General features: G+C 37.9%; 5 protein-coding genes, 2 long non-coding RNA genes and 1 pseudogene across 29 annotated transcripts; 1 reads left to right on the plus strand and 7 right to left on the minus strand.

The window, feature by feature from the left end:
• Window positions 1–2,769: 2,769 nt before the first annotated feature.
• On the minus strand, window positions 2,770–7,299 carry LOC112191036 (RNA helicase aquarius-like). 4 transcript variants are annotated; one of them, XR_005803482.1, is made up of 5 exons: window positions 6,853–7,299; window positions 6,489–6,713; window positions 6,254–6,354; window positions 4,583–4,641; window positions 2,770–4,463 (listed from the first exon to the last, which is right to left on the minus strand). XR_005803482.1 is itself a non-coding variant. In XM_024330571.2 (4 exons), the coding sequence occupies exons 1-3, from the start codon at window positions 6,853–6,855 to the stop codon at window positions 6,331–6,333; spliced, it is 258 nt and encodes an 85-aa protein (XP_024186339.1). In that variant the 5' UTR covers window positions 6,856–7,299; the 3' UTR covers window positions 5,379–6,051; window positions 6,254–6,330. The 4 variants fall into 4 exon arrangements, 1 of the variants encoding a protein (XP_024186339.1); XR_005803483.1 differs by having other exon boundaries at window positions 2,770–4,641; window positions 6,489–6,611; XR_005803481.1 differs by having other exon boundaries at window positions 2,771–4,641.
• A 995-nt stretch (window positions 7,300–8,294) lies between these two features.
• LOC121050568 lies at window positions 8,295–11,318 on the minus strand. Its single transcript, XR_005803488.1, has 4 exons — window positions 10,620–11,318; window positions 9,706–9,803; window positions 9,447–9,589; window positions 8,295–8,708 (listed from the first exon to the last, which is right to left on the minus strand). It is a non-coding gene; the product is annotated as an uncharacterized LOC121050568 (long non-coding RNA).
• Window positions 11,319–11,609: 291 nt separating this feature from the next.
• LOC112199766 (putative disease resistance RPP13-like protein 1) lies at window positions 11,610–13,301 on the minus strand. Its single transcript, XM_040518767.1, has 3 exons — window positions 13,004–13,301; window positions 11,734–12,849; window positions 11,610–11,620 (listed from the first exon to the last, which is right to left on the minus strand). The coding sequence occupies exons 1-3, from the start codon at window positions 13,299–13,301 to the stop codon at window positions 11,610–11,612; spliced, it is 1,425 nt and encodes a 474-aa protein (XP_040374701.1).
• Window positions 13,302–17,189: 3,888 nt separating this feature from the next.
• On the minus strand, window positions 17,190–23,720 carry LOC112190993 (PI-PLC X domain-containing protein At5g67130). Of its 2 annotated transcripts, XM_024330518.2 has the most exons (8): window positions 23,467–23,720; window positions 23,237–23,359; window positions 22,104–22,340; window positions 21,718–22,021; window positions 21,390–21,613; window positions 21,205–21,291; window positions 21,052–21,075; window positions 17,195–17,293 (listed from the first exon to the last, which is right to left on the minus strand). In XM_024330518.2, exons 1-8 carry the CDS (start codon window positions 23,566–23,568, stop codon window positions 17,240–17,242), a joined length of 1,155 nt encoding a protein of 384 aa, XP_024186286.1. In that variant the 5' UTR covers window positions 23,569–23,720; the 3' UTR covers window positions 17,195–17,239. The 2 variants fall into 2 exon arrangements, with proteins under 2 accessions (XP_040367045.1, XP_024186286.1); XM_040511111.1 differs by lacking the exons at window positions 23,237–23,359; window positions 23,467–23,720 and adding an exon at window positions 22,418–22,458 and having other exon boundaries at window positions 17,190–17,293.
• Window positions 23,721–25,107: 1,387 nt separating this feature from the next.
• Window positions 25,108–37,592, minus strand: LOC112199776 (annotated as a pseudogene).
• On the plus strand, window positions 28,048–28,659 carry LOC121050565. Its single transcript, XR_005803484.1, has 2 exons — window positions 28,048–28,247; window positions 28,342–28,659. It is a non-coding gene; the product is annotated as an uncharacterized LOC121050565 (long non-coding RNA).
• A 3,484-nt stretch (window positions 37,593–41,076) lies between the features above and the next one.
• On the minus strand, window positions 41,077–46,372 carry LOC112191026 (U3 small nucleolar ribonucleoprotein protein IMP4). Its single transcript, XM_040518775.1, has 8 exons — window positions 46,368–46,372; window positions 46,185–46,250; window positions 44,379–44,436; window positions 42,953–43,096; window positions 42,581–42,670; window positions 42,107–42,213; window positions 41,851–41,935; window positions 41,077–41,209 (listed from the first exon to the last, which is right to left on the minus strand). Exons 1-8 carry the CDS (start codon window positions 46,370–46,372, stop codon window positions 41,111–41,113), a joined length of 654 nt encoding a protein of 217 aa, XP_040374709.1. The 3' UTR covers window positions 41,077–41,110.
• On the minus strand, window positions 42,960–51,773 carry LOC112190929 (putative disease resistance protein At3g14460). Of its 19 annotated transcripts, XM_040511060.1 has the most exons (11): window positions 47,519–51,770; window positions 47,208–47,292; window positions 46,953–47,038; window positions 46,368–46,398; window positions 46,185–46,250; window positions 45,399–45,566; window positions 45,023–45,081; window positions 44,379–44,580; window positions 44,223–44,286; window positions 44,004–44,106; window positions 42,960–43,096 (listed from the first exon to the last, which is right to left on the minus strand). In XM_040511060.1, exon 1 carries the CDS (start codon window positions 51,600–51,602, stop codon window positions 47,526–47,528), a length of 4,077 nt encoding a protein of 1,358 aa, XP_040366994.1. In that variant the 5' UTR covers window positions 51,603–51,770; the 3' UTR covers window positions 42,960–43,096; window positions 44,004–44,106; window positions 44,223–44,286; window positions 44,379–44,580; window positions 45,023–45,081; window positions 45,399–45,566; window positions 46,185–46,250; window positions 46,368–46,398; window positions 46,953–47,038; window positions 47,208–47,292; window positions 47,519–47,525. The 19 variants fall into 19 exon arrangements, with proteins under 19 accessions (XP_040366994.1, XP_040366995.1, XP_040366997.1 ...); XM_040511061.1 differs by lacking the exon at window positions 45,399–45,566 and having other exon boundaries at window positions 45,023–45,089; XM_040511063.1 differs by lacking the exon at window positions 45,399–45,566 and having other exon boundaries at window positions 44,379–44,436; window positions 45,013–45,089.
• Between the last annotated feature and the right edge of the window lie 540 nt (window positions 51,774–52,313).

Here is a 52,313-nt window from a genome sequence, read left to right on the forward strand (position 1 = left end):
TAAATTGGTACTGGTTCGCTGCAATGAGTGAAATAGTTTTTTCCACATTTGGGAAGAAGAAAGCTTATATTGTCCATACCACTGAGAATCCAGAAGAAGGCCCCCAAATACTGATTGTTGCATAACAGGCTTTCCTGCCATCATAAGGCTAAGCGTCATATACTTGCTCGTACACCAAAGTTTGGACAACATTTTGTTCAAGGGACTCTCTAGCAATGACAATAAAAGTCACATTAGATAAATATCAGATTAGCTTAAACTTAGGGCCCGGTGTGTTAGGACATCGATCATTTATATCTCCAGATTTCGAAATAGCTAAAACTATGAGACCAACACTTATAACTCCAGCTTAACTTAAATTTAGGACCCGGTGTGTTAGGAGTTAGGACATATTTGAGGGAAAAGTTGGAAAACTTGTAGTAGTGCTTTAATATTTGCACCCGTTTGCTTCAAAATCAAAATATGTATTCTTCGCTTTTAAGTTTATTTTGACAACATGCAACTAGCCAACCACTACTTTTTTCTATTGTACAAAAGCTCATCAAAAAAGCTGTGAAAGTAGATCTTGCACAAATGTTCAAAACTATTTGATCGCCCCCATCTCATTCAACAAAGGAAGCGAAAAAATTAGCACAATAGACACTGTGATAAGAAATGGTCACACACACACACACACACACACACACACACATATATATATATATATATATATATATATATATACAGTCCGGCTACGGTGCGGAAGTCTTGTACCATGCGGACGGTACGGATTTCTCTTTTTCCCCCACTTTCCGATCACATTTTTACATCTTAACCGTTCAGTTTTTAGGTCCTAATGTATAAATTACCTCTGCAAAATTTCAGCCAATTTGGTGATCGTTAAGACATCCAAAACTGCAAATTACAACAATGTACATGACGGTTCCGGTTCGACAGATTCGGTTCGTTCGTGTAAATTGTAGTTTTGGATGCCTTAACGATCACCAAATTGGCTGAAATTTTGTAGAGATGATTTATACATTAGGACCTAAAAACTGAACGGTTAAGATCAAAATATGTGATCGGAAAGTGCGTAAAAACCGAAAATCTGTACCGAAATTTTGGTACGGACGTCCGCACCTGAGAAAAATCCTATATATATATATATTGTTTATATACCAGAGATTTAGGATTCATACACAAGAAATAATACCATGAGTCGCTTTTCATTTTAACAAAAGGCAAAAAGTTGAACTTAATAGCAGTAAATGAACAAGATTGTCTTGGAATCCGAGCAGATCTTGAGATCAAATCTCATAAATTGAAACCTCCTAGTTGAATCTTCATGTTGGACCCTTTAGTTATGCAGAGAACCCATACATCAGGGGATCAATCAGAATATAAAATAGTGATTGCCGACATCCTAACAGCTAAGCTTTTAAAGTAGTTGTAAATCAAAAAAATTATAAATGAACAGAAGCAGTAGTGTACTAGGAGGAGGCTGGAATACACAGGCTGTAACTTACAGCCACTGGCGGAGGTTGACGTGGCGCGAGGAGAGCCACCTAATGGATCAACGTAGGGGTTCAACGTAATTTCACAGTTGACGGTGCCGTTAGAGTAAAAATGTTTTACAGCCCTCCTCGTCAGCCCCCACAATCGAACTGGAGTTCATCCCATCCATTCCTCTCCAAACCCCTCCTCAGACCCAAAATCACTTCTCTCTCCTGTCACCACTGAAGTTCATCCCATCCTTAACTTCCTTTCAAACAAAAACCCAATTGCTTTCCCGGAAAACCCACGAATTGGTTTGTGTTCAAAGATTGGATTTTGGTTAAAGAGCGGAAAAGGAATGGTTTGGTTATGAAGTCGAGCGGTGAGAGGAGACAAAGAACATAAGTGACTTTGGGTCTGAGAAAAGTCGGGGTTGGAGGGGAAAGGATGGGATAATGTTGTGGTTGCTGATGCGGAACGTGTTTTACCCTAACGACACCGTTAATTGTGAAATGACCTTCAGCCCCACTTTGACTTATTCAGTGGCTCTCCTCGCGCCACGTTGCCCCTCACAATGGCTGTAAGTTACAGCCTGCGTATTCCAGAACTCTCCAGTGTACTAGGGCTGTGAAATGAAAAATTAGTGCAACCGTCATGCCTGCTTGATACCAGATAGTTTGCATTGTTTTTAGTAGAAAATATTTCAGTTACGGTAGCTTAAGTAAAAGTGAAATGCACCTGTTGTAGAACTTTTCCAAGGAACTCTACTAAGTGCTCAGCTTCCCGAGATTTTCCCACCTCAGATGCTGAAAGGAAAGGAAAGGAAAGCATTTCCGTGCTCTTTCCATGGGCATGGGAAATTGTAATTCCCATCAATTTTCCTTTCCAGTGTTTGGAAAGACTAGGAATGTAATCAGAATACACCTCTTAATTTCCATTGCAGTGTTTGGTTCTTATAAGGAAATGAAACAAAATCCTATGAATTTTCCAATAATACCCTCATACTAATGAGAATACTTAGTAATGAATTTTCCATTGCATTCATAAATTCACCTTCTTCTTTTTTGTCTTTTCTAAGTTTTATTTCATAATGGATCTTTCAATTGGTCTTTTGTAATATTGTTGATGCATGTGTTGTAGTTACATATGCAAGAGCTGAAGGTGCAGAAATTCATTTTTTTTTTTAATTATTTTTTTTTGAAAAGGACCAATTTTTCAAAAATGAGAAATGTGATATGCGATAAACATATGCTCGAATGCAGACATTAGAGATTAAAATCTTTAACCCATCATCTACTAAATATCATTAAAGAAAAATGTACAAAAGAAAATGGGGATAAAACTAGCAAATAAGAATCTAAATGATAATGGGGATAAAACTAGCAAATAATGATTTTGAGCAGGGCAATTTAGTCATATAATGTTTTAAAATAATACAGGAAATCCGGACGGAAAGTGGATCCTGGGGTGGGGAATCATTTTCCTCCTCTTTTTCCTTTCCTTTGGGAAGCATTTTCCCTTCCATTGTCATCCCAAACACAGGAAACACAGGAAAGGATCCTTTCCCAAAGGCCAAAATCTGTGAAACAAACACAGCCTAAGTGCTCAGCTTCCCGAAATTTTCCCACCTCAGATGCTGCATTAGTGGTCCCACTAACGAGGAAGTTATCTTCATCATCAGACATTGCTGAATTAGTAGGTGAAGCCATGCTTTTCAACTCTGTCATAATTCTTTCCAATAACTCAGCATCAATTTCTTATTATTAGTATGATCCAACACCAGCCTAGAGCTTCTATTTTGTCAACGCAGCTTGACTAGAAAGATAGTAGGAGCTCTTCCTTTTTCCATTCCATCTTCTTTATCTTGGAAAGGGTCAATTCGATGTCATCAGCTTGCTTTGACAAATGACAAGCTGCTTGTCTTGCTTTAGAGTATTTGGAGGAACAGGAATGACAAGTTATGGAGAGACCATTCTCAAACAGGGCCTACTGGCCTAGCATTGTGGCCTCTATGGCTTGGTTTGAGGAGTATTCCCAAGCCAATCAGGTTCTTGAGGCTGCAGATTGAAGAGGATCTACCGGTCGGAAACAGTGGTCTACTCCGGTGACTGGTACTCTTAAACTGACTGTTGACGGGCTTTTCTCCCCTCTATTCAGTATGGAGGTACAGGTGGTGTCATTAGGAACAATCAAGGATGACTTTGTCAGCTCTCCCTTACACGCTGAACTTCGGGCTTTGAAATATGGCTTGGAGTTTCTGCAGGCTATGAATGTTATCAAGGTGGTTGTAGAGAGTGATTATCTAGTAGCAGTCCAGGCCATTAACTCTTTGGGTGGAGATTTGTCCGACTTAGGTGCTCTGATATCTGATATTCAAGGCCTTGTGGCTGCTGTGGGGGAGGTTACAGTTAACTTTGCACCCAGGCAAGCAAACATGGTTGCTCATCATTTAGCTAGCTATAGTTTTGACTCAAACCTCCGTCTTGAATGGTTTGTTAATGCTCCAGAGTTTTTTGGATGCCCTCATGTACAATTATAATCATATCTAGTAATAAAATATCTTTATCTTTCCAAAAAAAAAAAAAAAAAAAACACCTTCCTAGAGCTTCTGGAGCCTACAAGAAATAATCAACAATAAAAAAGCTTAGAAATGATGAAAGAATAGCATGGACTGCTTAGGATGATCTTGAGCAGTGAACAGCATCTAGACATTATGGACCTTATACATGAAGATTTGCTTGATTACTTTCTAACTACCACTTTTTCATATTTCTTGTATCTTTTTAAGTTCTTTTTTCTCTTTTGCAGTTCATACATGCAGTGTCCTATGCGATCACCCAGAAAAGCTGAGACTTGCGCAGACCACCAAGCATACATCTCATGTGAAAATATATATGCCACTTCTTTGGAAGAAAGCACTTGCCTGAGCAACATTGCCAACATCTAAAGCAACATGGCTGTAGTTCTCCCACAGTTAATAGCTGTTTCATCTGTCACCAGGCATAGAAAGTGTCAATAAATAAAATGAAGTAATGACAGAGGGGACACGCACGTATTGGGAGAGAGAGAGAGAGTGATTGACAGTTTTATTAATGGAGAAGGAACAAACTTGAACTTCAGTGCTTCTCTAAATGCAATGAAAGCTTTACTCTCCCTTTTATCATATGCCTGCATAATTGGTACAGCAAGAGTTAAAAAAATGTTGAAATGAGCTGCTAGAATATAAACTATTAACTACAGTGTATCATCATGTATAATCAGATAATAAACACAATCAAAATGACTTGGAACCCATTCTTCTTAATCACTCATATAATGCATGGACAGAGCCGTCTCAAACTTTTCAGAGGCCCTGTGCGAAACTTAAAATGCGGCCCTCCAAGCTTTAGTTTTATATTTATACTCGAACAAACTCACAATATAAAATCAAATAGCCAACAATGATCAATGACAGCTCATTAGATGAGCCTACAACAGAGGCTAAATAGTCAATACAATTGTAAAGTTTGCAACAAAAAATATTACAAAAAGATGCTTCATCTAAAACCCTCAAAATAATACATTCTTCCAGCAGTGTTGATTGATATTCATTTGAAAATCCATCTCCTTGCCTTCTTAGCTGTAAAATCATCAATTAGTTTATCGTAATTGATTTTTCCAAGATATTCATTCTCAATCGAAATCAAAGCAAGTCCATTTAATCTTTCTTGAGACAAGAAGCAAACGAATGTAAATAAGAGAACCTGATTTCTTGAAGATCAAAGAATATCTCTCCTTGTTTTAATATTAAATTACAGTCATATTATTTAGCTTAAATTTAAATTTAAATTTAATATTTAATCTTTCTTCCATATTATTTAGCTTAAATATTAAATTTAAATTTAAAAAATAAAAATTGGGCCCTCTCAATCACATGTGAACTGCAGAATCACCAGAATGTAGCAAAGAATAAAAAAATTGAACGCAGAAAGAAGAAAAGAATATATAGGTTGGTCTGCTGGGGCCTAATTTTTAATATTTATGTGTAAATATAAAACATGAAAAAAAAAATTGGGGCCCTCTCACATTGGGGGCCTGTGCTGTTGCACTCATTGCACACCTTCAGAGCCGGCCCTAGTGATGGACTACACAGAACAACCTAACTCCAGTTCTATTATTACTTTTTATATAATTAAATATAGAATTAATTACTCATTTGTAATGCATGGACTACAGAGAATAATCTAACTCCAGTTCTATTGTTACTTTTTATATAATTGAACATGCTTATTACAAAGTGGTGATTAACTCCTTAACAAAGAAGAGATCTTTCTGGGTTCAAAGCATATAAATATTGTTAAATATTAACAAAAAGCAGACTGAATAAAAAAATAATGCTTAGAATGGACGTGCAAGACAGCTAATTGTGTTAGGTACTCAGCTATCTCACCAAACTCAGTGTCTCAAACTACCCCTCTCTTCCTCTCCTTGTTTTTATCTCTTTTTCTCCCCTCCTTAAGTCGCGTCCACCATATCACTTCCGCTTCACCTTTTCTCTCACCCGTCTCTCTGTTTTCAGTTTTACTTTCATACAATGCTCTGTATTTTATTCAATGTTTTCTTCGATTCATTAGTTGAATGCTTTCTTGACTTTCATTAGAAGCTAAGAACACAAAATATGTACCAATGCTGGATAGTGAATACAGTTCTACAAAGAAAAACAAAAAGAAGGAAAAAAAAAAAAAAACAGAGGTTTCAAACAACAGCACCTTAAAAAGGTGAATCAATATTTTCCACATACCTTTGAACAAACCAAATCCTTCAATTCTTCAGGAGAAAGTACAGACAATCTTTTAGAGAGATCATTTCGGTTGTCAATTAAACCAATGCAAGCTGTTGCAACTGCAAGAACAAAGGGAAAGAAACATCAGGACATAAGCACAATACACTATAAAAGAAAACATGGAACTATGTCCTCTACGAATTTAGGAACTCTTTTAAATTGAGTCTCTTTCTATGACTGCTTATATACACACCTTAGGAATCTTTGTAAAAGCAAGCAGCTGAAAAGATTGTACGCGATCATAATGAGATTGGAGCACTTCATCATCCGTCAATTGTTTCCCAAAATTATCATTAATCTCAAATCCTTCATAAAACTGCAGCAAGTCAACAAGTTGGGTAAAGAGCTTCCCCTTTTCATGTATATACAAAGCACTCAAGTAGCATTTCGGAACAACAGCAACATCAGCCTCAAGTACCTGCAACAACAGCAATGTTTATGTTGAAACAAAGGAAAAAAAGAAATATGACACAAATTCTGAAAGGTCCAGCTTTTATAACAAAGAAAAATCATAAGACTTCCAATAGGTATAAATCTCAGTATGTGAATACCAGTACCATATTCCACAGTAAATCTTCTTCACCAGCTCCGCGTCAAACGCCTTCTACACCTGCCCGCTGGCTTTGGACCAATTAGCAGCGGCAATCATAGTGAGCTGGTCCCTCTGAATCTCCTACCGCGTTATCGAGCTCGGCAGCGCCGCGCCGGGTTTAGCCTCCACCGGCTTCTCTCCGAGCTGGTGGTTCAGCTCCACTGGGTACTCGGTAACATGGTGGCGCTTGAAATCGTACGCGCCTGTTCCGTACGCCTTCGTCATTGCCCAAGAGAACGACGAATTAGGGTTTCGCAATGCGGGTTTTGTAGGGAAGCTACGATTTTGGGGAGCGACGGGGGTTAGGGTTTATGAAAATTTGGGTCTGAGAGAGAAAGCTCTGTAACTTCTGAGAGTCGGTTCTTCGATTCTATTCGGGTTTTGGGTACTACTCTACCGGTTCGTTCCTTAGTTTTCAATTGTAATTATTATATACCCCTTGGGAAATATAGCATATTGCCCCCTAACGTTTCCTTTAACTGTCACTTTCACCTATCACTTTTAGTTTTTTATTTTTAATTACACCTCTAATGTTTATATATCAAGTTGAATGACAGAATTGTGAAAGGTACATTAATATATCAATATATTAAGTAGATTAAATGAAATGAGAGATGAAATACTCCTAGACAAGGTTATATTAAACTTAATTTTGATGTATTAGTCAAAATGAATCAACAGAGTGCAGGAGGTTTTATTTTTCCGAAATGGAAATAGAGATCTTATATTGGCTGCTTACTAAAAATCCAAATCAATCAAATGCTCTTACGTACAACAGAGGCACTAGCTTTCAGAATTTACATGTTGCTGTTCTTCATGGCTTCAGATAGCTTGAATTGAACTAATCATGAAGGATGTTACATTTCTTGCAAATAAGCTCCACAATGTCAATTTTAAGCATGTTAGTCTATTTCTTGGCAGAAGCAATTGCAGACACAGTTCAAATGCTCAAGTTTGGAACGATTCTCTTCCTCTTTCTACCTCTAATGCTTTTAATTTTGATAAATTAGGTCTTGGCTGTAGTAGAGGTTTTCTGTTGTAATTTCTTTGTTTACTAAACCCAAAAAAAAAAAAAAAAAAAGCTATGGAAATGTCCTTATTTTGATGGTAAAACACTCACGTTACACCTCAAGAATGAAGCAATAACATTTTATTGGTGACACATCTCACAATGCATTTGTTCATACATATCTGAATGGAGAGAAACACGCAGAGCTAAATTACGTTGCGACCGACTAGGATCGAACTGATGAGCAAACCAACCCAGCCCACGTAAGACTCGTAAAGATTTTCATAGAAATTGGATATAAAACACAGATGCAAACATAACCATAACAGAGGATTAAAATACTAAAAGCAAAGCTTGATCTTTATATTATTCTATTTTTGGTTACATGGATTGGAGAATTGAACTACCGATCTAGCCTAATCCTAACCGACTTGTTTTGCATCATAAAGAGAAAAACCCGCCAAAATAAAACTTGATCAGATCCACAATGACCGAGAGAACACAAAATTGAAACCAGTATTGATGGTACGTACAATGACAACCTTTACTTGCACAATACACTCAGAACGTCACCGTAGCACCAAAGTTGTCAAGTTGTCAACTCTTTTCTATTCTATTTTTACTCTCAATTAAACATACAACTGATAAGGAGCACGAAGACTTGCAAGAACACACTGAGAAATGATATTGGTATCTGTATAAACACCAAACATGCTGGGTAACACATCAGAGGTCTGTGATATTATGCGCCTCGATCCATTAGTGCATGATACTATAAAACAAGGCCAAAGGTATAAACAGGCGTTGATCTCCTGCAGTAAGAATTCCACATTATTCACAGAAAGTGAAGAAAGTAAAGGCCAAACTGGGGTTTGCATGTGAATTCTTTATGATGATTGTTCAATGATACTTAAGTAAAGTTGTTTTTTTTTTTTCCTGATATGAGTGCCAAATTAGTATGTAAGCGGTACTACTGATCTTAGTAATATGTTTTTTTATTTTTCAAGAAGAATCTTGCATAAGTTTCGGTAGTAATCAAGACACAGCAAGCAATCTTTCACACTAACTACTATAAATAGACATGAATTATGTTAAGCAGATTTTGTCTATGAAAAGATAAACAATTTGTGATTAGATAAAACTTCTATCATATCTTCAGTAAAGTAGCTTACTGGGCACGTCAAAAACCACACACAAAGCACAAAAATAAATGCAGAAGTACTCAGTTATGAACTTATGATTAATAAAGAAAAACAGAACATCCCAATGGGGTCACCAGGGCAAATCAATAAATTGATTGGCTTTAAACTTTTTTGTACAAGAAAGAATCAGCTCGGAGTAGAAAAGGACTTTTGCAAAGCATTTTGTGGACTGCAATATGTACTTTTTTTTTTAACTCCATTTTACATCAATGACAAAGGACCTTTCAGGTTTGTTTTAAGATTTGGATAGACACACCAATAGGAATGAACATATGCATGTCCTGATATTCTATTGTGACAATGTTACTATTGGTACTGTAAACAAAAAGCACAGAATATGTGACTCACCAGGCACCAGCGGTCAATGATTTTATGCTAGCATGACCCTCTTGTACCTCAGCTTTTGAACAACTGCACATACATTCTTTGGCTTTTCAGTATTGAACAACATTTTTTGACCGAGTATAAGCTGAGGATACTGTCATGCTTTCCTGCGGTAAAGAAGTGACAATTTCCACATCATTTATTTGATATAAGCTGTCCAAAATTTCAAAAACATAAGTTCCTCATATGATACACCAACAGAAAAAGGAAAACAGTAAAGAACCTGAACAACTGCACATACATCCTCCTGCTTTAACGCCTTTGAAGAGTTCCAGTGGGCCCGACAGCTCCAGCACGTGGTTTTCATATGCAACAGACCATCTTAAGAATATATAAGGAAGGAAAGGTTAGCTTGGAATTTGCATATGAAGTCGGTATAAGTTTGTATTGATGATAATGATGACTAAAAACAGTGCTAATACTTATACAGGCAGCTGTTGCCCAGAAATGTTTAAAACATCCTAAAACATTCAATTGGTTGAAAATAGACAGTGGATCCTGGGCACTAAACAAAAGGTGCACTATGCCTAAGATTGACAAAACCAGTTCATAAAGTCATAAGTTATAGTTCAATTATTTTCTTTTTAAGATGGTCAAGTTTATCTGATGATGACAAGACTATTAAATGGACTCACTTGAAGACCAAAAACTGCAGAAAGTAGAATGATTGATTGGCCTAGGGATTTTAGATCAAAGTGGAACATCTGTGTAATGAATGATTTAGACTGCATATCGGGATCTTTGAACTTCTGTCATTCCCTACTTCCTCCTTCCTTTTGTCGCTACATGTCACCAATTGGTTAATTCTCAATCGACTAAATGTCATCTAAGAATTTCTAAGGTTCTCTGACAACCTATTAATTAATCATACAAGAGAAAACGGAACACTCAGCAACATGTAATTACTTATATATGAATGATCGATCATCCCACATCATGTTCAACTGATTACAAATTATGAAAATTGATAGAAAAATTACCCAATGTGTTCAGCATAATCTGGAATGGGTTGTAATCTTTGAACATTATTTTATCTATATCCTTTAGCTCTGTATATACAAGGTTAGAAACAAGGTAAAAACAGGTAATACATTTGTAGTCAAAGTAAATAAAAATGGTTTGAATTGAAGTAAGTACCTTGAAGGGCCAGGGATGTTAGCTGTGAGTCTTCAGTGGGCTCAAATACTCATCTCCAATATGTATGCAAGGGATGTGAGCTATTTTGGACCAGTATGTTGTGTTGCAAGTATATCTATCTTTTAGCTTCGGACATGCATATATGTGAAGTTTTGCAAGTGAAAGAGGCAGATACTTCTCTGGAATGGATGCTAGCTTTTGACAATCAGCAATCTCAGGATATTCAAGAGAGGTGAGGGACTGAAGGGCCTTCCTGGATAGGCGCCTCAGACTTGGGAAGTTTGCAATGTCGAGTCTACTGACGGATTTAGGGAGCATCAACTCTATATCCTCTGGTGGAAAGGACACCATATATGGATCTACACCAGAGATCCACAACTCTTTTAGAGAGGTGAGTTTCTCCAACTGCAATCCCCACTCAGAGAGTGGCTTACAACTCTTGGGATCCACAATTTTAAGTACTGTTAGGTTTGAGGGAAAACCCTCTTCTAGAATGGACACCAAACCTTTACAGTAAGCGATTGTTAATCTCTGAAGAGAGCTGAGGTTGTGCTTGTTGCATCCTCAACATTAGTCACATTTTCCAATCTTTTGAGGCACAATGTCCAGCGAAGCGATAGAGGCCCTATCTCTCCTACCCTTGACACATTTCCTTTGCCCACCACAAAATTAGATAATGTTTGGTAATTAGTCAGTTGACTTAGCTGAGGAGGCATTCGTTCCAATGAAGGCACACATGAGTTGTTCAGATGACGTAATTTTGCCAAATTCTTCAGTTTTGCAGGTAGTGCCTTCAATTGAGAACAATTTTCTAATATCAACGTCTGCAAGTTGTAAAGGGTGGTTGTTGATTCAGGCAAACTCGTTATGAGTGTGTGAGATAGATCAAGGTACCGTAGATGCTTCAGATGACCAATTGATTCTGGCAACAGACTTATTTGATAGCCATTCAAAGAAAGTACTCGTAAACACTCTAACTTTGGCAACTTCTCAAAAGTAACCTTACAAGTTAGATAATTCTCATGACCATGTGAGATTGAAAGTGGTAGGAAAGTTCGTAGACTCTTTGCTTCAGAGAATGCCTTTTCAAATTTGGTGACCCCATCAAACTTACCGGAAATGTAAGAAGAATGACGAGTCTTTGGAGAGCATTTGCCATCCACCTTATCCTCCAATCTGAAATATGTATCACCAGAGGCCCACCGTGCCAAATCACCAACAAGGTCATGCATTACATAAAGTGAATTACTTTTGCTCAACTTTTGAAATAATGACCTAGATAACAGCTCCTCAAAATAGTTGCCACCAATATCTTCCATCTGGTTATTTCCTTCTGGCTGCTGAAGAATACCCTCTGCCATCCATAGAAGGATTAATTGCGTCTTCCCAAATTCATAGTTATTGGGAAATATTGAGCAATAGGCAAAGCACCTCTTTAAAGTTGAAGGAAGATAATGATAACTCAGCTTCAAAACTGGGAGTATGTTACTCTCGTTATTTGATATACTCCACAACTTGTCATCCAATACTTCATTCCATCTGTCAACTTCTTCACAACGTAAAATACCACCAAGAGTTTTTGCCGCCAATGGCAGTCCATTGCATTTTTCAACAATTTTCTTGGCAAATACTGCATCAAAATTTGGTGGTCTGTGATTGTTAATATGTTGCATAAATACATTCAGACACTCTTCACCTGATAGAACCTTCAAATTGTACACTTCAGTGGCTCCAATCAATTTTGCAACTTTTTCTTCACGTGTTGTGACGAGTATTTTACTTCCTGGTGCTCCAACACGGAAGTGGGACTGCATTGTTGTCCATGACTCGTAGTCACATGTGCTCCAGACATCATCTAAAACAATCAAAAATCTTTTACCTGCTATTGCCCTATTCAAATCATCTTGCACTTCACTGAAATCATTCTGATCACATGGCTGGGATGTGACTTTCCTACAAATAGCTCTCGTCACTCTTTCAAGATTGAAGTTATGAGACACAGATACCCACACCTTTGGGTAAAACTGTTCCATAGCATCAGCTATGAAGACATGTGCTGCAACTGTTGTCTTGCCGACTCCTGGCATACCAACAATGCCAACTGAATGAAAATTGGTGGTACGAGAAGACTCATAGTCTCTTGACAATGATCCAACAATCTTTCTTATTTCCCCATCTCTTCCAGCCACAGGTGTATTCAACACAATAGAACTCGGTGACCTTTGCAATGCTGGTAAGGAAGTAGTCTCAATGTTTGAGTTTACATTCTTCAATAGCTCCTTTTGTTTTGTGGATATATAATTTCCGTAATCGAGGAGTAATGCCCTCCATTTCGGAGTTATTAAAGTACAACTTAACTTTTTGAATGAAGCTTCGTACCTTACTTGAGCAAGCTCCAGTTTCATCCATTCCTGTCAGCATCTGAGTGGACAACTTGTCGAGTATGTCATCCACATCATAGGCCAAATGCGTGAGCTCAATCAACCACTGGTGCATTGCCTCATTGATCATCAGTTGATTCTCCTCTGCATCACTGACAAGCTGCTCAATTTCAGACACCGTCTCGCTCCATTTCTCAAGCTTTTTGGCAACTCCTTTCTGCTGTGCATAGTTGAGGAAGTCACGAGAGGTCAATCTCTCCAACAACACCTTAAGGAATGCTGCAAGAAAGATTTCTCCCATTGTCATAGTGATTCTTTCGTCGTGAGGAAGCAATCAAAGTGAAAACAGCCAAGATGATAGAGAACAAAATCAATGAAATATGACGAGATTCTAGGATGAGTTTTCTTTTGTTACATGGGGGTCAAAACAAAAAACCTACACCAGGACAGACCTGGACTGAGAAAAGCCTCCATGATCAAACTTATATATATATATATATATATATATATATATATATATATATAAACATGCAGTGTCATCCAAAGAATCAGTATTTAATATGCACAAAAGTCAAACAAACAGGTGCAGATGCTATGATCATTGCCAGTTGATTAGTATACCTTTCCATTGAACTCAAACTTAATTGTTTTTTTCCGGCCAGTTGTTAGTGGTGAGCTCACATTCATATAATAGTGTGAAAAAGTCACCGCCTGTCCTTGTGAGAGTTGAGACTTCTTCATCATCATCATCAACATCATCATATGTAGATAATAAATAAATGAATAAATCTGTCTTGAAGTGTGAAACTTATGCGGTTCTAATTATAGCCTCCAGTTTCGATTCCGATTCCAATTCCATACCCAAATAAAATTGTAAACTTTTTACCGGACCAAAAATTTACCTCAGAAGATTGAGGCTCCTCTGTACCTCTATTGTCTGCCACTTGCCTCCAAAGAATGAGGACCAGACTGGTCTGCCCTCACCATCTTGATCTCCAGTTGGTGTTGCGCGCTCTACTGTTGCAGTTTTGAATGAAAAAGATACTCGTCTCTAACACTGGTCTTGGACCCTAAGACCAATTGCAATAATGTACTAGGGTCAATTGCCAATATGTCACGTAAATTTGTAATTGTCAATTCACTATTCATCCAAAACTAGAATCTCGGTTTGTCACTGGACTCGCTGCAACAATCATAGATTGCGGTTTGTTTAGGATTTTATACTACTAGATTTGCAAGTGAATTAAAAGGTATGCCCTCCTCTGCCCATATTTGAGTAACTCAAGAGACATATATCTAAAAACATACATAATCCCTAATCCCACAATCCATCAAATGCAAAGCAATTAAAGATAAAACACAAACACGCCTACACAAGCTCAAATTGGAAAGGGAAAAATAAAATAGAAAAGTTGCATAAGAATATCACAATGACATCTCTTTTGTCCTCTTGTTCTTCAATAGAGAACACCAAGTACACAAAAAGTACACTTAATCTCAATCTCACTCTCACTCTGAAGCAAACGCAGATAATCTGACTTACTCGAGAGAAGAAATAACACAAGATTGATTCTACCAAAATGTTTGCTCTTAAGTTCAGAAGCCCTGTAAGAACATGCATGTGATGAATAATGATCACCAATTCACCATGTTCAATTGCGAGTTCCAGTATTTCACTTGCAAGAAAAAGTCACCGCGACAGGAGTAATATATAATTTAGTAATAATTTAACCTTAAGTCTGGAATCCCTCACCCAACAACATCCATTTTTTTGAAACCTGATTCTGTATCTAGTATGAACTTATCGAAAAGAAATTACCTTGTGAAACTCGACCTGAATGTGCCGATTGATTGTCTTTGCTGGCTTTTCGCTCAGAATACGAAGAGGCCCAATTTGAGCTGTCTGGTGGATCTCCCGCCCTCACTATCTGTCTCAAATTGGTGCTTCGCGCTTACTCGAACATTGATTTTACTGGTCTTGTTCCATTTTCACCGTGGTGGCTGTAAAACAATTTAATTAATTGAAATCTTTTGCGACCACCAGATATAACAATTTAATTGACTGAAGTTACTGGGTATTTTTGGCTAAGACCAACTTTTGCATGTGGAGAATTTTCATGCCCATTTAATGTGGGCAAGAAGAGATTAGGTGTTTGCAGCCCATTTAAAATTTTTAAATGCGGACAAAATGAGATTAGGTGCGTGTGGGAGCGTAAAATATTTCCTAATCAAGAAGTAGGTGATTGGAGGAAAAGCAACCCGATCTATTCTAGAAATTCCCTCAAGAACAAATCTATTCAGACTCAATCTGAGTAAGGAAGAATTGGTAAGCTCGAGGTGAAATCTTTTTTAGGCAGATTTGGGTAAGGCGAAATCGAGTTTTAGTCCATAAATGGGCAGAGAGAGAAGCGGCCCGATCTATTTGATAAATTGCTTGAGACGAAATCCTTTCAAGGTGAATCTAGATAACGTGGAATCAGTCAGCTCGATTGAACTCGTAGCAAGCGGGAAACCATCCCCAACATCATCTCAAGAATGGAGTCATGGACTCACTAACGCGTAGCTTGAGGAAGTTACACACCACTACGCACCCTAGCATACTATGATATCCGTTCAGGCTCATTTATATATACTTAGTAAGGTGAACAATCGAGGTAAGCAATAAATTACCTAGTTAGACACCCGAGCTACCTCGCCATAGTGGAGATAAGAGGGTATCTGATCGCAGGGAGACCACATTCCCATCCTCTCCAAAAGTCTTCAACACAAGCAATTCTACTCTACGTATCCCACATCGGAAACATGTAATGGAGAGGAGACTTCCCTTATCTATAAATGAGACTCTCTCCATCTCATCTAGGGAGCTTGATCCATGATCTCCCCACACTTGTAGCACTACAGTGGTCAATGGTTACTTATTATAGTGAAACATCCTAAGTGGACGTAACATCCCTTCAGGAGCGAGGTGAACCACTATACATTTTGTCTCTCTATCTCTCTCATGCATTTTACCGTGTCTCAGTGTTATGACAGCCGTATGTGGGACCCCATACATGAAGTCATGCATCTTGCTTGCCTAAGCTCTCTTCGTCACCTTAACGTGACACCATGGCACCTATGCATGATCTCAAGGCCTCCTTTGCGAGATCTCAGTGCCTACCATACAGGATTCAAGGCCTCTGTCTGATCTCAACCTCTCCTTCGCGAAATCTCAGTGCCTCTCGTACAGAATTCAAGTCTCCTATGCATGATCTCATGACCTCCTGTTCGAGATCTCATTGCTTCCCAGTAAAATTCATTGTTGATCTCCTGGGCGAGATTCATGGCCTCGTGGCCACACCTTTACATGATCTCATTGTCTTTTCGGTCGAGATTTCATAGCGTCTCGGTCAAGATTTAAGGCCTCCTTGACATGATCTCTGAGCTTCCTTGTCAAGATTAATGGTCATATGGTCACCCTTCGTAAAATCTCATTGCCTTATTGGCGAGATTGACCTCCCGGTCAAGATTCATGGCCTCATGGCCACCTTTACATGATCTCATGGTCTTCCGTGCAAGATTTATTGTCTCCTGCTTGAGATCCTCTTGGCGAGATTCATTGCATGATCTTATTGCCTTCCCAATGAGATTCATTGCCTCCTCGTCGAGATGCATGTAAGGCCTCTTTTGCATGATCTCATGACCTAGCTACTTGGCATGATCTCAAGGCCTCCCTGTCGAGATTCATGATCTCATGGCCACCTTTTGAAGACCTCATCTTCCCAGCTAGATTCATTGCCTCCCAGTCAAAAATCATGGCCTCATGGTGACTTTTGCATGATCTGATCAAGGCCTTCTGTGCAAGATTCATTCTCTCCGTTGATAGGTAGAACATTGGAGCAGCATCACCAACATAAGTGAGAAGTATGCTGGGATTGAATAACAACTATTTGTTTCAAATTAAGCAAGGTAATTACGTACGCTACCCCTGATTTTCTTACACCACCAAATAAAGCTTCTCAGGTTCCTAATATGGTAAAGGAATCGCATTTTCTAAGATATAGTAACCTAATTGAATAATTTTGCTTCAGAAATGCCAAATTTCATGCCTATATTAGCAAAATCAGAGCAAAGCAATAAATTGACAAAATATGAAAAGGAAAAAAAAAAAAAATAGAGAATACCTGAATATTATAGACCTTTCCAAGCAAGTCAGAGCCAGCAGCCATAAGCTGATTCCACGCCCAATTGTCCCACTCATCACATAAAGGCACTTCCAGTGGCAACGGACACCTTGGCAGCCCCTCCAAAGATCTAGGGTTTCAAAATTCCCAATTGAAAAAAAATTAGAGATTGAAAAAGAAAAAAGAAATATAATTTCATAGCACTCGGACTCGAAGGCAGCTACGGCAATGCAGAATACGACGACGCTTTGCTTTTCCTCCTCCTCGTCGTACAGCAATGCTTCAATTGAACTGTTCGGTCGATCTCCCGCCCTTACTATCTGTCTCTAGTTTGTGCTTTGCGCTTACTCCAACTTTGATTTTACTGGACTTGTTCCATTTTTACCATAAATTTGATTTAATTGAAATCTTCTGCGACCTCTAGGTACAATTTTTTTTTTTTCAAAGGTCTTGACGCAATGCACCAAAATGAGACAAGTGTGATACCTTAGCAACATATTTTTATTCTCACTTACCTAGTTTATAATAAAATGACAATTTTTCCCTTCGTATAATTAAGAAATTACATCCACGCCACTATTTCCTCTCTCTCCTCTCTCTCCACGCTGGTTTCTCTTTCTCTCTCTCACCGATCTCCACCTCCGACACGGCCCTAAGTCCGAACTCTAGCATCATAGATCCTTGCCGGACTGCTTCCCAGATCGTCCGGCATCACAGCTCCACCTCCACGCTGATGCTTGAGAACTCTGTATCTCCGGTGAGATTCGGCGCTCAACCTCCTGTGCTCGACCCAAGACCTCAGGCTCTCGACCTCCGGTGCTCGACCCGGCTCTCCAGCGCTCGACTCAAGCCGGTGGCAGAGCAGAATGATAAACCGGGTGCCCAGAGCTTTTCTCTGGGTGCCCAAACCAAATCAATTTCTTTCTTTCTTCCCCTTTTTTTTTTGGGCAGAATGCCCAGAATGAAAGAAAAATGAAAAAAAAGAAGAACTTATATTGGGGCAATAGAGGTTGTCTATTGCAAATTTTCAGCCAATTTGATGATCGTTAAGATATCGAATTTGATTAAATCAATGAATGAACCAAATCTGTCCAACCTGAACTGTTCGTGTTTATAATGGTAAATTGCAGTTTTGGATGCCTTAACGATCATCAATTTGACTGAAATTTTGCAGAAGTGATCTATACATTAGGACCTAAAAACTGAACGGTTAAGATGTGAATTTATGATCGAACAATGGTAAAAATATAGAAATCCATTCCTTAGCTATATATATATATATATATATATATATATATATATATTATACGCTACCACCAAATACCTTAATGCTTTGAACTTGCATTCCATAAAACCCACCACATATAGTAGTACAGGGCTCATCATTTTCTAAATTCTATCCATTAAGAAAAAACTCATCATTTGAAGCAACACAACCAAGATATATACCGGGTGTTTTTGTTTTGGAGTATTTGTTTCCACATTAAATATTTTTTCTCAATATTCTAGATGGTTTTCCCTCCAACAGACATTTCTTTATTTATTTATGGGATCTTGAGTCTTCCAAGTTTGTTCATTTTGGAATAATGTAGGAGATATATACCAGGTGTTTTTGTTTTGGAGTATTTGTTTCCACATTAAATATTTTTTCTCAATATTCTAGATGGTTTTCCCTCCAACAGACATTTCTTTATTTATTTATGGGATCTTGAGTCTTCCAAGTTTGTTTATTTTGGAATAATGTAGGTACCTGTTTGAACCCAAAATAACATTTTTTCCCGACATAGGGGACTCGAAGAAAACCGGGCCAGTATCCGTGGCCCAAGCTATATATTTTCGATAAGCTCGGAATATATTGTTTAGAGGCTAAATAAAGCCTAGTTGGAGGCCAAGCAATCTTGGAGCAAATCTGAATATTCTTTGATTTATTATTAATTATCAAGATATCTGATAATTAATGGTGATTTGTTTGCTTGATTGCCAAGTACTGTGCAAGCGAACAGATTGGGTTGATCAATTAAGGAAGGATACAATTGCCCTTCACTAGCCTTCACAAGCAATAATTATGGCTGCCCATGCAACTAATGGCATGCACGTACAGTATATACTTCCATGCAATCATGCTGGATGGTGGAACATATATGTATATATGATGTGGTGGCTCATGCATGATTTAATTAAGGAAGGGATATGGTGGACACGTGAAGCATGGCACAAGTAACAAGGGATATATATATATATATATATATATATATATATATATACACAATTGCACATGCGTGGCAGATGGGTCAATTAAGGAGTCCCCGCGACGGGTGCTCGCGACGATATATATATATAATTAATGCATATCCTACAGTTCGCATCCAAGAGGAGGATTATATCCAGGACTCCAAAAGGTAATTAATCTTTGCCTACATTCTGGCTATGACAGAGGATAATTATTAATTATCGCTTACGATAGTTATCAAAACTATTAAGAGTTTTGATTTGATTTAAGGCCAATAACTGTGGCCTAAAATATAGTATTCCTATTTGGAAGGAGAATCTACGAGTAGCCTATATATAGAGGCTAAAGACGATACAAAAAGACAGCTCTCTCTAATCAATCAATCCCAGCGATTACAAAGCCTCCCCGGAGCAAACCTTCAATCTCGTTAAAACCCGGTGACCGCCCGCCAGTCCTAGTCTCCTCGCGAGCCGACTGTCAGCATCACCAGGTCAACCCGGCGACCGTGCTTCCAGTCCTAGTCTCCTCGCGAGCCGACTGCCAGTACTACTGCCACTGATACACCCAGCGAAGCAAGGGTAACGCCCTCGCAACCCAGCGAAGCTAAAGATACGCTTTAGCAAACCCCGTGCTTTCTCAGAACTTCCCAGTGATTGCTCTGCTCAACCTACAACGTTTAGTATCGATTTTGGTGACCAAAGAGATCACAACCAAAGTCCTTACCCGTAAGGCAAAAGTCCTTTCCCAAAAGGCAAGAAAAGAACCCTGTGACGAGGTTGGTGCTCTCCTCGTCCACAGCGCTTGAAGAAGAAGTCAGGTCAAGGGACTCCCCCAACGACTGCACCCCGCGGTGCTGGCACGCCTGCGCAATCACACTCTCAAAAGAGACTGTTTGCACACCAGCTGGTTTTGGAGCCAAACAATACCCTTCCTAAACTTTAGAGCTGTCATTCTCTAAATTAGAGGGCTTCCACTAAGGGATACCTTTTTTTTGGTCTTTTATAGGGATAGGCATTAGACCAACTTTTAGATCATATTTTCACATCTGAACCGTTCAGTTTTTAGGTCCTAATGTATAGATCACTTCTGCAAATTTTCAGCCAAATTGGTGATCGTTAAGGCATCCAAAACTGCAATTTACACGAACGGACCGAATCTGTCGAACCCGAACCGTTCATGTTTATAATGGTAAATTGCAGTTTTGGATGCCTTAACGATCATCAAATTGGCTGAAAATTTGCAGAAGTGATCTATACATTAGGACCTAAAAACTGAACGGTTAAGATGTGAAAATATGATCTAAAAGTTGGTATAATGTCTATCCCTATAAAAGACCAAAAAAAGGGATCCCTCACTAGAAGGGCCCTGTTCTCTAAATTAAGTCTAAACACTAATGTGTATATCATGTTCTTCAAAGCTTCAGGCCATGCATCTTCCAAGCCTGCTAAACATAATTGAGCTCGGCCCTTATAACCGCATGTTAGCAGTTATATAGCAGTTATTTTGTCCACCATCAATAAGCGACTGTGTTTGCTTTAAGAAACTCACTCAATTAAATTTTGTAAAAACCTTATAACTATTTTGAAGATATCTGATTAACTGATTTGATTGTCTATAAAGACTACATATATCATAAATTACAATGCTCCATTCTATACCTTGCAGGGTGTTGTTGATCCTGGCTGCAAGCAAACAAGAACAACAATTATCAAAGTTGTTATCTTCATGAACATACTTTTGCTCACCAAAAACTCAATTAGGCCAGATGATGAAATGGAATATATGATGAAGAATCATATTTCATAGCTTACCACACATGCATGGACATCGTTACATCCACATATGAGTTCTCCATTGAGAGTGTCTGTAGCTTGAAATGATCCCCCTCCTCCACTCCTCTGCATCACAAAACCAACAGAAATGTAATTAATTCCAATTACATTGTCGATTTTCCGGTGGTTAATTACTAAACCAAAAGAAGAAGTATGTGCATTACCTTGTAAAAATCAACCGCAACAAAATTCGCCCATCGGTTTCCAGCAGCACCATAGCAAGTGTTAAGCATGCTAACCAAATCCTCAGAATTGAATTGACATGAGAGTTGCTTAATGGGAACTGACCCAAAATAGTTAACCAACACCAATGATTTAGTCTTGTCATTTAGAGGAGACGATTCAGCTCTGTTTGAACAGCTTCCCGCTTTCATTCCATCATTTCCATCTGCAAAATTGTGTGCTCTCCAATAATTAAGAGACAAAAATAACACAACATTTCTGAAACAACGAAAAAAAAATCCTATGTTGCTTAATTTAGTTGGTTCTTACACTGGTTTTCAACCATGTAGTTCCACTGGTATGCAATCCCTTCGGATTGTTCCTTCTCTTGTTTTGAAGTGAATACAAGTAGCCTTTGGTTCTTAGTGACCATATCGCTAACCAGCGGCCAATCCTGACCACTTTTGGGCATGTTTGATACCGGAAACCAGTATTTCATCAATCCGGCAGCTTTGAAAACATTTGTCAATCCGTTTGGAGCTTCAACATAGTCCTCTAATATCAATGTCACAATTTCTCCTGGGTTTGCTGATAAAAATGCTTGGATTTCATTCAATGTATCTATAGCTGGCTCCTGCAATTTTGAGGTAATAGGTAACACATTTTGGCAACATCTGTAATGAAAAGAAGTGAAATAGGGAAGTTGGTTTGCTTACAAATGCAGTGTAGTCATGGCATTTTCCTTTGAAGGAATGGCACAACCAGGCATCTCCTTTAAAATCATAGGTATCAAGCATTAGAGCTCTAACTCCATTGTTAAGTTGTTGAGTGACAGTATCTTCTTGATTCGTGAAGGTAATACGGGGGACTCCAGTATGAGATGGCTCTCCTTCGATAGCAAAAGCATTGTGGGTTGTCAAAAATGCATATTTGTTGAATGGTAGAGAATTATTCTGTAGAACCACAAATAAGCAAATCTTACTTAAATCACATTTGAGATTAGCAATGCTACTGGAAAAAAAAAAAGTACCAAGTTTGTGTTGGAAATGATGAGGTGACATTCCATGTCTTCATATCTCACAAATCAATTTCAACAACAAAGTTAGATTGTATACACTATCATATCATTTGGCAAACAAATTCTTATCTTTATTTGATAAATCATATAAAAGTACAAGTTCAACTCAAACGTCACCATGTAATGAAACAAAACAAGTGACTGCGAAATCCATAGTTTTTATAAACAAAAAAAAAAAAACACATGTATTAACATTTGAATGCATTGATGCAATGACACATCACCTTAACCCATATATATTGGCCGGAGCCAATGAATAATCTGTCCGAAGGTCTAACCTCACTGACCAGAAAGTCAGAAACTCTTCAATCAGGGTGCCTAAAAAAGATGTTCGTATGTGATTGTCAATTCTACCCATAGAGTGTTCACGATTTCAAAGGATGAGAGACTGAGAGAGTATCTTAGGTGTATGGCACGACAAACATGAGGTACTTTAATTGTTAAATTTTATACTTATAAAATCTAATTGGTAATTTTGACGTGTGAAAGAGTGAAATAGAGGCTCACCCAAGATTTTGAGTCCTACTGGATTTAACACAGATGACTACGAGTCAATTTCCATCAAGGCCTATATGACGAGAAGTCGTTATGAGTCATGACTTATGACTCTAAGCCCAATGACAGCAGTTAGCCCCTTTAAAATTACTGGTGGACACTTTCCCCGAAAAATTGCTGTTTCGTCATGGAGAGTTGGAAACTTCACATAGTAAAGTGTGTGTCTGTATCTGTGGAGAGAGAGAGAGAGAGAGAGAGAGAGAGAGGATAACGTACCAAAAGCTGGAATTGGTTAGTGGTGGTTGATCTCACACATCTGGAGCCAGAAAACTCCGAGGGGCAACCGAAACAGTAAAGCCCCGCCTCACAATCTCCGTCCGTCGAGCACTGATCTAAGAGCTACGTACACCACATTCAAACCAAGTTATATCCTTTGAAAAATTATCATTACATATAGATTGATACCAAGAAGAATAAGAAGATCGATTAGCTAGGGAGGCGCAAACCTTGCACTGTCCATCGGAGCAAGCTATGACGACACATGAAAACACAGCAAGAGCCATAACCAGAACTAGAACCAGAAGGAAGCTGTGCCGAGTCGTCTTCATGTTAGAAGGGAAATGATAGGGAGTGGCTTCTGGCCGGGTTTTGATTTTTGAAGCGGCCAATTAATTAACTTGGGTTTCTCAGTTTTTGATATATATGGCTGAGAAAACGAAGGAGCTAACTGTACTGGTCTGCAGATGTTTATTTGAAGTTGACAAATATTAAGTGCGAGCTAGCTAGAGAGAATCCATATAAAGTTTATGGATAGAAATGCTATAAGCTAAAGGAGGAGTCAAAATTCAAATACGTTGACAACAAAAGTGTCGAAGACGTTTGGAAGACGGAGATGAAATTTTATGATTATATTAGATTGCTAATTAATAGGTTTTGATTTTGGCCATGAGGGGTATTACCAAAAATCAAACGGAATCATTACGGAAATCCATCGCTCCCATAGCTTCATTATTTGTTTTTGACTTTTAAAGTAGAAATTGGATTCATGAATCTAAATTTTAGAGGATATGCAATTTATGAAGAGATTCTCTTTTCTTGAAAGGATGATATTCTTTATCATTTGTAAATGGATTGTTTACATTAACTGAGGATATATACATAAAAACCAAAAATAAACTCTACCAAATCAAAATCAAACCCAATTCTTGAATCAAACATGTATATACGCAATTTTGATACCTGTAGAATAATTTGACCTCTCCTTCCTCCTGGAATTCGAGTCCCTCAATGAGTCCCATTTGATCTAAACACATGTTTAATCACTACCCAAAAAAAAGAAAGAAAAAGGCCATAGACTACGAATTTGATTCATGGATATTGGTCCACTTAGCCACGATTATTCGTGTGCATTGCGTTCAGCGATGGTGCAGAGACAATTAAAGATTACGTGCCCATAGGTACAGTAACTATTGGCCCCTTGCTCACGTTTCACAACATTCATGAGACCCTTAGGCCTTAACCCCGGTATGTGTCCCCACCATCATACAAACATCTCACGAATAGACCTGACAAAATACCGTGTTGTGATATGTTCGTTTTGTATATTTTGTCATAGAACATTCTCTGACAACATACCTGACCAACATCTATGGACCATTCTCTATTGTGACAACAAGGCTGCTTTACATATAGCAGCAAATCCAGTGTTTCATGAACGTACAAGACATATAGAGATGGATTGTCACTATATCAGGGATAAGATCCAAGATGGTTCAGTGAAGACACGATTTGTGAGTTCTGGAAATCAATTGGCTGATGTTCTGACTAAAGCTCTTGGCAAGGAAGACTTCATGCTTATGATTCGCAAGTTGGGCGTGCAAGATATCCACTCTCCAACTTGAGGGGGGGTGTTAGAAAGTAGAGCAAAATTAGCTTGGTATAGCTGTCAACATTCAACACATTCATTCTATATCATCACAATTAATTCTATATAATTAGGCATTAATAGGCCACGAATAGATTTCCTTTTTGTATCCTAGAATCAAGCTATATCTTTGTATATATGATATACAGATCAATACAACAATTATCACTTCCTGAAAATCTGTCTCTGTTGTTTTTCAGGTCTAACCTTTCTTTTGTATGTACAAGAGAAAGTTTTAAGTAGCCACACTATCACAATCAAGTTTTAACTTCACTTCATCAAGGCAGGCTTTAAGATGTTGAAGTTCTTCCATGTCTGCGAAACTCCCCGCCTGACATGTCCCAAATGTATCTTATTTAGTCACAAAAATAGTGATACATCTATAAGAATTAAAGAGATTTCAAATGATAGAAGATATTTGTGTTATAGTATAGCAACTGTCAACAAAAAAACAATGGCAGTAACATATTCCAATGTTAACCTTCTGAAATGCCTAGTATCTTGCCTGTTTCATTATGTTCCTTGGGTGCCTTTCAGCTGAGAGAAGTTCATCACGGCTGCCAGTAGATGAAGAAATCTCCATATACACCTTGCAGAGTTCCAAGGAGGATTTCGCAAACTTTTTAAACCAGTCTCTATCTTTCCACAAATCAGATCCCTGAAAATACTCCATGTGATTATAGCATTCTAAAGAATATGTGATTGAAATTATAACTGGTTTTGAGGGTTTAAGTAACCATGAACCAAACAAAAGGAGACATAATCAAGTTAACAAATAGAAAACGCATCATTGTTTATATTCATCACAATATGCAATACATTTTCTACACTGAACCACTGATGAGGACCATCACATGTTTAGTATGATTTTTTCTATTTACTGTGTATTTTGTTGCTAAGCATGTGTTCCACTTGCGTTCAAAACACACATTCTTTCTCGGAAAACTCAATATCCAGACAAGAGAATGAGATCTATGTGCCTCACACTTAGAAGAAGCATAGTATAGTGGAATGGTATCATCTGGGTTTATGGGGGATTAGTTTTCAATAGCAGAATTATAGATATTATAATCCAGTTGGCAGCTTAAGAACTTCCCCACTCAAGTAGAGAAAACACATTCCTAACAAGCTTCTCCTATTTGTGCATAATTTTTTTGAAGAAGTAAAGAAAAAAAAAAAAAAGAAGAAGAAGTGACCCAGCACTAGAGACCTGGTATGATCTGACTTGCTTTAACCAAGCTTCTCTGCACATTGAGATGTCTCCTTTCATTTTTTGCCATCTAGCATACAAGCCCCAAATATCTGTTCCATTTCCACTCCGAACTATCTACATACACAAAGAAAAACATAACATCTGTTGTCAGTGTAATCTGCTAATCACCCAATGTCTTTAACTAAGATAAACAGTTCGAAATAATGAGACCATCATTTATAACTCCAGACTAGTTTAAATTTAGGGCCGGTGTTAGGACAGATTTGAGGGAAAAGTTGGAAAACTTCTTGTAGTGCTTTAATATTTGCACCCGTTTGCTTCGAAATCAAAATATGTATTCTTCGCCCTTAAGTTTATTTTGACATCATGCAACCAGCCCAACTACTACTTTTTTCTGTTGTACAAATGCTCATAAAAAAAACTGTGAAAATAGATCTTGCACAAATATTCAAAAGTATTTGATTGCCCCATCTCATTCAACAAAGGAAGGGAAAAAATTAGCAAAATAGAGAGAGAGAGATAAGAAATGGCGACATGTGTGTGTGTGTAATATACCAGAGATTTAGGATTCATATACAAGAAATTTTAACACCATAGTCGCTTTTTATTTTAACAAAAGGAAAAAAGTTGAACTTAATTGTAGTAAATGAACAAGATTGTCTTGAATGAAATCTCATTAATTGAAACCTCCTAGTTGAATCTTCATGTTGGACCCTTCAGTTATGCAGAGAACCCATATATCAAGGGATCAATCATAATATAAAATAGTGATTGCCGACATCCTAACAACTAAGCTTTTAAAGTAGTTGTGAATCAAAAAAAATATAAATGAACAGAAGCAGCAGTGTACTAGGGCTGGGACATGATAAATTAGTGCAACCGTCACGACTGCTTGATACCACAAAGTTTGCGTTGTTTTTAGTAGAAAACTATACACATATTTGAATTACGGAAGCACAAGTAAAAGTGAAATGCAACTGTTGTAGAACTTTTCCAAGGAACTCTACTAAGTGCTCAGCTTCCCGAGATTTTCCCACCTCAGATGCTGCATTTGTGGTCCCACAAATGAGAAAGTTATCTTCATCATCAGTCATTGCAGAATTAGTAGGTGAAGCCATGCTTTCCACCTCTGTCATAATTCTTTCCAATAACTCAGCATCAATTCTCTTATTATTAGTAAGATCCAACACCTTCCGTGCAGCTTCTAGAGCCTATAAGAAATAATAGACAATAAAAAAGCCAAGAAGTGATGAAAGAATGGCATAGACTGCCTAGGATGATCTTGAGCAGTGAACAGCACGTAGACATTATAGACCTTATATGAAGATTTGCTTGATTACTTTCTAACTACCACTTTTTCATATTTATTTTAACTTTTTAAGTTTTTTTTTTCTTTTGCAGTTCATACAGTATCCTATGCGATCATCCAGAAAAGCTAAGACTTGCACACACCACCAAGCATATATCTCATGTGAAAATATATATGCCACTTCTTTGGAGGAAAGCACTTGCCTGAGCAACATTGCCAACATCTAAAGCAACATGGCTGTAGTTCTCCCACAGTTGATAGCTGTTTCGTCTGTCGCCAGGCATAGAAAGTGTCAATAAATAAAATGAAGTAATGATTTTTTTTTTTTGGGGGGGGGGGGGAGAGAGGGAAGTGATTGACAGTTTTATTAATGGAGAAGGAACGAACTTGAACTTCAGTGCTTCTCTAAATGCAATGAAAGCTTCTTTTCTCTTCCCTTTTATCATATGCCTGCATAATAGAAAATTACACAGTAGCACCAGACCAAAGATATAAAAACAGAAAACTCACCTTCAAATAGATTTATACAAATAAGGACAAGAGCCCAGGCCCAAAAATCAAATGAAGCAGGTCTGACTCCAAATTTTAATGCAAAATGACTAAAATGCTCAATTTAATGAAAAATTTACGCACATGCCATTGAGTGAATCAAATACCCAATACCTGGGCCGATTATCAAATCAGAAACCCCAAAACAGTAGCAGAGAGTATCGTTCCCAAATCTGAAACCCTACAATTTCGAAATGGTATCAAATCAGTAGCAGAAGTCAAATTCGACGAAGAACTAACCCAAGAAATCAAGTCAACATACTCTCTGTCTTGATTTCCAGCAAAACAATCGGTAAGTTTGGTTAGATTTTGAATCTCGTTCATGGTTTTTGCTTCAATTTCATGAAAAATCGGTAGCGACATTTAAAACGATCTCAAAAATGCAGGTTTTCATCTTTGAATCATAGTGAATGCGAAGGTGGGTCGGAGGTGGGTTCTGCGGCGGCCGGAGAACCAGCCAAGGAGGTGGGAGGAGGGGGGTTTGGGGTTGGGCAAGGTGGCGGAGGAGTGGATCGATTCGACCCGGAGGGGTGTAGAAGGAGAGGGAGGAAAAACAATTTATAATTCTTACTCCGATTTCGATCTGAATCTATCACTGTTAAATATCTCTATATCAATGCCGGAATAAGAAGAAGTCAAAATCTTCCTGCTTATTTTATTAATTCCTTGTTGCTATCTGCTAATTGATTTGTCTGTTTCGCCGATATCTGGTTTTGTTTTGTTATTTTAATTAGAGCAGAGTTCAGGGTTTTTGTCACCATTTATTTTTGATGGGTAATAGTCTTCATCATCATTTGTTTATATGATAGGAGCTTAAAATCTTAAATGAGTGGGGCAGGTGATGTCTGAAATTATTAGTAATTTTTTTTGATGCTGAAGCCACCCCACGTTCTTTTTTATATTCAAATCTCAAACTATCAATTTTGATGTATTGTCTAGTGTGCATTGAATCGAGTTATTAATGTTGAAGATATGTAAAATGGTTTGCATTTAATCTGATGTTTTTGTCGTTTAATCTGATGTTTTGTACTCAGGTTTGATGAATATGCCTTCTAAATTTTAGATGCATGGATGATCATGTAGAATATTTATAATGAAGGGTTATTATGGGTTTTGCTATTGTTAATGGAATAGATGGGTGACTGGTTGTTGTTTTCCTGGATCTGCTACTATTATTGATCTGCTACTATTCAAATTCAATTGATATGCTACTGTATAGTTTATGTCAATGATATGGTTTTCAGTTGTTGGATTTGCTACCATTATTGATTTATTACTACTCAAATTGAATTGATATGCTACTATATATTTTATAGTTTATGTCAATGATATGATCTGCTACTGTTCAGTGATATGATCTGTTATTATGATATGATCGGACTGCTTTCAAAGATATGATCTGCTACTGTTCAAATTGAATTGATCTGCTACTTTATAGTTTATGGTTTATGTTAATGATATGATATCCGTTGTTTATGGTTTAAATTGGCTACTGCTACTGCTCCTGCTACCGAAGTAGCAGGATTGACGAGTGCAGTAGCAGGATTAGGCAATGCCGAGTGTAGTAGCAGAACATGAGTACAAGTGCAGTAGCAGAAGTGGACGAGTATGAGTGCAGTAGCAGAAGTGGACGAGTAGCAGGATTGACGAGTGCAGTAGCAGAAGTGGCTACTGCTACTGCTCCTGCTACCGAAGTAGCAGGATTGACGAGTGCAGTAGCAGGATTAGGCAATGCCGAGTGTAGTAGCAGAACATGAGTACAAGTGCAGTAGCAGAAGTGGACGAGTATGAGTGCAGGAGCAGAAGTGGACGAGTATGAGTGCAGTGAGCGCAGTAGCAGGATTAGCGATGCCGAGTGTAGTAGCAGAACACGAGTACAAGTGCAGTAGCAGAAGTGGACGAGTATGAGTGCAGCGAGCACAGTAGCAGGATTGACGAGTGCAGTAGCAGGATTAGGCGATGATGAGTGTAGCAGCAGAACACGAGTACAAGTGCAGTAGCAGAAGTGGACGAGTATGAGTACAACGAGCGCAGTAGTAGCAGGATTAGGCGATGACGAGTGCAGTAGCAGAAGTGAATGAGTGCAGACGTGCAGTAGCAGAATACAAGTACAAGTGTAGTAGCAAGCAACGAGATTTGAACAAAAAAGAGTTTGTATTAAAGGAAATAATTAAGATTTAGTTATCCATGCATGAAGATTAGAATTGTAAATGTCTTATTGACACATGACAACAAAGTAACATAAATAGATTATTCTCAGAAAAAAAAAAAAAAAAAAAAAAGTTAACATAAAAGAAGTCAAAAAAAGAAGTAATTATTGGTAAAAAAGTAAATTAACTCATGACATGTGGCAAGTGGAGAGCAGATTGTCCTTATTTGTAAGATTACTTTTTATATATAAGGATTAGAAGTCAAAAGAAGTAGTTAAGGGTAAAAAAGTAAATTAACTCATGACATGTGGCAAGTAGAGAGCAGATTGTCCTTATTTGTAAGATTTAGTCCTTATTTGTTTAATTCAATCTTTAAATGATGTATTTGTTAAGTAATCTTTGGTCAATAACTTATATGTAATTTGTTAAAAGAAATAATCCTAATAATTATAAGAATCCTAATAATAAAAGCCTAGATTTATTTGAACTACTTTCCAAATCTTGACTTCAAATATTCTGCTTGTATTCTTCATCATTCTCCCCCTGTTGAAAGACTCGACTCCGGCGAGTTAAAGGTGTAGAATCCCTGCCCGAAACCACCAGGCTCAATCTGAAACCATTTTGACATAAGAATGTGAAGAACTTTCCTCTTGGTTGCATCAGGTGTCTTGACCGTCCTCCTCCTGTATTCGTCCCTGTCAACTGTCCTCATAGGCTGCAATACAACCTTTTTCTTGTTAAACAGAAAAGAATTTGGATTTTCCTTTCCACAGTGGTGCACACCTCGATCAGATAACCGCGGTCTTCCCAGAAGAACATGTGCTGCCTTGTATGGCTGCTCTGGAAGTTTGAGGCAATCAATGGCAGAACTTGAGACAGCAGCTGCACTTGAAGCTTGAGTTGTAGGAGGTGCTAGATTGTGTCTAACAACAGAACATAATGAATTATCTAAGTCTCCGTCTAGATCAGATTGCTCATAAGTTCCGTAGATGAAGGTACTGTCATCCCCACCTCCCTTTTGGTGCTCCGTCTCTTCTTTGTCACCATTGTTGGTGTTTTGGACTATAGTATCTTCTTTTTTATCTGCCTTCTTAGTTGGGGAAACTGTCCCATGACCTTCTAGTTTTGTGAGCCGAGCGTCCATTGAGTCAAGTTGTTCCACAATCTTCAGCAACAAAACATCTCGTTGATAGTCAGTCAGACGACCCTTGAAGTTTTTCCCTGATCGTGTAGCCATTGGAGCAAACTGGTTTGTTTACAGACGGCGCCAAAATGATGCAGGACAAGTAGCAAAAGAACTGCAATACTAGGGTTTATTTGCAGCAGTCTTGATTGTTAGAAAGAAAAGGGTTTTAGAATAATAAACTTAAGAAGAAAAGGGATAAAACTACTAGCATCACACCAGTAGGGTTTCTAGGCATCACACCCAGAGAACTTAGGCATCACACCTAAGGTTAGGTTGCATCACACAAACCTGGAGAGAAGCAACAGCTTTCAATTTTTATTAACTCAAATCTGCCAATAAACGACTACAAAGGCCTCTATATATAGGGAGGCTAAGATAATTCTAGAATAACTAGGAATATCCTTAAAGAATCCTAAAGAAATAATCCTAATAATTATAAGAATCCTAATAATAAAAGCCTAGATTTATTTGAACTACTTTCCAAATCTTGACTTCAAATATTCTGCTTGTATTCTTCATCAAGAACACATACAAACAGGCGATATTATTCCATGCCTCCCCATTTTCAGGATCAAGCTGAACAGCCCGTGTAAAGCCATCTAGTGCCTTCTCAATATCCCTATCCGGTAATATTGAATAGCCACTCAGCAAAAAGTTCAAAACTTGCAAGATAAGACAAAGGTAAAACGGCGCATGATGCAATATCACTCTTACCATTGTGATACATGATTGTGTGTGTGTGTGTGTGTGATCAAAAAATTAAAATAATAACTGAACCAAATAATATAACGGTTTATGGATCAAATAAGTTACCTTTAATGCAGCAGCCCCTAGGGCGAACCAGCCATCAGGATACAGAGAATTCAAGGCCATTGCAGACTCCCTGAATATGACATACAGAATATCATCGTCCATTAATATCGTTAATGAGTTATAAAGTTTCACTTTTAAAAGAAAAAGAAAACGAGAACAAGACTACTAAACAAGAGTTGTGATGATTATCAACCAAACAAAATCATATCTAGGAAGCAGGGAGAATGAGGAAGGCTTCAAAGATAAAATACCACAGAAGTTTTGATGTTCTATATTCCCCCCTGTTGTATGCACTGCGTGCAAGAGACCGCTGTCACATAGAACAAGTACAATTAGGAAAACTCTATAGAAGTGAACTGAGAAAGATTTATGAGCAAATAGTCGGATGGGATCACCTTAGCCCGAGCCGACCTATCGTTTGAGACTTCTAGGGCTTTTTCAAAGCAGGCATCATCATCAGTAACGTCACCCAACGAACACCTACAAAACTTTTTCAAGTAAACAATATGGTTTGCTCTAAATTCTTTCATTCACATATTATAGATTTGTGGGTGAATGAACCTAGAAAAGAGACACTAAGCAAATGACTATTCATATGTAGTGATGCATCACACACAAGAATGGTGGATGTAAATAAAATAGCAACCCATACTAAACTGGAGATTAAAGAAAAACTAAACTTTTTCAAATACAAATAATTCTTTTGCGTACAAAAGTTGAAAGGAAGCCCAATACATACCATAACCTGGGGTCATTAGGTGTTTCAGAAAGCCGTGTCTTGATCAGTTCAACAGCTGCTGCTTTTTTCTCCAATAGGCTGTTTTTAATATGATGTCTCACATGACTTAATTTGGAAGGGAAGCATGAAAATGAAAAATAATACATAAAAGAGAAATTGAGTTTTTCAATATGTTGCTTCATACCTATAGCAGAATATTAGATTATCCCATAATTCCAAGTCCTCAAAAATTTTGACTGCCTCTCCTATCAGACCACAGCGAACACAAAGTTCACCGTATTCCCTAAAATGGAACGAGAAAAATAACAGCAAGCACCGTAAATAAGAAACAACAAGAGAATTAAAAAAACATTTGTAGAGCAAAACAAACCCACTATAAAAATCAAAAGTCAACAAAAGATGAAGTAATACTTCCGCAAGGCTGAAACTGTAGGGATATAAATCCCATAGCAGAAAGGAATCCTGACTGCCACTCCTGGAGAGGGATCGTTGATGCCCTGAACCTGAAATAACAATTTTTTCTGAGTTTCTACTATAAAATAAACTTCCAACAACTAACTGAGAATTTTGAACCACTTGAGCTGGAACAATATCACCCCAAGCACTGATAGTTCAAAGTCAAATATGCATTAAGAGAAGCAGATATCAGAAGAGTGCTCGATCCATCAAACCACTTAAAGTACATGTCTTTGAATAATACTTAATTTCTGTGTGTTTTATGTATATGAATACAGTGCTTAGCTAACTGCACAGCTGGTAATTATAATTTAGCATGTATAAGCCATACTAAAAAGAATGTAAATCAAGCAAGTGAGTATGAATAATTCAGGAAATATAGATTCAAGTTTGCCTAACATTTGCCAATAAGAAAGAGCATCTAAAGTACTTAGGAGAGCTTGCCTCAAACCCTGTGTTGTTGCCTTCTAACATTTCTAAGCTACTAATTAAAATGGAATTCTAAGACTTAAAAAATTCACCCAAGCTGGATATATTTAGAAAACAAGAAAGTTAAGCACTGAATGAAAAGCAGAAAATATCCATGATACAGCTTCATAACTTCAATAAAGATGCCAGATCATACCAATGTTTCCATCATCATCAATGCACGTTCCTTTGTGTGACTACGTCTCGACTCCCACCGAATACGTAGGACATCACAGCATCGTCGTATCTGATGAAGAGAAAAAAATTATGTGAATTAAAATTGATATAAATTTAAGAACAGCAATAAACCAGTTAAGGATAAGTTCTAGGCACACACCTTGCAGGTCATGATTAAAGATACCACAAAGCAACCATATTTCAGCATGAGTCATTAAACGTATGCATATCTACATAGGGTATATGCTCATTTCAGATTATCCATGTTTCCGTGCCTTGTACTTGTAAAACACAACTTACATGAGCTATACTCCATAGTGAGTCAGCGACTAAATCTATGTCCAACAAATCAGAATGGAACTAAAGTCACTTTGTCAGGAACTCAGTTTGTCAACCAATACTACCACTCAATGCATTATGTTTCAGAAAGATACAGCTTAGGAGGCATTCCAAATAGTCTTTTCATACCAACCAAGTTATTTCAAGTTTCAAACCTTAGCTATAATTATTGATCTGAGAATGATAAAACACATCGAAACTAACTTAAATGAACAATTCATAAAAGAATATATATACATTTTTGTAATACCTCCATTGTCTTACCCACCACAAAAGTTCCGTTCTATCCAGATTCAAACTTTTACAATATGAACCAACATTTATTACCGTCATCAGAAAGAATCTAAAAGTGACAAAACATAGGGAAATTTAAATATTATACATACAATAAAATATATTCAAGGAAATCAATACTTACAATAAAATATGATGATAGCTAAGAATCAATTGCTTCGATGTATGGAGCCATTTCCCATCCTGAAAAATAAAAATTTGGGTTGTTTAATAATCAAAAGTAGGTACTCAAATATATTAGTATGATAAATTAATGTGCGCGAAGAACAAAATAACAAAATAATTTTAAATGATAGCTAAATTCAATCTAGAATGTTATACCAATGTGGCCAACATATTGTTTTGATAACTTTACCAGGTATACAACACATTTCTAGAGAAAGGATCCTCAAGAATATGAACCTGAATAAGTTTTACAAATTCACTTGTATTCCTAGATACAAGGTCACCTTCTCAATGGTAGATGTCTGTGGTTCCTTGCACCAACAAAAGCTAAAACTTTGCATTTAAGTAAATTTGTATTTCTGTCAAAGGTACAATCTAGAGCTACATGCCCCATTCAGAAACTTGATGACAAATCAATACAACTACTGTAGTGAACTCTTCTGCTCACACCCATTCATACAAATGCAAAAATATATCAAAATAACTTACTCTGCATGTCATCATGTCGCGTGCTCTTCTCAATTAGAAGGCATTTAGCCAGGATCACTGCCTGCTGGATTGCACTCAAAGGGTCAGCAGCAGTACCACCAACTTGAATGCCGTCTGATATAACTCCAGACTCGCTCTCACTCTCTACCAATCTTGGAGTCAATAATATATCAGAAGCCTCATGGGACTCAGATGGATGCTTAGATATATCATTTCTGCCAATAGAATTGTATCTATGAGGGCCAGGGCTTTCAGAGGAACAGAGAGCCCCACTCTTTGATGAAGTTGTGTTTGCTAAAAGTACCATTTGTGCCTTTGGTTCAACCTTTACCAAAGAAATGATGTCCAAAGGTAAGAAGTGAATCTGAGCGTAAATAATAAAGATCTCCACACATTCAACATTACCTGATGTATGGTACGGAAGCCAAGAACCCCGGTAACTGAAAGCTTAACACCAGCTGCTACTTCAGCTGATTCAAAATGCAACCTGATACCAGACAGTTAACCCCAGCTAAAATTAAAGAAGGGATCATAAAAGTATGAGAAAAACCTATTCAGCCTCTCATTATTTATCAGATGGCTTTGTTGTAGATTACAAGATAGTAGAATCATATCAACCAAAAGCCAAAAAGAAATCCCCATGACACTCGGCGGCTCACCTGCATGAATCAACACGTGCATAGATGTATTCCATCATTCCAGCTTCCAGATGAATCACTGAGACGAGTGTCGATCCCTCGCCATTACGCAAATCGTTACCCCAATAACTTGTTACTTTCTCCAACGTACCAAAATGATTCAAAGTTTCACTTGTAAAGACATGCAAAAGGTTGAACAGAGATGAAGACCGCTCATTGAGAATGCGCTGATGGAGAAAGGTGACCCTAGCGAGCCCAATTCTCATCTACATCTACATAAGGTGGAGTAGAAAGGCCATCATTTTTGCAAAACAATGAGCCCCAATTTTCACATTCCATCCTCATTTTGGGTTGCTTGGCAAGCCAATCTGAACAGCTGAATATGCTGCTGACTAGCATTAATCCCTTTGATAAGAGGGTAGCTTTCACAAATAGTGACACAAGCTTTCCCCGAAACAGCACGATACAAAGTCTCCAAGTCAAAACTGCAGAAGAAACTGTATAAATGACCTTAACGGAATTGAGTAAGTATGCTCACATACTCCCATCTAACTTTCCAGATGATCCACACGGTAAAAGCTAACCAACACTGAATCCACCTACAGCACCTTATCAGAAACCAACTCACTAAACACTTGTCCCAACCAAGTACCAAATGTCGTGATTTGAGCCAAGTTTACTCTATAAAGATAAGTAAACCAAACAAAGGCCCCATTTTCCACGGGCAAAGGAATAGCACATGCTCCTATGTTTCAGGGTAAACCTTACAAAGAAAGGAAAGAAGAGAAGGTACACAGTAGATATAGCACTGGAGGAGCATCACCGTATGTGAGAAATATGCATGCTTGGATTGAATAACAAGTATTAAGCAAGGGACCACAATAGTACCCTGATCTTCCCAACAAATACCACTACTCATACTGCCAAATAAAGCTTCTCATATGTTCCCAATATGGTAAAGAAATCGCATTTTTTTAAATATAGTTACTAAGTTATAACACCAAGCTAGTTTTGGAAATGCCGAATTTCGTGCCTATATTAGCAAAATCAGAGCAAAGCATAAATAAATTGACAAAATGTGAAACGGCAAAATAAATAAAAAGAGAGAATACCTGAATATTATAGACCTTTCCAAGCAAGTCAGAGCCAGCAGCCATAAGCTGATTCCGCGCCCAATTGTTCCGTTCATCACATAAGGGCACTTCCAGTGGCAACGGACACCTTGGCAGACCCAAAGGTCTAGGGTTTCAAAATTCCCAATTGAAACCGAAAATTAGAAATTGAAAAAGAAAAAAGAAATATAATTTCATTGAACTCGGACTCGGACTCACCCGGTTAGGTTAGACTGAGTGAAAGCAAGTAAGGCAGCTACGGCAATGCAGAGTACGACGACGACTCTATAGGCCTGGTCCTTCCCATTATCCTCAGCTTCTTCGCATATGAACGACTCCACGCGGCGGAGCAACTCGGAGTAGACTCGGTCGGCGTCGTGGTCGCCTAGCGAGTCGGAATCGGTGAGTTTGAAGACGAGCCGGTTTGCGTCGGCGGAGGTGAGGGCTTCGAGGTATCGGCCGGACTCGATGGAAGTGAGGAGGGCGGAGATTAGAGGGGAGAGGGGGTGAGTGGGCGAGGTTTGATCGGACGGTTGTTCAGGATCGGACGGCGGAGGAGGAGAGAGGAAGGTGCAGCGGAGGAGACGGAGCTCGTAGCCGCGGAGGATAGCGAGTCAAAAAAAATCCTTGAGCGGGAAAAGTTTCACTTTTTCCCCTACTTCACTGGAAATAAGTTTCCATATTTGTGCTTATCGAACACAAGAAAGAAAAGAGTTTCCTTTCCCGGACTCGGGTAGGTAAATTGAAGTTGGTGTTTTTTTTTTTTTTAATATCCTCCATTTGTAGGCTTTTCTGTTACACCCATCAAAAGAAGCTTCAGTTGGTTAGAAAGAAAAAAGATCTCTAATTTGGTATGCAGTTTCATAGTGACTATTTCACACCCGCTTTCGTCCGAAAATGGAAATAATATGAAATCTATTATAAAAAACAATCATACAGATGGGTTGTTATGAATACATGCTTGTATCAACCAACCGAAATAGAGATAACAAAGTGAACAAACAAACCTACGCTACAGTTGTTGATAAAGTTCAAAGTAAGCTTGCTAGTTGGAAGGGCAGAATGTTAAACTTGGCTGGTAGACTCACACTCATTAACTCTGTCACTTCTTCTATGCCTGTGTATGCTATGCAAACTGTGAAAATTCCTGCTTCTGTGTGTGATACTTTGGAACAATTAAACAGGAATTTTCTGTGGGGTGACTACAATGATAGCAGGAAAATTCATCTTGCCAATTGGGATTTAGTTTGTAGACCCAAGATATTTGGAGGTCTAGGAATAAAAAGGATTAGACAAATGAATAGGCAATGCTTGCTAAGATTGGGTGGAGGATGACTCAAGGTGATGGGGGTTTGTGGAGCAAGGTTCTTCATCAAAAGTACGTCAAAGACACTCCTCTTCTCCATGCTAATTATTCTTGTCCTTCTAGGAGCTCTAGCACTTGGAGAAGTATTCTCCATGGTGTTCAATTGTTGAAGAAAGGGTTAATCTGGCGAATTGGTGATGGGGCTACTGTTAATTTTTGGAATGACAATTGGACATCTGATGGACCTTTGCTTCAAAACATTGCTGATACGACTAATGTCAATCTTGACACCAAAGTTAATGAGTGTTGGAGCGATAGGGAATGGAATTTGTACTTTCTCAAGATGCATTTTAGTGATGATATTATTAATAGAATTGTTAAAATACCTGTTGGTTTGGAGGGTTGTGGTCCTGATACGATAATTTGGAAGGGTACTAGTAATGGTCACTTCACTGTGAGATCTGCTTATCATATTATTTTGAATGAAGAACACTTTGAGGAGTTCCCTTGGTATTTCCTGTGGAAACTTCCTATTCCTCCTAAGTTGAAGACTTTCCTTTGGCTGTTTTGTCATGGTAAGGTTCTCACTAATGTTGAAAGAAGCAAAAGGAGGTTGACCACAAACTGTTACTGCCCTGTGTGTCATGATCAACCTGAGACCCTTATTCACCTTCTCCGTGATTGCCCTGTTGCTAAGAGAGTGTGGAGTCAAATCATATGCATGGACTCTATTTCAAGAGCTATGCAGCTAAACTGGTATGGATGGTTTTTTGCTAATACTCATTGCAAGAAACCTTGCTATGGCAATCTGAATTGGTGTACTATCTTTGTGTATACATGTTGGTACTTATGGAAATGGAGGAACAAATCGGTTTTTGACAATGATTTTCATTTCCCATTTAATCCGGGCAAGGTGATTATTGATGCAGCTAAAGAATGGATGTCTGCAAATGATACTATTACAAGGAAATCCAAGAAAACTATTATTGGTATGTTTTGGATTAAGCCCCCTACAGACTTTTACAAATTAAATGTTGATGGTGCTAGGCAACAAAATGGTAATATTGCTGCTGGTGGTGTGTTAAGGGATCACACAGGTTGGTGGATTTCTGGTTTCACCGCAAATTTAGGTTGTGGTTCTGTTTTGCAGGCTGAAGCGTGGGGCTTATTGATTGGGTTAAAGATGGCTTTTGCCTCCCAATGCCATCATCTTTTGGCTGAGTGTGATTCTGAGGTCCGGGTGAGTTTAATCAATCATGGAGTGGATGAGTTACATCCTCTAAAAACAATCATTGATTGCTGCAATTCTTTGAGAAGACAGTTCTGGAGTTGTGAGATAACACATGTTTATAGGGAAATTAACCAGGTTGCTGATGTGCTTTCCAAGGCTGGTTTGGACGCTGACATTGGAGTGCATTTCATGGAACAACCTCCTCCACAAGTGATGCCTTCCTTAGTTCCTTGCTTGATGACTTGTGTGAAAGTCCTAGATTTAGGAATGTAGGAGGGTGTATTGTATTTGGATTTGTGCAGACTTTTTTTAAATGACAGACTTTTTGAAAAGTCCACAGACTCTTTAAAAAGTTGATAGACTGTTATGGATTTCTTAAAACCATTGATTTTAGCAACAGACTTTTATTGATTCATGAAAATCTATATACTTTATTATGAATGACTTCTACAGATTTCCTAAGATGTACAAAATATAAAAATAAAAATAAAAAAAAACAAATAAAACAAAAGCAGCCCAAATACAAAACAAAATAATAACTTGTTGTCTCTTCAATGCTCCAGTATCTTCTAATAGAAATTGACTCAAATAAATGATTCTTAGTCTGTCTAGGAGTTTGTTCTCATTTCTAATCTCCCAACAACATAAATATACAATATAGATCACTTGATGTTTATGGTTAATTATTCTCATCAATTTTGTTTTCGCCGATTAACATATATTATAGCAATATTGGTCAATGTCTTGATCTACAATCAATCAATTGAAATTCAATTGTTCAACATTTTTTTGAACCATAAAATAAATTCAAATTAATGAGAATAATTAATTAATAAGATAAATGGTTCAAGGTCTTAGGGTTAGACCACAATATTTGAGTTTTAGGGTTTCATAAATCATTTTTATTTCTATTAGGATTCGAAGTATCACAATTGAAAAAAAACAAAAAACAAAAGCAAAAATCACATTCAACAACTACAATGAACATGTTGGGTATCAAAAAAGGTTGATATCATAAAAGATTAGAGAAAAGACAAAAAATTAAGAAAGAGAGATGATGAAGGACGAACTTCTTCGTGCGTAGAGAGAAGAACTTTGATAGACTTTTTTTTTTTTTTTTTGAAGAGGAAACTTTGATAGACTTTTTGAAATCTTTGGTCTGGAGGCTGGAAAATTATTAGAGTTTGGTATGTATAGTTAACACTACAAAGTCCATGATTATCCATGATTTTCTAATTCCATAAGTATGAATGATATTTTGAATACCTCTGTACTTTTATTCATTTTTAAAAGTCCTAATTGAATACCCCTAGATTTTGGTGGAATTCATGAAGTCTTTAAAAATCCTAATTGAATACCTCAAGACTTTCATGGACTGTTAAAAGTCTATATTGAATACACCCAGACTTTTAAATTCCATAGATTTCTTTAAAAGTTCCACTAATTCCATATACAATACACCCCCCGTAGTTTCTGATATGTGGTTTCTTCTTCTTTGTTTCTGGGCTTTTTGGCCCCCAATTATCCAAAAAAAAAAAAAAAAGAGATGACAAAGGACTGGTTACCAAAATTATAACTAAAAACTAAATGCATCAATTCCCTATAAATTTCTGTTTCTTGGCTGTGTTCATGTACGGTTTGAGGACCCATTCATTCTGGGCTTCATTCTGATCCACTGTTCCTAATTTTATCTGCAACACAAAGCCAGAGTGTAAAGTTGTAAACAAAGTTATATCAATGAAACTTCCCAAAAGAATATTGATAAAAAGAAATCTCAAATAATGTGACACATAAGCAAAGGAAAGTACATTATTGAACAAAGAAACTGGCAAACAGTATTAAACTCCACTCCAAAATTTGGTAACTCCGAGATAACTTTTTGGACAGTGTAATCATTTTCATTTTAACTTTAAGAGGAATGCATACGCCAACCATTGAAAATGATTGATTGGTATGGTAAATGAACATTTCCAGTTGAAGGCTATGTTTGGTTGAGCTAAAATGAAAAAACTCAAATTCCATCTTTCAAACATTACCCAAGAAGATAACATATCCAAGAGAAAGCATTCTCCTAACCTAGATGGAGATCTTAAACGTATAAGTTTTTTAGGCCATAAGGAATGAAGAGTAAGATTAAACTACACAACATAGAAGTAATTGAAAAATACATACAAGAACAATAGACTAATTAAACTACACAAAAGAGAAAAACAAATGCCGCAGCCACCACTTTCTGAGGGGGCAGGGGTGTTTATAACATATATCTTTTACAGCTGTTGTCCAAACAATGTCAATAACATACATCATGTGAATGTAAACTGACGAATCTAAACTTGAAAAGCTTCAACTCAAACCGCGGACCGATCTCCTTCAGCTCAATGGATTTAGGACCTCCAGGCTCGTCATAAATATGATGCCTGTAGGTTCTCAAATTGTTAAAGAAAAAGCAAAGCAATGCATGTGCACACTTGCCACAGAGCAGATTGGTAGATAAGAAAATATCACTATCTAAGTTATATGATAAATCATAAATCCAAAGGTACAACTGCTTACTGAATCAATACTAAAAAGTGAATGAGACAACAAACCTGAATGAAATGTAGTCCTGCTCATTCAAAAAAGTGATTATGCGTTTTGTATCTGGCTTTGGCACTGGAAAAAGATGTTTTAAAATATTTGCAGTCCGCTCACCCAACTAGCAACAATCAGCAATCAAGAAAATGTAAATGTAAATATATAATAAGAAAGTTAATAGGTACGCCAACTCAAACATGGAGGGATGTGATTATACATATGAATGTGAGAGAGAGAGAGACAGAGAGCATCCATTTATATTACCATCAAAATAGGTGACCGAAGCACCAAAATCAAATCAAGTAGCATAAATGGTGCTTCGAACAGTTAAACTTGATTTTCTTTGTCAATAGTTAAGAGATAAAAACTGTAACAGTTATTCATTTAGACAAGGACTATCATCTATGAACAATTATATTGCCAATATACTAGGTACAGTAAAGTGAGAGAGAGAAAAATTAGGATTTAGAGTAGATGAGATACGATACCTTAGTCGTGAAATTGTTGATTATCAAATGTGGATAAGCCTGTGCCACCGTTCCCATGGCTTTCTTGTCCTTGATGTCATGTCTTGAAACCTATAAGTAGAAAATTATTATCAAAATGCCCAGATTATAATAGATCCAATGCAGAATGACAGTCACAAAAGCAGCAAGAAAGTGCAAGGAAAAAACAAAGAAAAGGAAGAGCAAGCTTAAATATAAACAATTAGTCAAGTATGGTGTACTTTTTCCTAAATTCTGCTGCTTAAGTCCCCAATAAATTTGCTGTTAGCTGGATTGTTTTTCGGCTGTTTTACATCAGTTTTAATATCAATATATTTGTCTGACATTAACACAAAGATTAATTACACTACTTACCACATTGCATAGTTGAAAATAAGCTGTTGGTCCATATGGAAGGTGGCATACAATCAAACCATCAGGTTTACCACGATGTTCATGCACCAACACAACATCTGTGTAGTCATGTGCACGGCAACTTTCAACAATTTCAGAAATAACCTGCATGATTTGGGAAAAAATAAAAAATAAAAAGCATTATAGTCAAGTAGATGCTCAACAATGGAAGATGACCAATGCTTCAGATTTCCAAAACCTATAGCCCACATACCAGGTAACACTACGACAAATATTATCTCCAGTATTTTAGCCTTCTTCGGACTTCCAAATTCTGTTATCAATTATATTTACTTCATTTTTATCTTATTTTTCTATACTTCTTGTGAACTCAGGTAATGCCCCCTGGAAATCACCTAATAGAAAACTAAGAGAAGATATTTTTCTACAAGTAGCATTCAGGAAAATAAGTAAACAATATAGCATCAGAACCTCAAGTTTTCAACACTATAGAAGAATCAAAACTGTCCATGAAGCTGAAATAACTGGACATTTTACATTAGCAAAGTTATGTTGCTACTCACACAAAATGCAAGTCTATAATATTGATAAGAAAGAAGGCAGGGAAGAGAAAAGCTTTATGCTGAAGTTCAAAATTAATCACACAAGGACAATTAGCTCCATTCCTTACAGATGCATTTGTATGGACATTAAAATGACATGACTAGTGGCAAAAGGCAGCTAGCAAGCTGATTGTTTTATGGTTGTATAAAATGGTTAAGCAAGTGAATATTATATATAATCAAGGTCGACATTTTCACAAATTAAATGGAAACTGAATTTCCAAGAATAAATTTTAATATGACACAGAGGGTGTAATGTGTGTATCTGTATATTTCAAATGACCAGGGCATAGTTTCAATATCTACATTAGAATAACAGAAACAAAACTTAAAAATTGCTGTACTGAATGCATCATTAAGAAACCGCAAATTCATGAAAAGACAATCGGGAAAGGAAGGAAAAAAAAAACGAAGAAGCTCCTAGGCAAGAAAGTGCTATGAGCCAGTACCTTAAACCAGAATTAGAAGGGTGCGTGAATCAAGACTCTTGAGGTGGTCCATTGCTCAACTCAACTTACTTTCTCAATCTTGTACTTCTTGCAGGTCTATAGTCTGCAACACATTCACAAACAGTTACTTAACAGATGAAGCATGAGCAGATAACTTATAAAGAGTAAGGATGACTAATCGCGTCATAGTGTACGGGTTCAAGGTCTTCAATTGCTTACCACAACTAGTAGTAAAGTTAGTTCGATGACGATGGTGGTGTATGGGAATTGAACTCCATAGGCTCTGTAGACGTGAAGATGATCTAGATTACAACAAAAGATGATCAACACAGTAGAATGAATCAAGGTTTTGTTTGTAGGTAGAAGTCAACTTACCTGATTTGTAAGGGATGCAACCCCCAAGCACTGATTACAGAGAAAACCACAGATCAGACTGCCCAAAGACAGATAAAGAAAGATAAATACTAACCACAACAATAATCAATGAAGAAATAAAAGTTCCACAACATCTGAGCAAAATAAACAAACACAGAAATTTGAAATAGTGAGGAGAAAGGAAGACCTGAAATTTGCAAAACTAAGGGCTTGTCCGGTAACGTTTTTAAAAATGATTTTTCAAAAATCGATTTTGAAAATAAAAACGAGAAAATAAGATTGGATTTTTGAGATCCGAAAATGTGTCCGGTCGCTTATTCCGAAAACAATTTCAAAAACGAGAGAAGATGGCAACTAGAGATGAGAGAGAGACCTGAGAAGAAGATAGCGACGTGAGAATATGGAAGAAGAGAGCACGTTCTTTTTTTTCTTTGTTTTGGAAAATATATCTCCGTGTTTTCTAAAATATGAGAATGAAAATGTGAAAACGTCTATTTGTCATTTTCCTGTTTTACGAGTAAAATAAAAAAATATTTTCAAAAATTATTTTCTGCATTTTTGAAAACAGACAAACGAACGCATTTTCAAGCCATTTTCATTTTATAAAATGAAAAAGATGACTTGAAAACGTTACCGAACGCCACCTAAGTCTCTTCGCTTCTTGAAAATGCCCCAAACTGATATAATTCTCTAACTCTCCACACTGTTTCCCTGAAATTATAGAAAGCAAATTTCAGTCTTGAGAAACAAAATGAGAATCCATATTCCAAATACTTGTATAAGTACAGACATGTATGCACACTAAATATTCAATGTCCTCAAATGTACATAAATGCAGACAGATAGATATATGAACAACAAAACAGATCCCAAATCTCTAACTATCCAAAGCCGAAGTAGGTATTTAAAGATCCCAAATTTACAGCAGAAGGATCCAATTCAGATCGAATTGATGCTAGGTTTTGAAGCAGATCACATACATCCACAAAAGGCAGCAATGCAACGAAAAAGAAAAAATACCTCAGAACTTGGACTGTGAATGATTTCAAAGACTCCAATCGATACAGTGATTTGTCATATGAAGTTAAAACGATCTGAGTGTCTGGGTGATTATCCTTCTTCAAATTCTTCAGAGTAAGATGAAGGACTCAAAATCGGTCAAACCGATGGGACAATTGGGAGATAAATCTATCAAATTTCAAAGAAGCGATTCTTCAGCTTTCAACTGGGGCTGCTCTCATCTATATCTTTCTCTTTCTATCTCTCATTACGCTCTCAACTACCAAAACTGAAACAGACGGATGGATGCAGTTGCAAGCAAACAGCAGGCCAAATAAAGCGACACAGACAGCACAGCAGCTATGGGGGACACAACAGTAAGAACACTGTTCCTAAGGATTCTACTGTTCAGAAGGAGATAGGGATTTAGAGTATAGAATTTAGATGCTAATACACTATTTTTAAAAGTCCAAAGGTTGCAGTTTGTTTGGGATTTTATAGCACGGGATTTGCAAGTGAAATAAAAGGTGTGCATTCCTCTGCCCATATTTGAGTAACTCAGAGACATACATCTAGAATATACATCACAATCCATCAAATGCAAAACAATTAAAGAAAAAAAACACAAACACACACACGCCTACACAAACTCAAGTTGGAAAGGAAAAAAAAAAAACTGCATATGAATATCACAACGACATCTCTTTTATCTTCTTGTTCTCCAGCAGAGGACACCAAATACACTCAATCTCAATTTCACTCTATTTGTCACTGACAAGAAAAGAAATAATAGAAGGTTGATTTTACCAAAAAATTTGCTCCTTTAGTTCTGAAGCCTGCTCTGTTCCCACAACCGCGCTCGAAGAAGCTGACCTTCAACACGCATGCAAAATCCCACAACAAGCTTAAAAAAACTCCAGTTTTATGCGGAGTCACTTTATTCTTACCAGAAGTTCAACACCCTGAAATGGTAGCGGCATGCATAAATACCTCATTGGCTATCATAATCTTGACTGGCAATCTGCAGCATATAGAAAAGAAATGCCTGAGCTTCTAACCTGATAAGAGAAGTTATTACTATTTGTATACAGTATATGTACAGAGTGTAGTCTATCTAACTAGTTAAAAACGTTCGATGAATTTATGCTCCTCGTGTACAATTGATCTAAAACCAGATCAAAATATGTATATGAATTTCATATGGAGAGGACCAATCATGCATGCTCTTCTGCAGCAAGCATGTGAAATTTCAACAGTATTCGTAGGGAAAGGTTGCCCTATCAAACAAAATTTTCAGAAACAATTTTCCAATATAAAAGATACGTCAACAGAAAAATTAGTGTAGTGCTTTATATACTTTTTAATATTTGTCAGCTTTGTTTGATTTACCTAAAACAGAAAAATCTGGTAAGGAACCTGATTATAACACTACAGAGACTTGAAAGACAAAAGTTAATGGAGAAAGGTTATCTGTCATACAACAAATTTATTGTTCACATTACTCATAACTGAGGCATATATCAGACAGAATGCATAAAAATGCACCGTAATTGGAATTACTTAAGTGGACAATACCTTGAACCAGAACTAGAAGCCCAGATCAAAATTCTTGAGGTGCTCTCATTGCAGACAACTTTCTCCACCTTTTAATTGCTGCTGCCCTGCAAAATGCAAAACAAGATTCATGAGCAATTCATAGATAAGATTGATCGGATCGCTTAGACAGTAAGGGTTAACATCCAGCCAGGCCAGCAGAGGCCTCGAAGCTCCAAGGCAAGAAAGTGCCAGCTCGGTGTAAGGGAAGAGATTTGAAGTGGTATGAGCCAGTACCTTAATCCAGAATTAGAAGGGTGCGTGAATCAAGACTCTTGAGCTGGTCCATTGCTCAACCTTGTACTTCTTGCGGCTCTATAGTCTGCAAAACATTCACAAACAGAAACTTAACAGATGATGCATGAGCAGATAACTTAGAGTAAGGATTCAAGGTCTTCAATTGGCAATCAATGCAAGTAAATGAGACATAAGCACAATAGAAATCGGAAAATAGGTAAACATAATTCTTTTTTGACAATTAAAACAACATATATAAACAGGGTAGTAGAATGAATCAAGGTTTTGTTTTTCGGTTAAAGTTGACGTACTTGATTTCTATGCCCAGCGGTCGGCTTTGGCTTCGTCCTCCCAGTCTCCAAAATAAACGTAAGGGATGTGGGCTATTTCTTTGGGCCAGTGTCGTCCTTTACCTGGTTGGTATTTCTTTGTGAGCAGCGGACAGTCATGATAGATGCGAAGCTGTGTAAGTGAAAGAGGCAGATGATCCTCTTTTTCTGGAATAATAGATGCTAGCTTTGGGCAATCCCAAATGTTAAGGGATTCAAGAGAGGTGAGTGATTGAAAAGATGATGACAGGCGCTTCAGATTTGGGAACTCTCCAATGGCGAGTTTAATGAGAGATTTAGGGAGCAGCACCTCCTTTGGCGGAAAGGACACCAGATCTGGATCTACACCACTGATACCCAAGTGTTTAAGAGAGGTGAGTCTGTCCAAGTGTTGAAGCCCCCACTCTGAGAGACGGCCAATTTCCAGATCAATTAGGTTGGGTGGGAAACCCTCTTCTAGAATGGATGCCAAACCTCCACAGTGTCTCAACACCAAAGTCTGAAGAGAGCTGAGGTTGTCCATGCCTCTGGGGAGGGCTTCCAATTGATCACAATCGTCGATACGAAAGTCTATCAGGTTGGATGGCAACCCTCCTCTTGGGAAGGAAACGAAACTTCCACATTTGCGTATAATTAAAATGCGAAGAGCGGAGAGATGGCATAGCCCCTCTGGTAAGGATTTGAGATTTGCACACCTCTCTATCCTAAGATCTTCAAGACAAGTGTCCTCGTGGAAAGTTTTTATTATTGACTCCAATCGTTCACAGTCCCTTAAATAAAGACCTTTGAGCGTTCTGGGTAGTCGGCCTCCGTTGCCTGATAAGGATATCAAAGATGCACACTCTTTTATCCCCAAGTCCTCCAGACAACTCTCTAGCTCCCAAGCATCCTTCACTAATAGTTTCAAATTTTGACATTTTTCTATCTCTATTCTTCTTATGCTTGGCGGTACTTGATACCTTACGAAATATGTCAAAGAATTACACGACTCCATCATTACTTTTTCAAGACAAGGTGGACAACTAGCTTCTGGAAAAGAAATTAGATTTGAGCATCCAGTTAGCACAAGTTCCTTGAGTGCTCTTAGCTCTTGAATAAAGTGAGAGGGGGAGTCAGAGATGTTGCCTCCAATAATATTAGAAATCCGACGCTGCAGCCATCTATCCTCATTCTCCCATAAACATGTCAACTCTTCACAACCAGTAATCCACAATCCTTGAAGCTTTGGCAATCCTCTGATGAACCCGTCTATTTCGAGTCTGAACTCTGAAATACCATGAAGCTCCATATCCTCCAGTAGCTCAAACTTAACTCCACTTCTGTGCACCACCCTTTTACAACAGCAGATGAACAGCCCACGAAGATGTTTATAATTGGCAATTGAAACCACTAACTCTTCACATAAAGCAATATACAGCTCTGATAATGAATCCATGCTCTTGGATAGCAAACACTTCAATTTCGGGCATCTAGAGATGGAAACCTGTCGCAGGCAAGGGAAAACTCGAATTTCTTCATTTGTTTTGCAAGGAAGCCACTCCTTCCAATTTTGCATATCCTCGAACCTCAGGTCTTCCAACACTGGAAAAGGCAAGCTGCACTCTCCATAAAACTCAGCACCCACACTTTTAACATTGGCCAGTCCTTGTATCTGAAGTTTTTTCAGAAAAGGTAATTGGCCAAGAGGAGGTAAGAATCGACAATTTTTACAATTCTCTAACTTCACATGCGTCATATCAGAGAATGAAGGATGTCCAATCCATTTTGAAAATTCGAAACCATTGTAGCCCTTGATGGTGAGGTCTAGAAGCTTTTTATGAGGTTCTAAACTGCAGAGCACCTCCGACTCCTTCTCACTTGTGCCACTCCATTCCAATTGCAATGTATCCAGCCCTTCCTTATTCATTATTTTGGCCCTCTTCACATCCCCAACATCGATCACATTTTCCAATCTTCCAAGGCTTATGGTCCCACGAAGATGCAATGACCCTATCTCTCCAAGCCCTGATGCACTACATTTCCCCACCACAAAATTAGGCACAGTTTGCAGATGAGTCAACCGACTTACTTGGGGAGGCATTTCTTCCAATGAAGGCGTGTTTGAATTGTTGAGATGACGTAAATTAGATAAATTGCTCATGTTTGAAGGTAGTGTCTTCAATTTTGAACAATTCTCTAATATTAACGTCTGTAAGTTGTAAAGCATGCATGTTGACTCAGGCAAACTCATTATTAATGTGTCAGAAAGATCAAGGTACCGCAGATGTCTCAACTTACCTACGGAATCTGGCAGCTCGGTCAGTTTATAGCCATTGAAGGAGAGTACCCGCAAGTATTTCAATTGTGGCAATAAATTAGAAGTTGCATAACGAGTCAGATAATTCTCATAACCACCAGAAACAGGAAGTGGTAGGAAAGTCCGCAAGCGTTTTGCTTCAGAAATTGTCTCAAATCTTTTTACCCCATCGAACTTACCAGAAATGTAAGCCAGATGACGAGTCTTTGCAGAACATGTACCATGCAGTTTATCCTCCAATCTGCAAAATGTGTCTCCAGCAGCCCATCGTGCCAACTCACCAACAAGGTCATGCATTACATAGCATGAACTGTTTTTGCCCGAGTTTTGAAATAATGACCGAGATAGTAGCTCCCCAAAATATTCATCACCGATATCTTCCATTGCTTTAGTCCCTTCTGGTAAAGCAAGGAAACCCTCTGCCATCCACAGCAGGATTAATTGTGTTTTCCCAAATTTATAGTCATTGGGAAGTATTGAGCAATAGGCAAAACACCTCTTCAAAGTTGAAGGGAGATAATGATAACTCAATCTGAGTACTGGGAGTATATTACTCCCATCTGATATGCTCCATAATTTATCATTCAGTATTTCCTCCCACTTGTCAGTTTTGTTACAACGTAAAACACCACCAAGAGTTTTTGCAGCCAATGGCAATCCATTGCAGTTCGTTACAATTTTCTTCTTAAGCAAGTCAAAATTTGGTGGCCTGTCATTGCTAACATGCTGCTCAAATACTTGCAAACAATCTTCTTCTGATAAAGTCTCTAAATGATATACTTCAGTGGCTGGGGCTTGGGCTGGGGCTCCCATCAATGCAGCAACTTTTTCCTCACGTGTTGTCACCATTACCTTGCTTCCCTTAGCTCCCCTACGAAAGGGAGCTTGCAGTTTTGTCCATGAATCATAATCACATGTGCTCCAGACATCATCTAAAACAATCAGAAACCTTTTACCATCTATCGCCTTGCTCAGATTATCTTGAAGTCGACTGAACTCATCCATATCACATGGCCGAGATGTGACTTCCTTAGTAATAGTTCTCGTCACCGTTTGAAGATTGAAGTCATCGGACACTGAAACCCAGATCTTGAGATCAAACTGTTCCATTGCTGCTACATCATTGAAGACTTGTCCCGCAAGCGTTGTCTTGCCGAGTCCTCCCATACCAACAATGGCAACAACTTGATAATTGGTGGTAGAAGAAGGATCAACATCTCTGGACAACAGGTCAACAATCTTTCTTGCGTCTTCATGTCTCCCAACCACAGGTCCATCCAACACATACGAACTTGGTGTCCTTTGCGATGAGGATGTTGAAGTAGAGGTATTCAAACTGAGTTTCACTTTCCGGTCAAATATGTCTTGCAAGCGGTTAGCAATGTCGTCTATTTCGGAGCTCATATTGAAATTGAACTTGACTTTTTGAGGAACTTTGGTAAAGAAGCGGCGTACCTTGCTTGTGCAAGTTTGGTGAAGCTTGTGCTGCTTGCGTGCTAACATCTCATTAGAAAAGGTGTTGAGTAGATCGTCGATATCATAAGCCAAGTGTTTGAGGTCATTCAGCCACAGATCCACTGCCTTGTTCGTCAGCTGCTTCTCCTCTGCATCGGAAAGCACCGCTGCAACTGCGGAAAGTGTCTCTCTCCATTTTTGCAGCTTTTTGCCAGCTCCTCCCAAGCTTCCAAAGTAGCCCAGGATCTCTCGAGGCGTTAACCTGTCCAGCAGCAACTGAAGGAATGCCGCAAGAAAGACCTCTCCCAATGCCATACTAGTCTCGTCTCTCTATCTCTCTCTCTCGTTGAAAAGATTCAGTGAAGTTGAGGATGGTATGATATTTTTCTAACAAGAGGCTTGAAGATTTGTCGACTTGTAAGTCCCATCATGTTTTCTCAGCTATGAAGTAATGAAGATGTGTCGACTTTTATGTGGAATCATGCTTTCTCGGCTATGAAGTAATGAAGATGTGTCGACTTTTATGAAGAATCATGCTTTCTCGGCTATGAAGTAATGATGATAGAACTTGTTCCCTGGGAAAATATATGGATGATTGTGGCACAAGCAATGGGCTGGTGACACCAGCATCTCTTCTGAGTGCAGACTCCAGTAGTTGGCCCTTTGTGGCATCAACTAGTTTTATTCTTATGTTGTTTGAACCCAACGGCTGAGACGACACAGTTTAGGTGTGTGGAAGCACCTTTGTGAAGACAATCTGGAAGCATCTTTGTGGGGATAAAGTGGAAAGATTGCCAACATTGGTTCTGCCACTTTGGCTACGTTAATGTGCATAATTGAGAGTATAATTGATATGAGAAAATCATGTGTCTTTAATACAAAATAAATTAATCTGATTATCTCATGAACTATGTATATGTGAATGTAATCTATATATACACATACATAATTACATACATTTTGGGTGGAATAATAAATTTTAGCAATGAAACTACCTAATTTAATTTGTCCCAGATCAGGTAAATG

Source organism: Rosa chinensis, chromosome 1 (assembly GCF_002994745.2).
Source record: "Rosa chinensis cultivar Old Blush chromosome 1, RchiOBHm-V2, whole genome shotgun sequence".
NCBI classification, from domain to species: domain Eukaryota; kingdom Viridiplantae; phylum Streptophyta; class Magnoliopsida; order Rosales; family Rosaceae; genus Rosa; species Rosa chinensis.

Coding starts and splice junctions, on each gene's coding strand:
- LOC112199766 (XM_040518767.1), bottom strand. CDS start 13,301: ATGGGAGAAATCTTTCTTGCAGCATTCCTTAAGGTGTTGTTGGAGAGA. Junction 12,850..13,003: donor TGAAACTGGAGCTTGCTCAA/GTAAGGTACGAA, acceptor CTTCCTTACCAG/CATTGCAAAGGTCACCGAGT.
- LOC112191026 (XM_040518775.1), bottom strand. Junction 42,214..42,580: donor TCAACAATTTCACGACTAAG/GTATCGTATCTC, acceptor GATTGTTGCTAG/TTGGGTGAGCGGACTGCAAA. Junction 41,936..42,106: donor CAGGACTACATTTCATTCAG/GTTTGTTGTCTC, acceptor GAGAACCTACAG/GCATCATATTTATGACGAGC.
- LOC112191036 (XM_024330571.2), bottom strand. Junction 6,355..6,488: donor CTTTTACAAAGATTCCTAAG/GTGTGTATATAA, acceptor TTGTTCTTGCAG/TTGCAACAGCTTGCATTGGT.
- LOC112190929 (XM_040511078.1), bottom strand. CDS start 51,602: ATGGCATTGGGAGAGGTCTTTCTTGCGGCATTCCTTCAGTTGCTGCTG.
- LOC112190993 (XM_024330518.2), bottom strand. CDS start 23,568: ATGAAGACGACTCGGCACAGCTTCCTTCTGGTTCTAGTTCTGGTTATG. Junction 22,341..23,236: donor CTAACCAATTCCAGCTTTTG/GTACGTTATCCT, acceptor GTGGTTCTACAG/AATAATTCTCTACCATTCAA. Junction 21,614..21,717: donor CTACATGGTTGAAAACCAGT/GTAAGAACCAAC, acceptor ACAATTTTGCAG/ATGGAAATGATGGAATGAAA.